Source organism: Melozone crissalis, unplaced genomic scaffold (genome assembly GCF_028551555.1).
Source record: "Melozone crissalis strain CALT ecotype California unplaced genomic scaffold, PUWL_Pcris_2 ptg000068l_1, whole genome shotgun sequence".
In the NCBI taxonomy this organism is placed as follows: domain Eukaryota; kingdom Metazoa; phylum Chordata; class Aves; order Passeriformes; family Passerellidae; genus Melozone; species Melozone crissalis.
Genome location: NW_026535846.1, coordinates 18,054,272 through 18,124,944, shown reverse-complemented (window position 1 = coordinate 18,124,944; position 70,673 = coordinate 18,054,272). Strand labels below are relative to the sequence as shown.

General features: G+C 44.9%; 2 protein-coding genes and 1 long non-coding RNA gene across 3 annotated transcripts; 2 read left to right on the top strand and 1 right to left on the bottom strand.

Moving 5' to 3' along the window:
• Positions 1–993: 993 nt before the first annotated feature.
• On the bottom strand, positions 994–6,359 carry LOC128945937 (uncharacterized). Its single transcript, XR_008483907.1, has 3 exons — positions 6,246–6,359; positions 2,311–2,479; positions 994–1,084 (listed from the first exon to the last, which is right to left on the bottom strand). It is a non-coding gene; the product is annotated as an uncharacterized LOC128945937 (long non-coding RNA).
• A 5,586-nt stretch (positions 6,360–11,945) lies between these two features.
• Positions 11,946–57,979, top strand: BRWD3 (bromodomain and WD repeat domain containing 3). Its single transcript, XM_054289561.1, has 40 exons — positions 11,946–12,043; positions 12,129–12,187; positions 12,339–12,368; positions 12,619–12,678; positions 20,319–20,469; positions 22,508–22,606; positions 28,516–28,676; positions 29,650–29,871; positions 31,233–31,333; positions 31,973–32,043; positions 32,857–32,957; positions 34,083–34,123; positions 35,527–35,631; positions 36,562–36,715; positions 37,144–37,278; positions 37,673–37,801; positions 38,202–38,427; positions 39,079–39,249; positions 40,773–40,956; positions 41,389–41,482; positions 42,077–42,226; positions 43,686–43,762; positions 44,387–44,564; positions 45,306–45,422; positions 46,559–46,666; positions 47,716–47,840; positions 48,045–48,127; positions 48,558–48,669; positions 49,098–49,159; positions 49,245–49,400; positions 50,104–50,224; positions 50,729–50,854; positions 50,938–51,019; positions 51,567–51,623; positions 51,964–52,104; positions 52,323–52,475; positions 53,348–53,511; positions 53,993–54,090; positions 54,533–54,691; positions 55,921–57,979. Exons 1-40 carry the CDS (start codon positions 12,007–12,009, stop codon positions 56,712–56,714), a joined length of 5,394 nt encoding a protein of 1,797 aa, XP_054145536.1. The 5' UTR covers positions 11,946–12,006; the 3' UTR covers positions 56,715–57,979.
• Positions 57,980–64,343: 6,364 nt separating this feature from the next.
• LOC128945647 (syntaxin-1B-like) lies at positions 64,344–65,225 on the top strand. The gene has a single exon (XM_054289415.1). The coding sequence runs from the start codon at positions 64,344–64,346 to the stop codon at positions 65,223–65,225; it is 882 nt and encodes a 293-aa protein (XP_054145390.1).
• The last annotated feature ends 5,448 nt before the right edge of the window (positions 65,226–70,673 follow it).

Genomic DNA, 70,673 nt, shown 5'->3' with positions numbered 1-70,673 from the left:
GTTTTGGTTATTCCCTGGTTGGAGCCCTTGACTCTCCATCTCACTTCTCTCAAGAGCTGCATGACAAAACCAGCAGTTCCAGCCTATTTTGGCGACCACTTGCTCCAGGAACCTCAGGAGTTTCATCAAAAGCCTGGATGGATTTCGGGTCTCGGGTTTTATTCATTCCAGCATTGGCTGACAAAGCCCATTACATCATCCCTTTGGAAGAGAAATTCTCTGCAGCTGCCTGTGTGGCGCGGGGGGTGGGGGGTGTTTAAAAAATAACAGAGATTTTTGTTTCTTTCTTTCTTTCAGGGCAATTTTCCTCCCAATTGCTGGAAAACTGAATGCTAAAAAGCTTCACAAGTGGGAAGGAAAAGGGCAGTGTGCAGCAGTTCCAGCCATTCCTGGGTTTATTAGTATTATTATTTCCTTTCCAAAGACCAAGGGGGGAAAAATAGCCCCATTACCCCGCGCATCCAGCGCGCCCAGCCAGCCGTGAAAAGCAAAGCAAAGCAAAGCCAGTGTCATGGCAATGGCAGATGGCACAGAGCGGGAGCAGGAGCGGGAACGGGAGCGGGAGAGGAAGGGAGGGCTCCGGCCCCGACCTCGGCGCGGACCGCGCTCCTAATTAGCCCCGGAGCAGGGACTAATTAAACCCGGAGGTAAGACAAGTGATTACTTTTCCTTGCAGAGATGGGGTACAGGAGTGACGTGGATGGAGCCGGAGCCGGTGTTGGAGTCGTCCTGACATCAATGGTAGGAAACGATTTCAATCTCGGCTCATCCCTCCCGCGCTGCCGGGAGCAGGGAGCCGCAGCAGCGATTCCCTGCTCTCCCAATGAGCAGAGGCTGCAGGGAATGTGGGACTGCAAGGAAATACCGATGGGAAGGAGAGAGGCAGTGTCTGGATGCTGTGCTGATGACGTCAAAATGTCACAGCCGCACTTATTAGCATTATTTGGCACCCAGGTATCCAAAGTACCCCCTTGAACTCACCCAGGGTCAGAACAGAAACTCCTCTTCCCTCCTCCATAGCTGTTTTGGAATATTTTTTCATGCTCCATAACCTCATTCCTTTCAATCCACTTTTCCTGGTTTCCTATAGAAGAAGCAGTTGGAAGTAAATTATTTTCACTGCCATTAAACTGGGTGCAAAGCTCTCAGAAAATGGGATATAGGGAGGCAAATTATGATATTATATAATATAATTATAATAGAGAATTATACATTATATAAGTATTATATTATACAAAATACAGTTATTCTATAAATGTATTTATTTTTGCACTGCAAGAACTGGAAGTCCAGAGCTGCTCATGCAATTCCTTCTGGGATATGCTGGGCTTTCCACAGTTTTTACAAATGGGCTGAACTTTGCAAAAACCATGGGAAAACCTGTGGCTGTGGAGCCTTTGGCACTTCTCTGCCCATTCCCAGGCAGGTGCTCTGTGCCCAGCACACACACGCTGGGCAAGCACAGTGCCAATGCAGGCTGCCTCTGCTCGGCTTCAAACAGCTCCAGCTCCAGCCCTGCCCTTCCTGCTGGAGCACTGGGAGCATCTCTCCACCTGGAGCACGATCCCAGTCCCTGGGGATCAGTGGGATTTCCCTGGGGATCAGTCCCTGGGGATCAGTGGGATTTCCAGAGCAACATCCCCCTCTTGCAGAGCATCATCTGGATGATTCAAACGCGAGCGTTGCCGGATTTCTGCTGCCAGTGAAACACCAGACAATTTGTCTTTCTATTTTTACCCTGGATTAGTCAAGGGTCGCTGCAGGACCAGATCAGGGGTGCTGGGCTTTCCATGGCCTTGTGCTTCATCCCATAAATGCTCCTGGCCTTTGGCAAGCAGGAGAAAAGCCTGACAAGATGAGGATGACTCCTCTTTGCTGCCAGGGCTGCTGCAGCTCAGCACAGCTCATGGCCTCACCTCACCACTCTGCCCATCCCAACCTCCCTCACAGAGGTGGTCAAAGTCACCCACTCCAGCCTAAAAAACATCCAGGATTATGAAAAAACTTGGGAACATCTCCCCAGCAGCACTGTGGCTGAATCACCACAGCTCCAAGCTGGCTGGGATGCTCATGGGATAAAAAGAGCCAGGGAGAGTTTAGAATTTCCAGAGAAATCTCCAGATTTCCACCTGTTGCTGTTATTTAACACAGAAACAAGGGAAAAACAAACCTGTCTGGAAAGAACAAATATGGAAATGGAGTCTGGGATTGTTGGAAAGGGATGGGCTCTGTCCATGAAAAATACTAGCAATAATTAGTCCCAAATCCCTGCTGTGAGTTGCAGATATTGATAGTCTGGATCTCACATACATCAGAATGAGTTGTAGTTATCAGCAGCTCCAGGGTTTTCCTGCCCTCCAGCAAACACGTTTTTCCTTCTTCTGGAGCTCTGGTCATGTTCTGTTTCATTTAATTGCTGAGAGAAATTAAAATATTTCTTACATCTGCATCAGCATCTGCTAACAGGGAATTCAGGAAGCTGAAAAAATATTATAAAATACATAAACATAAAAATATATACATATAAAAAATAGGACCTTCCTCCCTGTATTCCCTGAGCACATGAGGTTGCTTCCAATGCACATTTTATTTTAAGGTGAGTTATTTTGTTGCCATAGTGACATCATTCAGGTTCCAACCGCTGCAAGACTTGTCACAAGCAGTCAGCATCCCCAGCCCCTTCCTGGGCAGCAGCTTCCCAGGGGCTGCAGCATCCCCTGGAATTCCAGCCTGCAGGATGAGCTGCCACCACTCCCTGCCAAGGCACAGGGGGACACAGGACCTGGGGGAGTCAGAGAGGAGAGGCAGGCATGGCAAAACTCTGACCAAAAGGATTTTCCTCTGCTCATTCCTTATCCTTCCTCCTCCACCCATGCAGTGCTGTGAGAAGGTCAAAGAACCCGGTAGCTTTATAAATTAGCACTAATTAATACACTCAGCAGCCTCTGGTGTCACTGTGCTCATCTACCCCAGGCCTTGACACAGGCAAGAATAAACTGTTTGCCCCCAAAAGCTTAAAATCTGTGTAAATCCTATGTCTTGCTGCACAGGTGTCTCATGGATTAATTTTATTACAGAGAGAACTGCACTAAAATAAAGATTTTAAATACAAAGGTCTGTAATTATGTTAATAGAGATGTAAAGAAATGGGATTCTCTGGTAAGGGAATATTTGTGGGGTTATTTGGTCAAATGGACTCTGTAAGTGTATTGGAAATTAATATTTAATTTTATGTATTTTTATATTAAATATTTAAATTCATTGTGTTATTATGATGCTAAAGACTTTTAATGGAAAATGCCTTTTTTTTGCTCTAATTAATTTAATTAAAGCAGGCAGAGTGTGCCTCATTAGCCTAAAACCTATTTCATGGGTGCCAGGCCCTATTTGTAACTGAGAGCCAGGGTGCCTGTTGTACTGCAAGGCCAAAAGAGCTCAAAAAAAAAGCTGTTTCAAAGGTTTTCTATGTTTTTAATTTTAAATAAACCATTCTCAGATTATCAAATCAAGGCTACATTCCCATGGCAGACCTGAGCCCTGTGTAAGCCTTCCCAGGATTGCAGCATCTGGCTAAATCCAGGCCAGATTAAAACAAAGCTTTCATTGCACAAACTCTCCCTGAAAGGAGCAGGATGCACTGATGACAGGAAAGGACAGAGCAGGGAAGTGCAGGCAGAGGATAAGGAATGCCAAAGGCAGCAGCAGGGTCCAGAGGAGAGGAGGCAGAGTCCTGTGCTGTATGAGGAGCTGGGGCATTTCTCCTGTGCACAGGGAATTTGGGAAGCAGAGCCACTCCAGCCATGCCTTTGGTGTTCCTGAGATCACCCCGGCTCCCTGATGGAAACCCTCTGGAGCACAGCCTGGTCCACAGCTCAGCAACAGCCCCCACAGCAAGGCTCTTTGCCTGCAGAGGTTTTAGCCAAAGCCATTGTTTTAACACCCTGTTTTAATATTTATTTCCGAATGTCTTTGACTGGGGGAAGGGTGGAAGGGGCTCCCAATTTAATTCCATAATCCCCCTAAGCCTTGCTTAATGCACTCGCTCTGCCTGGCCTCTGTGAATTCTACAGTGGTGTTTTGGGTGGTTGCAGCACTGCACTGGAAAATGTCCCATCATTTATTTTGCAGCTATTTGAGGGAAACGATTCCCAGGGCTGGAAGCCTGCTTGTTAAATCCCTATTGCCAAAGGAAACAAACTCTGTCACCCAGATGGGGCTGGACCTCGGGGCTGCCACGTGGATTCCTGAGGAGGTAGCTCAGAGTCCAGTTGAAAACTCCCAAAATTAACATTAAAGCAGGAGCAGGAGGCTTTAGCAGTTGGTGAAAAATGTCATTTTTAGCTGAGGGGGTGGGTGGGGCTGCAGGGAACAAAGCAGAGTGCCCCACTCTGGGACACCCACGTCCCCTGGGATGAGTCCCCCAAGCATGGCCGTGGCTCACCCCAGCTGCCCTTGGCTGGGAGGGATGGAAGTGCTGCTGGAGGGAAATTCCAACAACAGATTTTGTCCTGCTGCTTTCTTCTCCTGACAGGGAGGGAGTGCTGCAGCCTGGTTTGTTTTCCACATGTTCAAGAAAGACAAAACAACGCTTTCAAGAGTCTTGATGCGTCTCATGAGCCTCTGGTCTCCCTAAATCCCTCCCTCGGGTCTCAGCTCCCAGGATTTCTCCAATATCTGCTTGAAACCTGCACCAAGAGGACAGCATCACTCTCAATGGGATTTTTCCATGTCTCATTTCAGGATGCACTGTCTCCCATGGGAATGTTCTTCAGCCATTCCAGAGGCATCCTGGAGTCAGCAAGGACAAAACCCCCAAACACACGGGCATGGGGGGCTGGCAGAGTCCACAGGCAGCAGCAAAGTCAAGATGGAAGATGGGTTTGGAAGAAAGTCAAGGTCTGAAAGGTGTTACCTGCAACAACCTCAGTCAGCAAGCAGGAGGAAGGAGCAAAGAGAGGAAAAAAATGAAGAGACTGAGATCTGCTGGCTGCACAGAGCAGGAGGGAGAATGGTGTCCAGAGACATCAGGAAACACATGGAGAGAGGAGGATCCTCCACAGGAAATGGCTGATCCTTTAGACTTCAAGGACAATGTGGAGAACAAACAGGAGAAGCTTTTTTCCGCCTCTACACCATATTCCACACTTACACCATTATAATCCAGGGATAACAAAGAAAATCTCAGGGAAATAAGGATGATGGCACAGTTCTGTCCTGATGGATGCCATGTGCCTTCACAGCTTCACCTTCCACCTCTGGTGGTTTTCCAGCAGAAATTCAACCACACAGAACTTGGGGACTTCATAAACTCTTAATAGACTTTTATTGGTGTAAGAGAAATGAAAGGGAACAGCCAACAGGGCAAGAACTTGCAGGTGTTGAAAACCACCTCACTGGAAATTAAATTAAATTAAATTAGTCCTTTGATTAAAAAAAACCCCACTTTAAAGGACCTTCCAAGAATGTAAGGCCTCTCCAAATCAAGATGACACACAAAACATATTGTAGCAGGTTATGTCTCAAGCCCTAATAATTTAAGGCCAAAAATAAAAAGAGATTCTGAAATCTGAACTCCTGAGGACATCAGGGGAAAGATTTTCCCAGAGATATAAAGCTGGACAGCCACAGGAGAATGTGAATGTCCATTAAATGATGGAAGTGCAAGATTTAAATGAAATATGGAGTCACTTTACTGCAGAGGAATTTATGGAAGCTTCCATGTTAAAGCTTTTCCTTATGAGGGATAAGAGGGAGACATCATCCCAAATTGAAGATCACAAGAAGAGGCTTTATAAGCAATAAATAAAGATAATGGGAAGAGAATTCCTGTATGGGACAGCACTTTGAGAAATGTTCCAAAATCCCATCCTTGGATTCCATGATTAGTACTTAGAAAGTTCATTCCAAACTCACACTTTTGTGAGCAAATTTACACAGTACAGTTTTCTAATCCATCACCTCATGCAGTAATTGAGAATTAATTTTATAAGGCTGTATTAAAAGAGTATTAATGAGCTTATTTACAATGTCTGCCTGTTAGGGATATCAATAAATAAAAAATTAATCCAAATGTTTTATAACCTTTTATTTCAATAAAAGCAGTGCTGTAAAAAACCCTACTGCACTCCTTCCTTATATTTCTGATATTTGAAAATGAGAAATACAATTAAAACACAAACATTCTCAAAACTTTATGGAAAAGGGTATGGGATACAGAGGGATGTAATTTTATTAAAATTGTTTACTTAGCTGAGGGAGTTCCAGTAAAATTTGCATATCCAGGGAGAGAGGTGATGAATTCCCAGCTGCAGTCAGATGCTTTGTGCCCAGGCTTCCAAGAGAAGCCAAAAATGCAGGATTTGGCCCTAAAAAAATCACAAAGAAAACATCAAAGGATTATTTACAAATATTTAGCAGGACTTAAAGTTGCTGAATTAAACCAGCAGTGATATCAGGTGGTATTTTTGGGGTGAGATCCTTGTGCAGGGGACCCCTGGACTGGCAGCCGTCAGGGTACATCAGGAGAAGCTGGAAAAGGTTGGGAACAGGGGGCTTGATCCCAAGCAGGGGCCACAGGTCAGAATGAGCCCTTAGACAGGGATTGTGCAGGGTGCAGAAGTGACACCAGCAATAACAAACCCACCTGGTCACTTACACCCAGCAGTAAATTTGCTGCTATAAAACTTAGGGGTTCCAGGCAGTCTGAGGTACAAAGTTGGAATTCAGAGATGCTGAGGACGGACCTGGCACTGATATCATTGCCCCGGTGCTTCTGCTGGCAGAGCCCAGAGCACGCAGGGACACAGAGCCACCCCTTTTCCTGCGGTTCCATCCACAGCTGGATTTGGCATTTCTGGGTGAAATAGAGATAAGGAGAAATGTTTAGATAACAGCCAGAAATGTCACTGCTCTGCAAAGCAGGCAGATTCAGTTCCCCAGTCGCAGCGGGGCTGCACGCACCGATCCCAGCTCGCAGCAGCTAATGGCTGCCACAAGGAATGTGAGATATGGATCAGCCCACGGAGCAAGGGATGACACTGCTCCAGCAAGGTGGAATTTAGGCTGAATGGATTTTAGGATTCTCAAAAGGACAAAAAAAAATCATATTTACATCACCAGAACAAGTAATTTTTCAACAAGATGAACTACTGCAAGATAGAATTTAGAAACAAAGGCGAGCGGCGTCCTGGCTCGTCCTCCATCGCCCTCCTATGGGATAATGTCGCTCCCAACTCTTGGGTGTCTGGCACCATCTAGAGGAATGATTGGAACGATGCAGCAGAGAAATTAAATAATAAATTATTAAAAATAGCAAAAATCCTAGAGCAGATCTTGTGTAATATCTAACAGCTATTTAGATATTATTTAACAGCTCTTGTCGAGGAAGAGAACCACAGGAAGGAGTGGGAACTTGGAGATTTTTCCTGCAAAAACAGGACGTTGGTTTGCACACACAAGCCCTGCACTCCAGCAACTGTAATTAGTGCTAATTATTTTGCATGTCATTTATTTTTTAAAATAAACTATGATATCAAAATTTGAGGTTTTTCTGTGTGAAGATCTCAAAATAAGCTTGGACTTTTCAATACTCCTTTAATCACAGCTGTGTAGCACAAGGCACCAACTCCTGAATTCCTTCTGAACAACTCTTATTTTTGAATCAGCTAAACAAAAACTTGGATTTAATTTAACAACCATCCTTATTTGCCATTTAGCTCCAGATGAAAGACCCAAGATGAGCAGAATGTCCATAGAAATCCTCGTGGGTTGCTTCCAACTCAGGGGTATTTTATGAAATGTACACAGAAAACATTCTTTAAAAAAAGCCAAAAATGCATAATTTGTACTGGTGTTCAAATCCAGCTGAATTCAGGCATGTGAATCCTTACCTACATTTACTGTAAAGGTACAATGCAGGTAAACCCACCACACCTGCACAATCCCACTCTAAACTTTGGGTTTTTTTGATTTTAACTGTACATTTCTGGTTATACTAAACCACAATTCTGTTTTCACACACGGCTAAAGCAGGATTTGACTCATGAGGGCAAAATAATAATAAATAAAAAATGAGAGAGACACCTTTACCTGGTTTTACAAGCTAATTGTGGGAAAGTTCATTTAATATTGTAGTCAAATTAAACAGGGAGTTGAGTTTTACTTTTAACTACAGCTGAGAGTAAAACTCCCTACAAAACCAAACGGGGAGAAGCAATGGGTATTTGAATGTCATCAGCTCCTATTCCTAAAATCCCTCAAACAATTTCATTTTTTTTCTTTAAAGAGCAGTATGGAAAGAAACAGCTACAGTCCAGCTTCTTCCTTAAAGCATCCCTGCTCCTGAATCCTTCCGTGGCTCATTAGTCTGTTCTCCCTCCTCCTGCCACAAGCTGCTGCTGGCATTTACATAACAGAGCTCTGCTCTGAGGAAAGATGAATCAGCACATCCATAAAATCCTGCTTTCACTCTGAGATTTACTATCACCCCCAGCATGCTGCTGCTTGGATGCAGAGGATCTGGAAAGAGATGAGTCATGGAGCTGCAGAATCCACGTGTGGTGAGGAAATGGAGCTCCTGGGGAAAGAGAGGATGGGCATTACTCACCACACGACTCCTGGAGGGGAAAACCCAGGAAAGGTGGGAAGAGGTATCGGTAACAGCCCTTGGAGCAGGCTTGGGGAGTAATGGAGCAGCTGGGAGAGGGTTAAGGAGGGGAAGCTGAGGTGCCAGGGAGTCAGGAATGTCGGGAAGAGGCTCAGGAGTGACTGCACAGCAGCACAGTCCAGCCACAGCCAGGCTGAGGGAAGTCCCCTGTGAACTGTTTGGGAAGGACAAATGCTGGTTGTACCTGCACAGCTGTGCCCTCAGCACACACAGGACACACCTGGGGCATTCCCAACACTCTCCCTTCCTTATGCAGGAATCCATCTGAGCCACGGTGTGCAGCAACACCCAGCACGGCCGAGCACTGACCCAAGGTCCTGGACTGAGCACCAAGCAAGGAGCAGCCAGGCTCCAGCTGGAATGCTGCAGCAAGGCAAGGCATGCACAAGCTTACTTTGGGAGCATTTTCTATCCCAGGCTTTTGTGGGCTTTACTGCAGAAATCCCCATGGGCTCTAGAGAGGCCCAAACAGAACAATCCTGCCTGGTGGTGCTGCAGCTTCACCTGTGCCACCCCCAAGCTCAAATGAAAGCAAATCATGAGTGCAGAGATTCAGTAAGGCACCAAAAGGTGCCAAGGAAATGTCACATTATTAAACAATACAGAATCATGGAATCCCAGAATGGTTTGTGTTGGAAGGGGCCTTAAAGCCCATCCAGCCCCATCCTCTGCCATGGGCAGGGACACCTTCCAATAGCCCAGGCTGCTCCAAGCCCTGTCCAACCTGGCCTTGGGCACTGCCAGGGATCAGGGGCAGCCACAGCTTCTCTGGGCATCCTGTGCCAGGGCCTCCCCACCCTCACAGGGCAGAATTCCTTCCCAGTATCCCAGCTAACCCTGCCCTCTGGCAATGGGAGGCCATTCCCCCTCGTCCTGGCACTCCAGGCCCATGTAGTCTCTCTCCACCTTCCCTGTAGGCTCCCCTCAGGCACTGGAAGGCCACAGTTAGGTCACCCTGGAGCTTCTCTTCTCCAGGCTGAACAATGCAAATTCTCCCAGCCTTTCCTCACAGCAGAGCTGCTCCATCCCTCTGACCATCTTGGTGCCTCCAATGGATTTGCTCCAACAATTCCATGTCTTTCCTGTGTTGTTGCTGGGGTCTCACCTAAGCATGGATGTGGAGCTGTTGGCACCGAAATGCAGCAGGACATGGTGCTGGCCACTATTTATGGGGCTGCTTTTCCCCTGACATGGAATTCTGCTCAGCTCAGGAAGATGCATTTGTACTTTCAGGGTATATTGTAAAACATCATCTGTGTTTTTTCCTTTGCCTGCCCATCATGCATGAAAAGATGAGCTTGCAGTTCTGTGCTCTGAAGACAGGTGGAACAAACATTACCTGTCTGGAGAGTGGGATCAGTGTGTGCTTCTCCTGGCTGGGAGTTCATTCTGAGAACAGCAGTTTCACCCTGTCTCTCCCAGGAAGCTCTGCAGCTCTGGAGCCACTGGGGTCCTGCTGGGAAGCTGGAGAGCTGTTACTATTGGGAAACCACTGGAATTTGCAGCTTGGTGAGGTGGCACCTCGTGTCTGTCCACTGACAGCTGAGCAATGAACCTGCCCTGAAAACATTCCAAGAGTATTTGTTTGGAGCCTACAAGAAAAATGGAAAGGGACTTGGGACAAGGGGGAATGGCTTCCCACTGCCAGAGGGCAAGGTTAGGTGAGGTATTTGGAAGAAATTTTTATTGTGAAGGGGATGAGGCCCTGGCACAGGGTGCCCAGAGCAGCTGTGGCTGCCCCTGGATCCCTGGCAGTGCCCAAGGCCAGGCTGGACAGGGCTTGGAGCAGCCTGGGATAGGGGAAGGTGTCCCTGCCCATGGCAGGGGTGGGACTGGGTGGGCTTTAAGGTCCCTTCCACCAACCATTCTGGGATCCTCTCAACAGTCACTGAGAACTCCAGAACTTTAGAGGACGATGAAGAGGAAACAGGGTCCACAAATCACTCAGTTAATCCAAGCTCCTGGCACAAAATAACTTCCACAGGTGGATAAGGGGCAGGTGAGAACAGGTGAATTATGTGGAGCAGCTTTATGCCAAATCCCCAAATTCTTCTCCCTGAGTGCCTGGAGGCATCCTACGGAGCTGCCAGCAGGAGGGACTGCACCCTGACTGCACAGCAACAAAACTGAGCCAGTGCCCCACAGCAAACCCAGTCCTGAGCAGCTGCTATAAAGATGTGCTCAATCTGAATTTATTCTTAATATTTCCAGAGCATCGACTTACAGTGATTCAGCTCTCAGTGTTCCAGGCATGAGGAGAGGCTGTCCTTTGTTATGCCATGATGACAGTGGTTTTTACACTGGAGTTCTAACATAAAATGTCAGGTACTTGAGATAAAATATAATTCACTTGATGTGTTTTAGCAACTCATTGCTGAAGTGACACCGATTTCAGGAGCTCTGACAAGATGCATCCCATGGAAAAATATTTATTTCCATTAAAACTATCTATTCTGACCCTGACCCCTTTGTTCCTTGAGAACAGGTGCCGTCTCCATCACATTGGAATTTTCCGGTCATTGGGAGCAAATATTTTAACTCCTAAAGCCACCCCAACCTGACACACCTCCCGGCAGCCAGGCCTTGTTTACCGGGAGCCCAGAAGGGCTGTCACCTCCCCACTGAGCAATCCTGTGTCCCCTCCATGGCACACGCGTGGGCTCCATCCCCCTACCCTTGACAGGATCCCTAAGATTCCTGAACCCCTTCATCCTCTTACAAACTGCTTCATTTGAGGCAAACATGGGGCTCCGTTTCCCAGGCGCTGCCAGGGAGGAGGCCACGACCAGAGGCCGAGAACACTGGGGCCGTGAGGGCTGGGAAGGGCCGGAGCTGTGAGGAACGGGGCAGGGACACCCGGGAACGCTGAGGGCGGGCCCCGCGAGGACAGAAGCCGTTAGAGCTCCCCCGTGACGGCCCCTGGGCCCTCTAAAGCACAGCCCGGCCCAGCGCAGCCCTGTGACGGTGCCCGAACGCCTCGGGCACATCCCGGCTCTCCAGGCCCGGCCCGGCCCTTCCTCTTCCTCCTCCTCCCCCCTCAGCCGCCGCCCGGAAGTGGCGGGCGCCCCCCCGCGGCGCGTCACCGCCCCGCCCTTCCTGCCCCCCCGCTCGCCCGGCGCTGCCGCGCGCGCCCCCCGGCGGCGGGCGGCGGCGGTGCGGGCGGTGCCGGCGGCGCTCGGTCCGCGGAGCCGCGATGAGCCCGGGCGGGACCCGCGCCCGCAGCCGCACCGGGACCCGCGCCCCGCACCGGCACCGCCGCTCCGGCATGAGGCTGCGCCCGCACTAGGAGCCGAGTCCCCCCGGGGCGCCATCCGCCACCTCCCCTCCCCCTCCCGCGGAGGATGGCGGCGGCGGCCGCCCCGACCCAGCTGGAAGCCGGTGGGTATCGCTGGCGGCGGGGGCTGCGCTCCGCACCCCCTCCGTTCTAACCGTGTCTAACCCGCTCTCCCCCGCCTCTCCGCAGAGCTCTACTACCTGATCGCACGGTTCCTGCAGTCCGGACCCTGCAAGAAATCCGCCCAGGTGAGCGCGGAGCCGGCGCTCCGGCCGGGCCGGGCGGGCGGCAGACGGGACGGGACGGGACTGGACGGGACGGGGCGGCGGAGCCGCTGCGCTGCGGTCGCTGGACTCACGTCCTTTGTGTGTGTGTGTCTGTGTGTCCCTCTGTCCCCAGGTACTGGTGGAGGAGCTGGAGGAGCACCAGGTGAGGCGCCTGCCCCGGCGGGACGGGGGAAGCCCTCGGGACGGCGGGGTCGGCGTTTGCCCTGCCCCGTCTAACCCAGCCCATCTCCGCCCGGGACACCCGGCGGGAGCGCGGCTGCCCCGCGGCGGGGCCGGGGGCAGCGGCCGGGGGGCTCCATCCCGGGGGGCGCGGGCGGGCACCGAGGGGGGCTCCCCGGGGAGGGCTCGCTCGGGCTCTGACGGCCGCCCCCGTCCCCGTGTCCCTCCCGCAGCTCATTCCGCGGCGTCTGGACTGGCAGGGCAAGGAGCACCGCCGGAGCTTCGAGGACCTGGTGAGACAAGTTTCACTCTTGACTTTTCCGACAACTTCCCTCCGCCCCCCGCGCCGCCGCCGCCGCACCGGGCGCCGCGTCCCCCCCCCCGCCCCGTGTGTGTGTCCCCCCCACTAGGGCTGCGGGCTGCGCCCCGCCGAGGCCGCGGCGGGCCGCGGGGTGCGGAGCGGAGGGGCGGGTGGGGAGCGGTGGCGCGGCAGGGCCGGGGGCTGCCGGTGAGACCCCCGTGGGCCGCCCGGTGGCACCGGCGGAGCGGCCGCGCCGCGCTATTGTGGGGCCGGGGGTTATCCGAGGGCACGCACCGGGGCCCGGCGCGGCCAATGGCGCTGCGCCTTACAACGCGGGGAGCGGTGCGCGGCGATGTGAGGCGGCCCCTGATTGGCTGCGGCGGCGCCGCGGCGGAGCCGGCGGGGCGGGGGGCGCGGGGCGCGGGTCCCCCCCGGTCCCCCCGCGCCATCGCCGCCGCCTCGCCCGCGCCCCCGGGGCTGCCCCGCTCCGGGCCGGGCTCGGCCGCGCTGCCGTGGCCCGGCTGGGGGGGACATGCCGGACGTGCCGCCGGGCCCGGCGCTGCCGGGCTGGGTCAGGGATTCCCGGCCTGCGGCGGCCTGCGCGAAACCCGCCCCTCTCCGCGGCGTCTGGGCCTGCTGTCAAGCAGGAAAGGAGGGGTTAGGAAGTGTGGTGTTGTGGCTGTTAAATGCCGGTGAAATTCACCGACTGGCTGCTTTTGCTGAGTGCTGAACCCTTGAATGTGTGTCATTGAGGAAGGTCAGTCCCTCCGCAAGGCCGTGGCTGGGGGGTGGCCCTTGGCCCCGCACCCCGAGATGTGTCTGTGTGAAAGTGACAGAACTGAAGCTGTTCCAGTCCTTTTCCAAAGGGTCCAGGTAGCCTTGCTTTCATTTCTGGGAGCTCTGGGCAGTGACGTGTGGCGCTGATGTAGCACTCTGCAGTGGGACGGCTGTAAACTTCCCCATAGCGTTTATAGCCCTGGTACCTGTGCCCAGCGCTGGCACTCACCTGCCAGGAATGGGAAGCACGTCCTGGCCTCTCCCGCTCCCATGGAGCAACAGTGACGGGGGATTTTGCCATGGCTGTTGCTCAAACTCCTCTGCATCTGGCTCGGGAGCTGGTTTCCCACTTTAGCAATATTGTAGGAGCTCAGGTGTGGGCAGAACTCCTTGTGCCCAGAGCAGACCTTTGGACCAGCTGCCTTTCCCTTTCTAAAGCCTATGCAGAATTTCAGGTGGAAGCTGGGCTTCCTCACACCTCTTGTGGATAATTCTGGGACTGTAAATCGAGTGAGCAGACATAAAATAAGTTCTGCATTCAATAGATTTTGGTGCTCTATGGTCTTCCTAGAGAATCTGAAATCTAACTGTGGACTGTCTCAGGTTTAGCGTGGTACTGCACCCAATATCCAGGAGGAATATTAGTGCCAGTGTGCAGTCTGGTGTCAGAGTGGTTTTGCATATCACTTTGATTGACATACAATTTTTTTTTCCTTTCATTCTCTGTAGCACATATATAAAAGCCTTAAAACCTTAAAATATTTTTTTAAATATGTGTGTAAACATGTACTTTTCTTTAACATTTCAGAAACAAGAGAAAAACCATTTTGAAGTGAGTTTTGGAGTTAATGGGAAATTTCTTATTTCTGTATAAACTCATATAATAATTAAATTTAAGATTTTTTTTTCCTGTGTCTTAAACTAATCAGCACTAACCCATGCTTTTAGTTTGCCCATTTATCTAGTATTATTTGACTGTTTCTCATGGTTTACAGTAAGCACCAGGATTATAAATGAATCATTACAGGTTAATGCCAGGTGGGATGAGCTGAGTTTCTGTCTGAATCCTCAGAGTGTTAAGGATATTGAAGAAAGACCTTTTCTCCCTCATTGCTTAGGGTTTGCTGTGTTTGGAATTTGGACTTTTGGCTGCATATGATTGTTTATTAACCTGAGCTCCTCGACTTCAGGGGTGGTTGGATGTCTGAATGCCATGTTCAGAACAGAGCCAGGGTTATGAAGGACACAAAGCACTCCAACCTTCTTTTTAATTATCTCAGGCACATAATGAACCAAAGTTAAATTGGAGATGCCAGCAGTTGGAGGTAAAGGGGCTTTTTCAACCCATTTCTGCTTTTTACAGCCAGAAACCCAAAATCGTTTACAATCTGAGCTGTGTGGTGCAGCTACTCTGGTCAGGCAGGTAATTGAATTTGTGAGAGTTTACAACCCAGAGAAGTCTGATTTGTTTGTGTGCCCAGTATTCAGACAGAGTATTTCTTGTTCTGTTGTTTCAGCTTTGTTTTCCATCCTCAGTGTGGCTGTCCAGGTTCTGAGTGGTGTTTTTCAGAAAATGTGCCAATACTGTGAGCACTGAGTATGCTGTTACTGCTCCTGGGCTTTCGGAGTGATAAAGATGGAGCAGCCCAATGGCCACTGGATGGTTTTTATCTGGGGAATGTTTACTCCCACTTCACTCGAGTTTTTAGGCAAGAATCTGAAAGCTCACTGAGATTCCTTTGTTCCTTTTTTTTTTTTTTTAAATAAACTTAATCTTTTACTTTAAATATCAGGTATCACAGGGCAGACGAGTAATTTAAGACACGCTAATAAGAATTGTACCTATGGAGCAGAACCACACAGAATGCAAGTTTATGTTCCCTTTGTTTTTCCTGTGTATTTTCACGTTGGAACACTTTTTTGCCTGCAGCATGTGGCTGTGCCTGTCTAGGTAATCACAGAGTCACAGAGTGCCCTGAGCTGGAAGGGACACACAGGACCATCAGTGCAGCTCCTGCCCCGCACAGACACCCCAAAATCACACTCTGTGAGTGTTGTCTGAACCCTCCTGGAGCTCTGGGAGCCTTGAGGCTGTGACCATTCCCGGGGGAGCCTTTCAGTGCCAAAACACCCTCTAAGGGAAGAACCTTTCCCTGATCTCCACCTCAATGTCCCTGACACAGCTCCAGCCATTTCCTGGGTCCTGTTCCCTCTCTCAGGGGGAGAGATTGGAGCTGCCCCTCAGGAGGAGCTGCAGCCCCCGATGACTCCCCTCAGTTCCCTCATCTCCAGGCTCAGTTCTCCAGGTGTACTCCACAATGGTTTTACTTTCTCACTGATGGTCTTGAGACACGTGTTTGTAAAGGGAAGGGTCTGTGAATCACAGAATCCCAGAATCCCAGACTGGTTTGGGTTGGGAGGGACCTTCAAGCCCGTCCCGTTCCACCCCCTGCCATGGGCAGGGACACTTTCCACTAAACCAGGTTGCTCCAAACCCCATCCAGCCCGGCCGTTTGAAGGTCTGAAGTGTGTCCAACTTGCAGGCAATTAGTGCTCTGGTTTTAAATGAGCCACAGCAGCTCAGTGTGGAGTCAGCTGCTCTACAGATGAGTCGAGCTGAACGACTCCGATTATCAGCACAGTCTCCAGTGACCTGCTGTTCCACATTATCTTTGTTTATTCCTGATAAAGGTGACTGGCTCTGCTCTGGTTTTAAGAACTTTCTGATGGGCTGAGTCTTCTGGCTCAGCCTGGTTTGGTCTTTGTGCTGAAAAACACGTAATTCCAGGCAAAACAGAAAATCAGCTGTTGTTGGAGAGTGGGGAGTTTGCATCCATGAGCGGCTGTGCTGGTATGGAACAGCTTATGGGATTTGGCTCCGAGTTCCTGCCTTGCCCATCTGCATTGATTTAAAACTAGCCCTGAGTCCGAGGTGCTGGTATTTATAGATCCTGCCAATCCCAGCATTAGCAGAGCAGAGATGTTACGGTTTTGTCACCTCAGGAAAATGTCATCTGTAGCATGGTTGTTCCAACCTGTTCTCTCTGGGGACCCCAGTGGGTAAAGGCTTTTTTAATTCCAGTCTATTTGCATATTGCTGGCATCTTGTGCAGGTCCAGTGTCTGAGCTTCCTTTTGCTGAGATTCCCTGTTTGATGTTGTCAGTAATTTCCTGCTTGCTCAGCTGCCTCGGCCTCTTGGCCTCCTCCACTGCTTTTTGATACAGTTGTCAATGGATTCTTAATTGATGGTTATTTTGGCAAATGAAGGAAGTGTTGGATGACTACCTGGAGGAGAAAAATCCAGTGCTGAGGCCCAGCTGGGCCTGCCCAGCAGGAATGGGGACAGAGCAGCCTCCCAAGGGCTGCGTCACTGCCACGTTCCAGTCTGCAGCTCCTGCCTCCAGTCCGTGCTTTGGGGAGATGTTCCACTGGGCTTCCCAAAAGAGATGGTTCCCAGAGCTCCCTGGTTCCCATCTCTGTCAAAACAGACATCTTACTTTAAGCAGTAATCACAAAGAGTCTTTTTTGGGTTGTTTGTTCCCTGCCTTGGAGGAGGAGTTGTCAGCAGCTGTAGAATCACAGACTCCTGATTTGGAAGGGACCCACAAGAATCATCAAATCCAGCCCCAGTCCCTGCACAGACACCCCAAAAATCCCACCCAGTGCCTGAGAGCATTGTCCAAACAGGGATCAGAGTCACACCAGAGGATTTGGTTTCAGGGATCCAGAAGCTGCTTGTCCCAGCTCATGGTCTCTGAGTGATGCTTCCAGCCACAGGACCTCGAACAGGTTCAGGGGTTGAATTTCTCCCAGCCCTGACGTGACTTCACTAATAGTTCTTTCCTTGTGCTTATCACTGGAGCAGCTTATCTCAGCCTGGCTCAAGCAGTCAGGACTGGGAGAGTTTTTTAAAAAGGATAGATTGGCTTCACTTAATCTTTCACTTTTTAGATCCCTTGTACCTGTGTGGTTACTGTGTCAGAGAACTCATCTGGTACTATTGCATTCTTGTGCTCTCATATTTTAACTTTTATAGGATTTTTCACATCCTAAGGCAACAAACCATATTTTCTTTATGATTTATCCCAAGATGCAGCATTTGTTCTCACTTAGCACATTTTCAGCTCTGCATTATTTTAACATGCATGGTTTGGGCCTGTATTACTCATCTCTATTTTTTTTCCAGTTTTCTGATTATTTTCTAAAATATTTTCTAATTATATTTCAAAATATTTTCTAATATATTTGAGGAGCTGATAATATATTTGCTGCTGTTTCATTTTGCCACGTGGGATTTGGACAAGCACACACTAAGAGGTGTAGCTGTACCTTTGCCTTTTTCCACCCTTCTTTTAAGGAAAATCTGATCTGGGAAATGTTAATTTTTTCAGCTGGATGTTTGCAGCTTTCATGTTCTAGAAAAATACTTAAAACCCATTTACAACTCTCTCAGAGGTGAAAAGAAGGATTTTTGATTCAAGTTCTTCTGGGAACCTGAAAATAGAATTGCTTGTTTAGCTCTGGGCTGTGATTTAAGCATTTTTTTCTGGAAGTTATTATGGAAAAAAGTCACCAGGAGAATTTGCTGCTCTTGCTGCCTGCCTATGGAGCTGTTTGTTAGTAACAGCAGTGCTAATATTCAGATTAAGGGCTGCTTATTTGGGGCTGTTGTGGGTTGTAGGAACAAGGAAATGTGCAGGGAAAGAAGTGAGATCAGGGAATTCTGTCAGGCCCCACCTGTGTCAGTGTTTGCTCTTTACTGTTCCAGATAAAACTGTGCCTTCATCTTTGAGCCACCAAGTCCTTTTCCATTTTGGAGGTAGTCAGGAATGCTTGTGGATCACCTTGGGCTCTGTCTGTGCAGTGGGATATTTGCTGCCAGGCTTAATTCAGCACCTTCCTAGGCATGGAATGAGGTGAAACTCCCAAACCAGCTCCAGGGTGAACAGGGGAGTGTTTGCTGTGCCACACTGGGAAAATGGTTTGGATTTTTTACATTTCCAGTGAGAATGGTATGGTTTGGGGGTTTTTGGTGCTCTGGAAGTAAAACTTCAGAGCTTCTAGGTTGGTCTTTTTGATATTTTAACCTTAAGGCTGATACATCACTGTTGGCCGTTGGTGACTGAGGGGCTTGTTGCTGGTTATCAGAGATGGAAATAAGAATTTCATATTCAGATTTTGCTTAAATGCAGATTCTCCCTCCAGAACTTCCCTTTCAGAAATCTTACACGCTGAAGGGAGGCTGCTGCAGCATTGTAAATTTGTAGCATAAACACATTTACAGTGTTTCAGGAATGACTCAGAATGAGAGGCAAACACCAAAGTTTGGATAATCCTTTTCTCTCATTTCAACTTCTTTTGTATCCCATCATTTACAGTGAGAGACAATTCATGTTCATACACTGTACTTCACTGGTTGTACCACTGGGAACGTGCTGATACAGTTTCAGAACTCTGATTTTAGGGAAAAAAGCTAAAATGTCTGGAGAACCCTGTCAGTGCAGGAGAGCATTCACAGGGTCATTGCTTGATGCTCACTCACAGGATGGAAAGTCTTGGAATGAGAACATGGTAATGCACTCAGGAGGCTTCTCATTCCTGCACTGAAAAAATGATGAATCTGGATCCTTAGAATCATCATGATTGATGAGATGATCCTTTAACCAGCAGTGACTGAGAGATGAGTAGAGGGAGGAACCTGTCTCTCCTCCAAGAGTTCCATTCACATTGGAAGAGTTTTTAGTCATATTCAATTAACTGGTTTTAGTCATATTTAATTAACTGTTTTTAGTCATATTTAATTAACTGGTAATTTGTATATTTAATTAGATATATTTCCCTTTTTGGTTAAAATCTGAATTATGGAACAGTCTTGATCCATCTCATGGTGCAGGTGGTGACAGTATCCAGCCCTGCCTGGCTGTGCTGGGTCCTGTAGCTCCACTGCTGTTGCCCAATTAGAATAAAAAAATTCCCAACGACGTGTGCTAATAATCTGTTTGATGACACAGTTGAGTGAACAATGTCTTGGCAGCAGGGCTGAGGGAATTACAGACCTTTTCCTCCTTCCTGATGCCTGACACTCCCTCCCTCTGGTGTGCTGGGGCAGGAGCTGGGCACATCCCTGGCACCTGGGAAGGCAGGAGCTGATCCATGGGCAGAGGTGGATGGAGCTGTGTGTGCTGTGTCAGAGGAGCTCTGATGGGCAGAGCTTTTCCTGCCAGTTTGTAAATATGGGAGTCAGGCAGTGCAGGACATTCTGGATAATGAGGCACAATTTGTTTGTTGTTTGAACAGACTGTCAGAAAAACTGTTGTCGCTCAGTCTCTGTCCAAAGGGAAAAATAAAGGATGTTCTCCCAACATGACAAAATCTTTAAGACATGTGGGTCTTAAAGATACCTACTCCCAGGAGCAGGAGTAGGAGTGGAGACTGAATATTGATTTTAGGGATTTTAGGTGATTTTTAAGGTTTTTATTCTTTTACACATGTGCTTCATACAGTGATGTCAATGCAAGGGTGTTTCAGTTAAGCAAAAGATGGGAAGAGAATGAACTGAAAGGTAAAAAAGGCTTAAAAAAAAGTTGTTTGAGCAGAGCACTGCACTGGGGATTTTTGTTTCTTTTTAAGGGACACCCTAAATTTACAATTAAGCTGTTACAGCCTGAAATTTCTGGTGTGGCTTTTGCAACACTCCACATCACTTTAAAAAGCAGTATAATTAATGTTGAGGGGATTTTCAGGGGGTTTAGGCTTGGTTGCAGTAACTTTGCACTTAAATACGAAGCAAAGTGCTACCAGTAGAAGGAAAAATAAAGCATTTTTTCAAATGCCTGTGTTGTTTGTGTGTTTAGGTGGCTGTCAATGCACACATCCCCCCAGATTATCTTCTTAGGATCTGTGAGAGGCTTGGACCCCTCTTGGACAAGGAGATCCCCCAGAGTGTGCTGGGGGTGCAGACTTTGCTGGGTGTCGGGCGCCAGTCTCTCCTGAGGGCAGCAAAAGGTGAGAATCTCAATTTATCTGGGCTTGAATTCTGTTTTAATGATTAACCCCCTTTTGTTGCCATTCCTGTTGGGATATCTGTGTATTTGCATTTGCCCTCCTTTGTCTCCTGTGCTTGCCAGCTTTTTCTTCCTAAAATGCAGTTGTTGCTGGCTCTGTTGGATGTATTTTCTTGGGTTGAAAATGCCATTTTAAGCAATTCTTGCCTACAGTTGCCTGATATTATTACTTCCTCTGCCTCCTTCCCCAGTGTGTTGGTGTTTGTGTAAATGATGTGAATGGGATTAGGGGTTTGATGCATCTGAAAAATGCCATTTTTTCCATATACATTTACACATATCTGTGTCTAAAATCACTGAGCTGGGTTATTTTTCAGCCTGGCTTTTTCCATTCTTTGACTCTCTGCCTGTGCAGACACAGGACAGGGTGGTGGCGTTTGGGGCAGCATTTAGGGAGTAGCAGAAGGCCAGGCTGATTCTTCAGTGACAATTCCTGCTTCAAGTTAATTTAAAAGCCCCCATTCCTTTCATAAAGAGAGCACCAATCTTTTTCCCTTTGAAAAACTCTCTCTGCTTGAGAGAATGATCCTGAGAGCAGTTTTGTGTTAGAACTAAAGAGATCTGAGAGCCATTTGCTATTGAAGTGATTCCTCCTTTCCCTCCTCACTCCATGCCCCTGCCACTTCCTCCCTGCAGGAGCCAGAACTTCCTTGATCCTCTGATGTGCTGATTCAGAGAGCTGGGATGTTGGAAAATTTTGTTGTAGTGAATTAATTGAGCTGGTGGAAAAGGATCACAGGGCTGGAGGTGACACAGGAGGAGGAGCATCATCCTGGGAGGGGAGGAGGGATGGCAGAGCAGGACCTTCCTGTTTTGGTGGCAATTGAGCACTTAATTCCCTGCATCCTGTGAAGTCACACCGTGATGCTGACGAGCATCTGCTGATCCATTGGGTATCTCCTGGAGGGATGAGCTGTTCCCAAACACATTGCCCTGCAGAGTTTTGGGACTGAGTGTTGTTTTGCCTCTGCTTTGCTGTTATTAATTGCAGAAATTCAGGTTTGCAGAGAAACATTCCTTCCCTTCACACTCAGTTTGCAGCTTAGAAGCAAACAGCAGCAAAATGTAAAGAGAAAATAAACATTTTTCTGCAGGGGAACAGAAGGGTTTAGGTGGATGGATCTATTTTAGGAAGTCTGAGTGCTGTTTTTAATGAGTATCATTTAATACTCTGTGCAGCAGTTTGGGGTTTAATCAGAAGGTGCTCTCAGGAGCCTCTGAGTCACCTCAGCTTGTGCACTTTGTGTTCAGAGACCTACACGGTGCAACACAGATCCACCAACCTGCAGCACTGTCCTTCTGTTTCAGCACTTACTCACCGTGGAAGCTCATTTCTCTCCCTCCAGATGGCCAGAAATGGAAGAAATCCAGGTCTAATTTCTGAGGCACTTTGAACAGTCTCAGAAAAATCACTATTGTTCTAGAGAGGAGCCTCTCTGAGGCCAGTTGGCAGCAGCAGGCTGGAGAGTCTTTAAAGAGAACAGTCTTCACTTAAAAACAATGATTTTTTTGGGGGGGTGGGGTGCAGAGGAAAATCTGAAAGGAGGGCACATTGCCACATATTGCAGGAAAACAGATTTATTGGAAAAAACCCTCACTTCTCGCACTTTTAGGCAGCAAAATGTGAAATCTCAAATGTGCAGTTCCTAAGCAGAGGTGCTTTGAGTGTCAGCATTGCAGAAGGAAAACATGGCAGAGTTCAGCTGGGCCTCAGTATAAAGTGCACCCACTTTTAAATTCACTTTTTCTCTCCATGGATTTAGAGCCAATAATCATCCAAATTAAGCAAAAATAAGTTGAAACCATTTACAGTGACACTGCTGGGGAACTGGAAATGAGAGTGGCAGTCTTTAAATGAGGAATCGGACAAAGTGTTCAATCAGACAGATTTTATTCTGGGCTGGTGGGAGTGGTGCTTGATCTCTTGACTGTTTAATGTATTGATTATTTCTTGTCCCTTGTCACTGTTGCTGGTGCAGACTTCAGACACACGCTATGGAAAGGATCTGCATTTGCAGCTCTGCACAGGGGCCGACCCCCCGAACTCCCGGTGAACTACGGGAAACCACCAAACGTGGGTGAGTCTGCGAGTCCATAAAAGTTCCTTTTCTCCTCTCTGTATTTATTCCTGCCCCACAGAAAGTGCCTCTCACTGTCTAAAATGCTACTCTGGGTTTGCAATAACGTTTTCTCTGACATTTCATAATGAATTAATCTAAAATAGGTCTCTCCCTGACAATAGGACCATTTTTGTGTTATTCCGGCTTGGATTTTCCACAGTGTGTGTAGCCATGTTTTGCATGGTTTTTTGGAGGGCAATGGGCTGGAGTATTTTTTTGTGATATGCCTCCATAATATGTACATGTGGTTGTAAGATTGGATGGGCATGGTCACAGGAGCATGGGATCCTGGAGTCATCATGGAATCCTGGCCAGAGCAAAGCGTCTGGCTCCCAGGGAACTTCTTTGACTCAAGAATTCCTTTCAGTTGGATTATGACAGAAAACAGACTGCTTGCAACATCCCTCTCCAAAAAGGAAATAATCACCAAAGCAACATTTGTGTTCCTTCAGCCTCAGTTGTCCACACAATTAGATAAAGAACTTGTATAAAACTCAGATATATGTGGGCTCTCAGCTTACATCTCATCACAGAGCTGCTCTGTTTTATATAAACTCAAGTGTTTGCCTTGTATGGTTTGAACTTTCATTAACTGCTTTTATAGCAAAAAAAAAATAGATTCTTGCAGGCATAAAAGTAAATCCTGGTTTGTTTCTTTTTAGGGCATTTTATCTCTGTGCAAATGGATACATTTTCCTGCTTTGTCAGGGAGCCCTTTCACTTATGAATCCTTCCTCCCTTTGGAGAAGCAGGGATGGTGCTGGCAGTTTTCTATCTGTGTATTTATTATTTTAGGCTGGTTCTGCAGTTACTTTACTGTGAGCAGTTGTGCTGATGGATTACTAATAGTCTGAATTGCAGATTTATTGAACACAACTCCTCTGGTTGTATTTCTGCACGGATTCTTGGATCAATTCTTTCATCAGACTGGGTGTTTTTGGAATATGTGGTATTATTAATGAGGCATCCTGGCAGATTGGACTTCAGCATTTGTCATGCTTTCATGGCAAAGGACTGTGCTGCTTGCTTGGTAACTATTTAGTGAATTAAAGAACAGAACAATTATTTTGTTTGGATGTTTTAATAATTGCTTCTTTTTTTTAAGAAATGCAAAGGTATTATATGGAAAAGGGTCTTTCATAGGCAGGAAATAATTTATATAGGTATTGATTCCTGGAAGAATACAGTCCTTGGTGTAGCTACATAAACTACTACTAGGAGAGGAAAGTGTACATAAATACTAAAATAAGGAATTTACTTCAGGCAGCAGTTTGATTTTGGGATTCCTTGTTCATCCTGAAGAGGAGGTCAGAAAATTCTCTGTCTATTTTTGCAAAATTGGTGTTTTTTCCCGGGTGAGTGGTGCCAGCCAGAGATGCTACAGTGTGTTTGTCTTAAGTACAAGCTGAAGTGTGCCCGACCTCTTTGGTATTTTGGCATAACTGAATTCCCACACTGTGCTGGCTCAGGCTCATGGACTTTTCTGGAATTACTTGCGGAAGGAGTTGGGCTGAAGTAAAAGACTCCCATTAATGTGTATTCAGGAGTGAGGTGATTGTTTAAGTACCTGTGCAAAGTGATAAATAAGGTATAGAATGAGCAGCCAGGAGTATTCTCACATCGTTTCCCTTCCAGTGATAAGGATTTAATCTTTCCACCATCAATTCTGAGAGAATGGGGTCGCTGATGGGATTAACTGGGAGAGCCCAGCTGCAGGACTTGGGAGTTGCAGTGATTTCCTTTCCACGTGGTTGGGATGGGACCTTGTGGTCCATAATCCAAAATCAAAGGTCCTGCACAGTGGAACTGGAGCAGGAAATCCTTGTTGCCTTTTCCCAGCGCGTTTGTGCAGAGCTGGGGGAGTCTCTGGGAAAGTGCTGAGCTGTGGAACTCATTCCCAGGGCTGTGGTGATCTGCTGGAGGGGGACAGGGAGGGAAAACCCTGGCAGAGCTTCCTGCTGCCAACAGGATGCCATGGAGGAGGAGAGAGTCTGCTTGAGCCTTTCTGGGCAGATTTTGCTGTAGTGGAACTTGCAGGGCTCCCTTTGTGCTCTCCCAGACAGAAAGTGGAAAGACTAGTCATGCAGTTCCTCAGGACTGGGAGTGATTCCCCTTTGATAAACCTGCTTTTGATGCTACTTCGATTTTGTTAGGGCTTTTTTTTTTTTTTTTTTTTTGTACAAGCAGCTCAGAGCAGATTAGAAAGAAGGTTGTTTTCACTCTTTAAGAGCTGCTCTAACCTGAGGATGGAAATCTTTCTATGGGCAGCTTGTTGTTAGTGAAAACAACACAAAATTTGGAAGCAGGAGGTTTTCAGCACAGTCTCAGTGAATAAGCCTTTCAGCTGGGTGGAAATTCACAGCCAAGGTGGTGCAGGTACCTTGGGCCTGCCAAGGAGCAGCGCTGGGATGAGGGATGAGGTCAGGAATCGATGGTGGTTGTGCTGGAAATGAGTTCCATGAGGTCAGCAGCGCCCAGAGCTGGAACAAGCTGTGCTTTCAGTGCTTTTCCTGGGTCCAGGCTCTTTGTGGCCCCACAGCCACTCTCTGAGAAGGTGTTTTCCATGTGGGAGCCAGCTCTGTTTGTGTGCTGGCATTCCTGTGAAGCCTTGTGCCTCTCCCGGGAGTGGCACCCGATCCCTGCTCGGGTTTGTGATGAAGGCAGAATCCAGATCCTCATTACAGAATCACACTGCTTCTTGCAAAGTCAAACAGTCTGATGGGAGCTCATCACCCCTGAGAAACGGATTTTAAAACAGACATTTGCACCAGTTTTCCCATTTTCTAATTTTCCTTGCAAAAAGTGGATCCAGACAAAGTTTTTAGGGAGAGCAGGAATTCCAGCTGGTGCTGCTCAGTGACTTTGCCTTACTGAAATGCTTGAATTCCTTCTAAGGTTGTGATTTAACTTTGAAGTCTGGGCTTTGTCTGACGATTGTTTTTTAAACCCAGTTTTCACTGGTGGGTTGCTGTTGCTGGGTTTGGAATTTATCCTTCCTAGGTGTGCTTTCTTGCAAGAATTCTTACATTGTGCTGTTATCTATAGTAGAATGTGAGCTAAATTGTGATTTGGGAATTGCCATTGACAGCTTTTAAGCACTGCAGTTTTCCTCAAGGTGTGGCCTTCCAGGACCACAAAAAGAGAATAATGCCTGTATTTTACAAGTTGGTAGTTGGAGGAGCTGAGGTGGCCCTTCAGTGTTGGGACAAAATTAACTTTTCTTATCAAGAAAGCTGGATCTCCTCCCTTTTTATGGGAAATAACTGTCTTGAAAGTTTTTCCTGGCAGGGAATAGTGAGGGGGTGGACTTGGCAGCTCTTACATCCAGTGTGGCATGAAATACATCAGTTAATGAGATAGGTTAGTAAAATTTTTTTGGGTTACTAAGTTGCTATTTCTCCATGTGGGAATTGTTGGGTTTTAGTGCTTTGGGGCCTTAGGAGGACAATAACTTCATTGTGCTGTAGAAAGGAAACTTGACAGGGATTTTTGTCATGTGGGGGTAATTCCCTATTTAGATATTGTGTATTAATCTTCCTAAAAATACAGGAATGGAGAGTGTTTGCTTTGTTCCTTTGAAGCAGTGATAGGTTTTTTTTTTGTCCAAAGATGCTGTTGCCTTGATAAAGTTGTTGCTCCTCATGGCTCAACAATAGTTCTGGGTGTCTCTGATTGAAGCATTTCATAAACAGGGCTTTTTATTTGGTAATTATCCATGGGAGATGGAAAAGTTTTATTCCTATTGTGCAAATAGGGAAATAAACACAGAAAAAAAAAAAAAAAAGAAATTACTTTCATATCCACTGAAGCTGAACTGATTGCAAGGCTGGGAATCGACCGGAAAAGTGAGGTGCCAAAATTGTGGGATTTTGGTGCCTTTTGGTGCTTCCTTCATGGGATTTACAACAAACAGCAGTGGTAAATGCTCAGAAACATTGCAGGGGGACACAGAAAACATTGTGATTATAAGGAATATTTTGACATGAGATTATATCTTTTTGATTCACACAGTTCTTTGTGTGGTTAAAAAAACATTAAAAGCCATTTGAAATTGCTTACAGGCAGATACACTGTTATTATGTGTTTAAATATATAAATATATATGTATTGAAATGGTTGAAACCTTGAAAGGCACAGCAGAATCACCATGTTGCTGAATGACTCCACGTCTCTGTTGGCACACAGGGTAGGGAAAGGGAGGTGTAATCTTTTTAAGAATTCAGCTTTTAAGCTGTCATACTCAAAGAGTAAATAAAATAACGTGTAGGAAAAGCTGAGGTACCTTGAGCATTTATCACTGTGTGATCTCTGTGTTAAAGGTAGGAAAAAGAGTATAAAATTTCAGTTTTATTTTGCTCAGGGTGACAGTTTGGTTTAACAGCCCTGTGTAATGTTAGGTATCAATTGAATAGTAGGTAGGTAGTAAATTAATTTGCTTTAGTGTGTTTTGCTTTTTAGTATTGCTGAATGTGTGTTTTTACATGCAAAGCAAATATTGACTGAAGGTGAGGTTATGCTGGAGCCTGATGGCTTTTGCAAGCATCTTTTATGCAGCTTTTTTTCCCTTGTGTCATGTTTCAATTGCTTTGAATGATTAAAAATAATCCACATTTCAGAGCCTAAAACTGAGTCACAAAAATGCTTTCTTTAAAGCTGGAAACAATTTCTTTTCCTTGCTTGTGTGTAAATACTTCAATGGTATCAATTTACACCAGGAGTTACGGGTTAGGAACTCTTTGAAATGGCTCTTCTTGACTTTGTAGATTAATTTTTTAACGTATTCCATTATCTTTTTTTGGGTAGATTGGCAGTGATGTCATGAGACAATTAAGACATGGCTCGAGTTTTTCACTAGACTTTTAAGCTGAAGGAGTGAAAGGCACTAAAGAGCTTTGTGGGGCTCCTGTGAAGCCCAGCCCACATCAAGGTGCAGGGGAAGATAAGGAATTGCTCCAGGGGATCTGCTATCACAGGGACTCCACAGACCCACCAGCACAGCAATGATAGATCCTCAAGTGCCTCTGAAAAACCCTCTCAACTTCCAAATCCAAAGTTCAAGTGCTGTGAGTGAGGATAGGTTCGGGAAAATAGAAATAGGAGAGGATTGGTGGAATTAAATACCCCAAAATGGTCTCAGATTTTGCATCCAGAGGCCTTTTTGCAGAGTGGGTTGGTGCATTCAGGTTTTAGGCTGTTCTTGGAAGGGCTGCTGGCTATGGAAACAGGAAGGAATTTTTTTGTGGTTGCAGTTCTGTCTCCTACCTGCCATTCCTCCACGGGGAGTTTTCCATCAGTGCCACCTGTTTCTTGTTCTTCAATTCCACTGCCCTGGGAATTCAGGGATGTGGAAGTCCTTTGGCCCTCAGATGTGATCTGAAAGCCATTCCAAAGAAAGATTTTTATCACTTTTTATCACTTCTTTTATCACAAAAAACCACTTAAAAAAACTATTATACTCTTTTCCTAATTGATACTAGTAACATAATTTCCTGAATTTACTTTCTTCCTTCAAAGATTTTCCTTAAAGATTTTCCACATCCATGTAGGATAAATGTATCTGTTACCTGTTCATGAACTGAACATTGGAATAACTCCCAGTTGTGGTGGGAACTTTTCATTCTGCTTGTATTTTTGGTAAGGAAGCAGGTGCAACCTGTGGTGGGTACTGAAAGGCTCCATCAGGAGTGGGATTTCTTTTTATAACACTGGACAGAATGTTCTGATAAGGTGGAAGAGGTTCAGATTTATTGCTGATTCTAATAATAAAGTCATTAATAAATACTATATTTGATTTAATATTTATTTACTCTGAGTTCTGGACAAAATTCATGTCTCACTCTTCTTTTTGCTTCTTTTTTCTCTCCCAGTTCATATCCTTTCTGCCAGGCAATTAACTGGATGTGGCCGTTTCAGCCACTTGTTCCCAACATCCACCTACCAACACATGAAGATGCACAAGAGGATTTTGGGGCACCTCTCCTCTGTTTATTGCATAGCCTTTGATCGCAGTGGCAGGAGAATTTTTACAGTAAGTTTAAAATCTGGACCTTTTTTTTTGTGAAGATTGCTTTGTTTGGTTTGATTTCTTTCTTGAATTCCTCAACAGTCACTGATTGAGATGGAGATGTGATTTTGTTCAGCTGCAAGTTGCTTTTCTACTAAATTTACCTTCCTGGATTTGTAGTGTGTCAGTGAATACTTGACAATTATTTTAAGTTTTTCTCCAGAATGCAGTGACATCCATTTCTGTGGTGATGCCCCTGCTTTTTGTTGGGCATATATAAAAATCAGCAGATTTTTCAAACGAGTGTTGCATTTTTAGCTGTTGATGTTAATCCCTGTGCATGGAGTGACAGGACAAAGAGGAATTCCCACTGCCAGAGGAGAGGGTTATGAGGGATATTGGGAAGAAATCCTTCTCTATGAGGGTGCTGAGGGCCTGGTACAAGGTGCCCACAGAGCTGTGTCTGCCCCATCCCTGGAGCCAGATTGGATGGGGCTTGGAGCAACCTGGGACTGTGGAAAGTGTCCCTGTCTTCCAAATAGATCCATTTCCAGCATAAACCATCCTGTGATTCCATGATTCTCTTTTATCAAATTGAAATCCTTGACTCCATATGATGATCCCCAGGCTCCACAGTTCACAGAATCATAGAATCCCAGAATGGTTTGGATGGGATGGAATATTTCAAAGTGCCACCCCTGCCATGAGCAGGGACACCTTCCACTAGCCCAGGGTGCTCTGAGCTCTGTCCAACCTGGCCGTGGACACTTCCAGGGATCCAGGGGCAGCCACAGCTTCTTTGGGCACCCTATGCCAGGGCCCCCCACCCTCACAGGGCAGAATTTCTTCCTAAAATTGGACCTCATTGGGATCCCACAGTGTTGTCCTGTCGGTTCACGGGGGTTGTGATCTTGTCCATCCCTGTGATCCATGTGTGACATGCATGGAACCTGTCCCATATTTCCTGTAACCTTTGGGAATTCCTGTGCCGTTCCAGGGGTCAGATGACTGTTTGGTGAAGATCTGGGCCACGGATGACGGGCGCCTGCTGTCCACCCTGCGCGGCCACTCGGCCGAGATCTCGGACATGGCCGTCAACTACGAGAACACGCTGTTGGCCGCGGGCAGCTGTGACAAGGTGGTCAGGGTGTGGTGCCTCAGGACCTGTGCCCCCCTGGCAGTCCTGCAGGGCCACTCAGCTTCCATCACTTCCATACAGGTGGGGATGATGAGCTTTTCCCCTAAAACCTTCACTTAGAATGGTAGTAAGAGTTGTGGCGGTCAAGGATAAAATTGGTGGTTTTGGCTGTGATTTGTCCCAGCTCAAGGGTGTTTTTCCTGGTTATCTCAATCCTGTGGTGCCCAGGAGAGTATCCTCCTGCTTACATGTGCTTTTAGCTGTGTGATCCCACTGCTGCTTCCTTAGGTGTACAAAATGGGAGATCTGGTGCTTTTCTAGAGCAACTCAGAGAGCAGCAGCATCTCCTTGCCAAACTCGTGTTTGGCATCTTTGGTGGTGCTCCTGGCACAGCACCTGACCCAACACTCTTGTGTGTTCACAGAGAATATTTGTTTTGCAGAAGGATCAGTTAAAATTCCTTACTCCCCATTTCTTGTTTCCTTGTTATCTTAGTTTTAAAGAGCTGTTCTGGTTGTTGTAGCAAATGCAGATTTTCTTGAAAACAACTTCACAACTGCCAGGCAGAAGCCTCCAAAAAAATAAAATTCCAGGATGAAAAAGACAATCCCTGCAATTTGGCAGGTGATGCACATAGAGGGGAGAGTGAGTGGGGCTGTTTGGCTCAGAATCCCTCTCTCCTGGAGTGGTGCTGCCTTGGATTCAGCACAGGCTTCTCCATCGTGCCAGCATTCCCCAGGAGTCTCATTTCTCCCCATTTTCCCTACACTTCCTGTTTTGTCTTATTTCAACCATGTAAAGGTGATTGTGTTAGAAATGGCTTTATAACTGGTGTATTATTTGTTTACATCTTTATGTATGTATGCATATATATATATATGTATGTGTGTGTGTGTTTCTCTCAAGCTCTTTGTAAAACTGAGTGTTTGATCCAGTCACTGCTTTTTGAGGAAGCAGTGCTCTATTCCTTTATCAAATTACCAGGTAGCCTGAGGATTAAAGGTATTGCTGCAGTTATGAAATCAAGAATAAAAAGCTTTCCCACTCCTTAGAAAGGTTCAGGAATTAGGAAGATAGAGGAGAGGGGATCCTGCTGTGCAGCTGTTCTTCATTGGGCTTGGATGCAGCAATAGTTGTGTTTGCCATGTTTGATCCAGTTCTATCCTAGGAAGAACTGGTTTTGCCCCATTTACAGGGTTGGGCTTGTTTCATTTCTCCAATTTCCCTTGTGTGGTACAAACAAAGAATTCCTTACCAAAATGTAGGTGTTGTCCATTTCCTCAGCTTTGTTTTTTGGAAGTTCAGGTTCTGTGCTTACCCCTGCTCTCTGTACTCCTGGGGAGAAACTAATGTGTTAGTGAAAAACATTCTTGTCAACAAGTTTCCAGCGTGAAAGAAGAGAAAATAGGAGCTGGTTTAATTGTTACAACTTTTATTTTCAGTTCTCTCCAGCAAGGAAAGGAACAACTCGATACCTCACTTCCACTGGTGCCGACGGAACAATCTGCTTCTGGCAGTGGCATGCAAACACCATGAAATTCAAGTGAGACTCTTGAGATAATTGCAATTGTTTGGACTCAAGGAGGAATTCATTTTTAATTTTGGCATGGAGGAGAATGCTGAGATAATGCAATAAGGGTGTTTTCTTGCTCAATAAACTGGTGTGTGGGGCAGGAGCACTTTGGGGTTCTGTGGTGTTGGAACCCAAAGGGGTCCAGAGATTGGGGTTGTTATTTCTGAGGTTTGTGCTTTGCAAGCCACACTTGTGGAAGAAATTCCAGCTTTTATATTCAGGATTAAATCCCTGTCCAAAATGTACAGGCAGAAGAATTTATTTGCCTGTAATCAGAAGAATGTACATATGTAGATGTCATCAAATCCATATTTAATCAGGGGGAAATGCTGTTGGAATAATGGTTTGGCAAGGTCTGCTTCAAATAGATTTGAAGTGGTGAGGATAATGATAAATCAGTTCAATAATCTTCTCAGTCTAGAGAATTACTGCTTTCTTATTAAACTAAGGAAGGAAATTCCTAAAATGAAAAATAAATTCCAGCAAACTTAGGTGAGAACTATAAAATTAAGAGATTTGAAATGAGCTTGGCCTCAACCTGCTGAGCTGCAGGGAACTGTTTGTGTTGAATAAAGAAGGAAAAATAAAAATACTGTGTTTTGCATGTAGGGATCGTCCTGTGAAGTTTGCAGAGAGGTCCAGGCCTGGTGTTCAGATCTCCTGTTCATCCTTCAGTTCTGGTACATGTCCAGCATCAGCTGTTTCATGAATCTGGGGCTTTGGTGACAGTTCTGTTACTTCTCTTTAAATATAAATAGTGTTAAACCCTTTTCCAGTAATTTTATTCCTGTCAAATTGTGATTATTGGAAATCTTCCCTGCAAAGTGTCTGCCTCAAGCTGCTCTTTCTCTTTCTTCCTGTAATTTAAGCTAAAATATCTTGACCAGTTCCAAGGCTTTCAGTCTCTTGTTTTGCACATCAGAAATATTTCTCTGTAACATCCTTTTAAGACTTTACCTTGTAAAGTTTTTGAGTGAAAAGTTGTGGAAATCCTCTGTCAAAGATTACACTTTTGCTAATCTTCCAAATTAGGCTGAATTCTCAGAGGATCGATTCAATGTATTGGAAAATCTCAGCTTAACAAACCTCCTTTGCAGCTTTGGATGAGCAAAAATACTGATTTTTACAAAGAAAATGATATAATTACTCATTAAATTTGCTTTTTGAAATTGAGAACTTTTGCAGAGTCGCACTCCTTTTTTAAAGCCAGAAATCCTGAAGTAACTAAACCCATTTCAATGCAGTAAATCACACAATAGTGCCCTTTTTGAGCAATATTGTTAAGAAATTACAATAAAATACCTTAATCACTACTTCCCAACTCAGCAATAATTTCTCTGATGTGTGTCAAGCAGATATTGAAACTGCATTTAAATATTATATTCAACATGTTTACATTGAAATTTTCTGTTTAAAACTAGTTTGCTGCTTTGACAAGAAAGCAGCAAATTAAAGTAAATTAAGTTAAAAAAGTTGTTCCTTTTCTGTTTTAGGTGGCATGTTCATTGCAACAGGGAGCACTGACCATGTGATAAGAATTTATTATTTGGGCTCAGAATCTCCAGAGAAAATGGCTGAGCTGGAATCTCACACGGTAAGAGGCAAATCCAAAAGAAAATCTCTTTTTCCCTCCTTCTTTTCCTCATTTCAGGAACTTGATTTCTCTACATCCTATTTTTTTTTAATTTACTGTCTAGAATTTGTTTGGCTTTCAACATTGTGGTATTTAAATGCCTGGAAATTTGTGGGATGTTTATTTTTAAATCCCTCTGAGTCCAGAGGTTTATGCAAAGTAGGCTTCATGTATTTCATTCCCCAGAAAACTGAGGGTCCAGGTGATTTTCCCTTATTCTTGAAAGAATTCTGTGTTGGAATGAAGAATTAAAACAGTTTTAATGCACAATGTCATTGTTTCCTATTAAACTTGCTGTTGACTGTTTAGTTAAATCCACATAAGACAAAGTAATTCAGAATTTGGACTGTGCTGTCAAAATTTGGGTCACAATGGTGACTTCATTTAGAAAATAAAGCTTAAAAGCATATTTTTTTCAGATAATGCAGACATGTTCCCATAAAAATTCAAACTACAAATTTACCACCTCAGGAACATTTTATGGATTAAGCCCAAGGTCTGAATTGATTCCCTGGGCTTCAGTGGGAGTCGTGGCTCTCCCTTTGAAGTCTCCAAGCCAACTCATCTAACAAGTATTTAGCTCACAAAAGAAAAGGATGTTTTCTGTATTGAGCAGGTTTGGAAGAAGCTGTAATTCCTTTAATTTCTTTAAATCCACTCTTAATCCTGCAAACAGCTGCCAGCCCCCCCTAAAACAAATCCCAGTTACCAGGAGATGGAGACATCAGTGGGAGTAAGGAGAGCAAATCATGGAGCCAGCACAAGTATTGGGCAAATTAAAAAAGGGGCAAAACTATGTCTAAACCATAATATTTGTTACTCAATAATTTGTGAGTGTTAATAAAGCAAGGGTAAATTTTTTGATGCACTTTCATGTTAGGTGTAAAAATTGCAGGAAACCATCACCTCTCTGAAGTTTCCTATTTCAGTGTTTAACACAAGTTGTCTGGTGAAGTTTTAACTTCAAATACAACTTTTCTGTACTTGAATTTTTTCACTTTTTTTAATTTTCTAAGTAAAAATCTCATAATTGAGATCTTTTAGGCTGAGTTTTTCACTTCTGTTGTTCTCCTCCCTCCTGTTTAGGACAAAGTGGTTGCAGTGCAGTTCTGTAACAACGGTGACAGGTGAGTGCTGGGTTTTGGACCTGACAATGATGACATTTAATTTTCCAAACAGCATTTCATGGAAAATTTGGCATAACAGGAAGATTTGCCCGTGGGCTTGGCTTAATCTTGGACAATTTATAGCAGTGTGTTGCAAGATGTGTGTCATGTCCACAAGCTCGAACTCGTTGTCCTCTGCTGTAACAACAAAAATGTTCTGTAACTGTGCTTTTAATTTGGTTTTTCTGTCAAACAGCAAATTGGAACCCAAATTTTATAATATTTCTGTGTAAGAACCTTCCCAGGTAGCCCCCATAGGGGTTGCCTGAGGAGGAAGAGCATTGTAATCAATGTTGTCTAAAGCAAAAGTTAGTAAATATAGATATTTTTATCTCAGCTTTTGCTCCTATTCCTTATTTTGCTGGGCAGGAGGTTTAAGGGATGTGCCTTTAAGGGATGAGCCTTCCAAGCCCAACTGTAGCTGTGCACCTGTACTTGGAGAGCTTTGTCATGTGGAATTATGTGGGAATGTGCTGGGATAATTGTACCACCAGTTCCTTCCAAGCCATGTGAGAGGGAAGGGGGTCACACACTCACTGAAAATTATATTCTGTAACAATACTTTGAATGGAAAAGGGGTACCTTCCTTTTAATTTTAATATAAAGAAGTAAAATTAAGAAGAAAATTAATTTGTCACAAGCATTTTCAAACTCTTTTTCATCCCATTGAAAAAAATCAGGGAAACTGAAAAGGTGAAACAATTACTTAATAAAATTGAATAGATTTGCCTTTTAAATGTAGTTTTGTATATAAATGTAATATACTTCCAAAATGTATTACTTGAGGAGCTTTTTCCCCAGTTTCTCAACAAAATTTATTTCAGTTACATTGATGGCCAAAGCATTATGATGTGGTTAAATACATTTCCTGCATACTTGAAATTTTTAAATGAGGAGGGGTTTAAAAATGAAAATATTCCTGTTCAGCTCCACAGGCAGGACAACCTCCTTGTGCTCCATTTGGCTCTTTCCCTTGCCTGTCTTCACCCTGTCCCTCAGTTAATGCATTATAATTTATGCCAGACTCCTGGCACTCAGTTTCCCTTTCTTTGCTGCCACTCTGAGCTGCTCCAGGGATTTGCTGATGTCATTAAAAAGGGAATGTGCAGCTCGTATGAATTACGACATTGAAGTCATTCCAAGGCCATCTGCTGCTGGAGCCAAATGTAATTAATGTTGTGGGCTAGAAACTCTCTTGTACCCTCCAGGATCTGAGAGGAAAATTGTAACCTCAGGAGTGAGAGAAGTAGAGATGCACAAGTACACACTTCTAAGTATATATATATAAATTTATTGCTGTCCATGTGGGGATGAAACCATCTTTATTCAGAATTTCATGCCTTTTTTTTCCCTTTGCCCCACAGCTTAAGATTTGTCAGTGGAAGCAGGGATGGAACAGCAAGAATCTGGCACTACCATCAGCATGACTGGAAGAGTCTGGTCCTGGATATGGCCACAAAAATGACAGGGTAAAGCAGAGCAAGCAGAACACACCTCGTGGGCACATTTACCTGCAAGCTAAATCCTCCATTATATTGAAAACTGGTTATTTGCTTCCATTTCTAATTGATTTCCATGCATTTATTGAAAATGTTGTGGTTAATTCACCCCCAAAGAAATAATAATCTGTTGGTACTTCCTTATCCTAATGGTTAAGGAATATTTAGTATTTTACAAATGAAATAAGAATGTCAAATGATTTATCTCACAGAAGGAGGTAGAGCCCCAGTAATCATTTGGTAATAAATAAATATATATATATATCCAACATGGTTTTAAACATTGTATTTCTACCTTAGGTTTCCAGATAAGAGGTGAAATTAGTGTTTGTTTCTCAGGTTCCATTAGGGTTTTGAGTTTTTCTTTTTGAGATCCTCAAGTGACTTCTTTAAATGCCCTGTAATTGAATTGTAATTGAATATTCACAACAACCAAGAGCAGAAATTGAGAAATCCATTAGGCACTTGCTTTGCAGAATTCTCCATATTTCAGTGGTTGCATTTGCAGTGTTTGCAGTCGGAAGTGTGAGTTGGATTTATTTAGCAGGTTCCTGCTCATTGTGGAGTTTACTGATATTGATGACTGGTAAGAAAAATGCCTTGTAGGAAAAAGCCTAATAGAGCTGAAAGGAAAAATTGGGGTAGGGAGGGATGATGGCTTAGGAACAGAGGAGAAAATGTCCTTTTTAAGGAAATAGAGCTCTATCAATCTCAGTGGCACTGAATATTTCCTGTATTCGGTTTTTACCACTGCAGAGCCATCCTTCATTCTCTGCCTTAGCCAGAGTCACAAAGGTGCCTGTGATCCATCCTCCCCCAGATTTCATACTGAATTAGCCTTCTAAATGTTTCCATATGTAGTTACTGATTTATTCCTTTTTAAATTGCTGATTTCCTTAGAAACAATGTGGCATCTGGAGAGGACAAGGTCACCAAGCTGAAGGTGACCATGGTGGCTTGGGATCGATACGATGCCACCGTCATCACTGCAGTCAACAATTTCCTCCTCAAAGTGTGGAACTCGTCCACAGGGCAGCTTCTCCATAGCTTATCTGTGAGTACAATTCCAGGGGGCAATCCCAAGTGGATGTAGATCACTCTGAGATTGATTTGAGGCTGAACTCATCACCATTCCCATGACAGGGGTTTGATGTTGAAGTATCCAGCTGTCCCTGCCTGCTGGGAGGAGGGTGCACCATGGGGACAGGAGCTGATGTGCAGGATCCTGGTGACTGCTGGGAACCCTTTGGAGGCTCCATTTGTGCCCTGGTGTCTCCTTCCTCCCCACCCTCCCCATCTCAGTGGTGCTGAGCAGTGACACTGCCAAGCCTGTGGCAGGAAGGGTGACCAAGCACAGTTCCAGTAAATTGAGGTGTCATGTGTGTCTCCCTGATCTGGGATGTCCTCTCAGTGACTCCCAGCACATCTGGAGGTATCACATGGGGAAATAAAACTGCTTTTTTTCCCCTGCTGTCATTGCAGGGTCATGATGATGAAGTTTTTGTTCTGGAGGCTCATCCCTTTGACCAAAGGATTGTGCTTTCGGCGGGACACGATGGGAATATTTTTGTTTGGGATATAGACAAAGGAACAAAAATTCGCAATTACTTTAACATGGTAAGAAGCATCACAGAAGGTTTGGTTTCTTCTTTTTTCACAAAACTGGTCTTTAAACAAAAGCAGATTTCATTAAATTCCTCCAGAGCCAGTACAGTTCTGAGATCTTTGGTGATCTTGCCCTATGACTGCCATTAACATAAAATGTAGATTTCCAGGTGGTTGTTCCAGAACATACATTAAAAGTTGTGTTGAAATTTCAGGACAGAGAGAAAATGTGAAGTTTTGCTTTGTTATTCAGTTTAACTCTAATAAATAAAAGTGTAAATCACTCTTGAGCAAGATAAGAAATCACAGAATGAGGATTCAGTACGTGTTGGAGCACAGGGGAAATGTTTGTGAAAATGCTCTTATAGTGTCTGGTTGTGAAAGGAATTCTCTGTGCTTGGTACAGATTGAGGGCCAAGGCCATGGAGCTGTTTTTGATTGCAAGTTCTCACCAGATGGGCAGCATTTTGCCTGCACAGACTCTCATGGACATCTGCTACTATTTGGTTTTGGATGCAATAAATATTATGAAAAGGTGGGTTGAATGAATTTTAAACTCTTCCCTGTCTTGACCTGATTTTGTCTTAGAAGTATTTGTGTTACAATTTATTCCCTCAACCTGCCCCAGACAAAATAATAATTAGGTCATGGAGTAGTTGCTGTTTATCTAAATCAAAAAGATTTAGACAAGAGACTCTATAGATAGAGGAGAAAAGCATTTACTCCTCTGTCCACCTCTCTTGGCCTATTTTACTGTTGAATTTCTGCATCAGGCCTTGGTAATAAACCACAGTTGTGGTAGGAATCTGCTCTCTGTCACAACATTCCTTGTGCTGATCCCACATGTAGGAGCTGTGCTTTATGGGAGCCATTCCAGAGCAGCAAGGCAGCTGCAAATGGCCATTGATTTATTTCCTGAATTGCTTCTCTTTCAGATTCCTGATCAGATGTTCTTCCACACGGATTACCGGCCCCTGATCCGGGATGCCAATAATTATGTGCTGGATGAGCAGACTCAACAGGCTCCACACCTTATGCCTCCTCCATTCCTGGTGGATGTTGATGGAAATCCTCATCCCACGAGATTCCAGAGGCTGGTGCCAGGGAGGGAAAATTGCAAGGATGAACAACTTATTCCTCAGCTGGGATATGTGGCTAATGGTATTCTGTCTGAAGCTCATGAATAATACAAGTGTGGCACAGTATGGAGCACCAGCTCCTGGGATGGTGCTGTGAGGATGTAGAAATTAATGGTTTAAATTCAATATACAGGTAGAAGAGAGGGTAGGGTGGGGTGGGGTTATGTGTGGAATCAAATTCACTGGAGGCAAGAGTATTCCAAAATCTGTGGATTTTCCCCAGGTATATGGCAGATGTTCAAAGCATTGTCTATTAACCTCTGTAACTGTGGATGTGAGAAAGCAAGCAGGAAGGTGGGGAGGACATGGAAAGCCAGCTTTTGTTTTGTAAAAGAGTTATTTTTTCTTCCATACACAAACTTTAGGCAAAATGTTGATCTCCAGAAATACCTTCCATTCTTACCTACTGAAGCATTATTTCTTTCTGCTGTTTCTAATGGCTTGTGTTTATGTTCTACATGTGGTCTGGAGTTTTAGGATTTTATTGTAACTTCTCTTCTAAACTTTGCCTCCATTTATTACATGAGAGCAGAAAGCCAGCTGGTGATCAGATGTTTTGCAGAGCAGACAAATTATGGTGCAGAGTTTTAAATGGGATTATTTTATTTCTGTGCTGTTTGCTAATACAGAAATCCATCATTTAATCAGCATTTGTGGTTTTGTTCCTGTCAAGGTGATGGTGAGGTGGTTGAACAAGTCATCGGGCAGCAAACCAATGACCAGGATGAGAGTATCCTTGATGGAATGATCAGAGAGCTCCAGAGGGAACAAGATTTGAGACTAATTAATGAAGGAGAAACTCTTCCAAATCCTCCCCTCAACAGATCCCACTCTGTTAATGGAGGTCAGTGACCAGCCTTATCTTCATCAGTTCCTTCCTTATCACAGGAAGGACTTATCAAACTGTTAATGTCAGTTCTGACACATTGTCTTTGAAGTTCTTTTCTCTCCTCCTCTTGTACACCTTGTTAACCCCTGTGGAGCACTGGGATGTTCTGTGGATTCCAACAGGGGAATTATAAATTTAAGGGGCAGCTGAGGGCACCCAATGGTCTAACTGGGCTGTATCTGATTGTTTGGAGTTATTAGACTGGAATTATTCCTGCTATAAACCAGTTTCCTGAAAAATAAGCATGAAGTTCACTGTATTGTGTTGATATCAGTGCAGAGATGAAGCTTCATAACTGCAAAATGCCAAAATGAAAGCATATAATTAGGGGCTGTCAGTGGAATACAGTGTTGTGACAGACTAATGGTTTCCTGCTGCAGCACAAGGCTGAGCATCAGTGCTAATAAAATAAACATGTTGCTCTGTCTTAGTGTTTCCTTAGAAAGCTTGAGATTATTCTCCTGGTAAGTGTTCTGCTACTGTGATTTTATTTTTAATACACAGAGTGATTAAAAATTGAAACCACACTCAATCAGATGTGAGCAGCTGAGTGAGTGCAGCTGATGGGAGGGAGCAGACGCCCAGCACTGTGCTGCAAGTCAGACTGAGCCTTGGGAGAATTCACAGCTGCTAATAAATCACTTCTAGGTTAAGTGACTGATTACATGTGTTTGAAGTAGATTTCCTGGCAAAGCTCATTAGGATTTGGATGTGGAATTGTTTGTGTTTCAATCCAAGAAGGAGTAAGAAAAATATCAGGGAAAAATATGAAAATGCATTTTTTCTTTGATCTAAGTTGATATTTCAAAAAGGTTGCCTAAAAGGCAGTTTCAGCTCACACAAAGTCTTTTCTGCTGCTTAGGATATGTTGATGTGTTGTACAGCCCTAGTTTTATTTGTGTGTCCCTGTAGTTGTGTGAAGGAGTTTTCAGATATGAGCAGTGTGGAAATCAAAGCAGTTCCCTTCTGGAGCTTGCATTGGTCAGTGACTTTGCCCACATGAACTGCCCATTTGAGTAAGTTAATTGGATTTTGCTTAAAGTATTTAGACAGCCAGATATTTTTATATATCTTTGCACAACCATAAATGCAATATTATAATTTGATATACAGCATTTAAGCCTGTGGGAGTCGTGAAGGAAAAGTAAGGACAATTATAGCAGTGATTCCATTATTATCAATCTTTGTTTATCAATCTTTGTGCCTTTAAATTGTGGATGTGATACAGGGAAGGAATTGTTCCCTGTGAGGGTGGGGAGGCTGCCCAGAGAAGCTGTGGCTGCCCCTGCGTCCCTGGAAGTGCCCAAGGCCAGGTTGGACGTGGCTTGGAGCACCCTGGGCTAGTGGAAGGTGTCCCATGGCAGAGGCTGGCACTGTTTCATCTCTAACATCCCTCCTCGCCCAGCCACCCTGTGGGTCCATGATTTTATGGTGGTCCATAGAAGTGAAGAAGCTCTTTCCTTCTTTCTCTCTCCCAGCCCTTCGCAGCCCGGGCTTGGAGGTGGCCTCTCCTCCCAACGTGGGGCTGCGGCGCAGCGGGCAGATCGAGGGCGTGCGGCAGATGCACCTCAACGCACCCCGCAGCCAGATGGCCACCGAGAGGGACCTCATGGCCTGGAGCAGGAGGGTGGTGGTCAACGAGCTCCCTCCAGGCATCAGCAAGTAAGAGGCTCAATGGGAGTGGGATGTGGAATGTGGAATGATCCTTTCATACTCCTGGAATAAGTTTTGGGCTTTGGCACTTGGTTGGTTGGGTTGTTTGGAATGTTGGGATCAGAATGGAGTTGAGAATGGTAATTTCTTCTTTTCACGATCCAGTCTTTCCTCAGTACTCCAAGTACCACATTTTCCTCAAGCTTTATTTTAAAAAGACTTGAAAATAATTTTAATACATTGGAAAATAATTATGGCTGCTCAGCTAATGACTTTGTTTCTTTAACTTGTGATTCCAGAAGCAAATGGATGGATTCTGCTAGGGGGTTTTATGCACAGATTTCTTAGAGCAGCACAAGTATTTTAATGTATATGTTGAGGAGGCTGTTGAGTTCCATGATGATTTAATGAATATAATGTCTGTTTCTTGTGTATAATTAGGGTCCAGGAAGAATGTCGAGCTGCCAAAGGTGAAATAGAAATCAGTTTATACACTGCTGACAAGAAGAGAAAGCCATCCCACACATTACAACGGGTGAGTTAGTGCTCTGGAAGAGACAGCGTGGGTGGGAAGCAGTTCTGAGCAACAAAAATAAGACCAGTAAAAAACCCCAAACCAATTTTATTGAATTATTTAGAAGATCAATAGTCCTAATTGTTTCTCTGGCTCACTGTCTTCTTCCTTCTGTAACTGTGATTTGGCTGTCTGTAATATCCAAATAGTGGTAAATCTCTATCCTTGGGGTTTCGGTGGTGGGAAGATGCTGGGAAAGGAAAATCGCAGAGCCACGGTGGGTTTTCAGTTCGACTTGTGGAAAGCAGAGGTGCCAGACTTTTACAAGGGCTAGATTTATCTTATGCAGAGACTGCAGGAATTTTATAGAAAAGAATGGTATTTTTAATAATTTCCTTTCCAAAGACTGCTACTTTATAAAGTAGAATTTCTGTTAAACCAAGAATCCGCACCTGAAACATCCGCAGTGTGTCAGAGATATTGTCTAATTGCACAAGGATTTCTTACTGCTCGGTTGCGACTGGGGTGCAACGCTCAGCCACTGTAACCAGGCACTTCTTTAGTGTGTAAAACTGCTGAGTGGCTCCCTGATGTGTCCCTGTTTTGCCCTGGCAGAGCGAGCTGCAGGCGGGCGGCGGGCGCTCGCTGCGCAGGAACCAGCGGAAGCGGCAGCACGCGTACCAGACGCGCTCCACCATCGAGCACAGCCAGCAGGGAGCCAGCCACAACCCCTGTGCCCGCCACGACTCCGACAGCTCCTCTGAGGTCTGAGCCTCCCAGCAGCCTCCAGCAGCTTCCCCCTTCCCAAATCCATGTTCAGGTTCCATGTGTCTGCTGGAGGGAGGAAGTTTGTGCAGCTGATGCTCAGTTTGAGCAGGAGCTGCCAGGACTGGGGTGGGGGGGCAGTAAAAATAGGTTTTTCAAATGTGTTTGTGGCAAAAGGCAGTGTAAAAATAATATTGGCCCGTTCTAGGATGGGAATGGTCGCCTCACAAACCTTTGGCACATCCTTTGTCTCCATCTTCAGCATGGATGATGGAGCAAGGGGGTCCCAGTGCTCTAAGCTGGAGGGCCATGAGTGAGAGTGATCAACTCCAGTCAGCCCTGAGCTTGTGTGGGATCTGCTCCAGCTGGATTCCTGCAAATCAATGGGGCCTGAGAGAATTCATCCAAGAATCCTCAAATTGCTGCTGATGCTATCACAGAGCCTCTCTTGATGGTTTTTTGAGCAGTCTTGGGAACCCAGAGAGGAGGTGGCAGGGACAGGACCCAGGGAATGGCTGGAGCTGTGCCAGGGCAGGCTCAGGCTGGAGAGCAGGAAAGGTTCTTCCCCCAGAGGGTGCTGGGCACTGCCCAGGCTCCCAGGGCACAGCGCCAAGGCTCCCAGAGCTCCAGGAAGGTTTGGACAGCCCTGCCAGGGATGCACAGGGTGGGATTGTTGGGCAGGGCAAGGAGCTGAGCTCTGATCCTTGTGGGTCCCTTCCAGCCCTTCAGGATATTCTGAGATTCTCCACATGGGAAGAAACACTCAGGTCATTGAGTCCCTGGGATTTGTGGTGTTCCTGTGGCATGTTGGTTTTGGAGAGTGAAGGATCATTTACCTAAATGCCAGGACAGGGTTCAAAAGTAGCTTAAAACAGCTCCTGTATTTTTGGAAACCTGGAGCATTTTCAAGTAAATTTAACTGGGTTGTGTTAAACCACTTGCTATTTTGGGACTTCATGCAGCACATGGATTCTGGGTCAGGACTTTGATTTCATTTTGCAGTGCTTTGATTTCATCTACATCTGTAGACTGCTGTTGAAAGAGATTGAGTATTGGTATTTATCATTGATTTTGGCAAGGGAAGAACTTAAAATATACCAGATAAATATAACTTGTTCTTCTTAAGGAAGAGAGTGAACATTGCTGCTTTGTAAATGCATTGAAAATAGAGAGCAGCTCAAAAAGCTGGGCCCTGAGCATAAAATTTATTAATCAAGCACTTAAAGAAGAAGTCATTCTGTAGTTCTGATATAATTAAAATTCACATTTGTTCTAAAGGAGCTATATAAGGATATATTATAATATTAATTAAGGTATAGGAAGAACTTGTGGATTTATTTCTTTAAAGCTAAACCAGCCTTGAATGGAAAGCATTTCTTGTGTGACACAACTTGCTTGCAAACAAAAATGATACATTTTACCCTTGGCCCCAGAGTGAATCCTCTTGTTTTTACTACAGGAAGATGAGACTGTTGGCACAAGTGATGCATCCATGGATGATCCTGTGGCAGCCTGGCAGAGTGAAAGCAGTTCCAGGTACCTCCACTGGGCTCTGAACTGGGAACACTGGTTTATTATGGGATTTAAATAGGACAGTTGGTACTGAGATATTCAGACTTCATCTTGAAGACTGATTTTTAACCAGTTAGTCATGAAACATTTCATATTGTGATTTTTTTTCTCTTCCTTTTTTTTCAAAGTCAAAAACTATTCTAAAAAACATTTTATAAGAAGACATTGCCTTTAATTAAGAGCTACTTGAAAAAAATCAATGCCAGTTTGCCATTTAAATCCTGTATATGTATTATTTGGTATTAAAGAAGTCAGAGCTGGATTTTTAGGGAAGTGCTCTAGTTCTTTAAATGTTCCATGCATTTTTTGCTGCCAGTTCTTATGAAGTCAGTCTGTGAATCAGTGAGATAATAAGAATTGGTATCAACCATAGATGTAGTTTTACTGTGAGTTTCAAATTGATAAAAGAATTTACTGAAATCACAAATCAGAGAGCACTTGTTTTTCTTTAAATTCACATGATAACAAAATTCTGTGCTAATCCTGAGCAGAACCAGGAGAACAGGTTGAATGTTTGGACTTTTCAGTCCCCTGTGGGGAAACTGAAGTTTTCTGTTCTCTTTCTTACAACTTTTCTATTATCTACAGTGATTCATCAAGTGAATATTCAGACTGGACAGCAGATGCTGGGATTAATCTGCAGCCTCCAAAGAGACAAACCAGGCAGGCAGCTCGGAAAATCTGTAGTAGTTCTGAAGATGAAAATATGAAGGGAACAAAAGGGCTGGAGCCAAAGCGAAGGAAACTGAAACAGCCAAGGAAGAAGGTCAGCACGTGTAATTCTTAGTGTCTTTTGTACTTCAAGAATATAAATTTATGTTTTAATGGTTGTTTTCAAAGTAAAATATTTTATAAATGGGCACAGAGTAAAAAAATATTGCAGCATAATTGCAGTAATTGTGCTACCAGTGGTACAAAGAAATTTTTCTGTTTGTTTTATTGGGCTTCCATGTTTCCCACAGGTGGTTCCTCATTTCGAATGCTATTTTCTTCCTCTCAGATTTATGCTCTTCACCACATTCAGGTTTACAACAGGGTGGTTTTGTTGTAAAATTATAATGGATCTGTATTGTATTGACATGGTTAGATGTCTTTTTCCTGGTATTTTTTTAAAGACATTTAGAATATTTATAAAAATACAATTTATTTCTTTATTATAGAACCACAGACTGGCTTGAGTTGGAGAGGTCTTAAAGATCATCTTATCCCACCCCCCTGCCATGGGCATTTTAATGATTTATGGATGTTTTAACGCATTTTAATGATTTGTGAAGGTTTTAATTTTCAGTTATATTTATAACAAACCTGTCTATTTAGTGGAGATTTTGGGAAGGACGACACTCCACAATTTGCTCTTCCTTGTATCTTACCTGCAGTAACTGCTGCGCGATGAGTTTTCCATAGTAATTAACTGTACTCTGAATATTGTGTTGATTGCATTCTGAATTAATGCAGATATTTAACTTCTGTATGTAACTTACTGTGTAATGTCCTGACGTGTGTTTAGAAAGCCAGTGGGCTGCTGTCCCTGGAAGGGGAGCCCAGTGAGGAGTGGCTGGCCCCGCAGTGGATCCTGGACACCATTCCCCGCCGCTCGCCCTTCGTGCCCCAGATGGGGGATGAGGTACTGCCCTGTCCTGGTTTGGAAAGCCAGGTGTCTGCTCTGAAATGGAAAATGTAAACCCCCTCCCTCTGAGTTGTTGTAGTTTTTAAAATTAAGGCGCTCTCAGGCAAAGATATGGGAGCAGGGATAACAGTTCTTTATTAGGGAAGACAAAAAAACCCCAAAAACAATGCAGTAATACAAAACAACACTGCCAGAGTCAGAACACGCCCTGACACGCTGTTGGGATGGGTGTTGGTGGCAGTCCCATTAAATGGTGGCTGGAGCCCTCCTGGAGTGACAGATGTGGTTCTGTAAAGCAGTGATCCTGTAGAAGGGTGGAGTTTTCCACTGAAGATCCAGTGGTGGTGTAGATAGGCCTGGTTTTCCTCTGGGAATCCACTGGGAAAGGGCTGCTCCTGTGGGAATGCAGTGGGCAAAGGCTGCTGTGGTGTCCCAAACCTCAGATTCTATCCGGGTAGGAATGCTTGGCTCCTCCCCTGGGTGGAGCATCTCCCTGTGGGGTGCTGGAATTGGATCAGCCATGCAGGGACACTCACTGGCCATGGACAGAAGATAATTAATAATTAATGGCCCATGAACAGCAGAGATCTCCTGCAGGGAGGATTGGCTGTGGGAGAGATAAAGAAAACTGCCCAATTGCAGAAGATGACTGCCCCACCTCTGACAGATGGAATAGAATACACAGCCCCATTTCCACATTGCAATCAGCAGCTCTGCTTGCTTTGGACTCTTCTGCCCAGCAATATTTGCAGGAAATTGTGCTCAGGACCGGCTGAGTTTTGATAACTTCGTTAATTCCCAGCTAGTTTGTTGCTTACAGATTAATGTCTTGTGCCCCTTTTTCTGCACAGGTAAATTGGGATTAACATGAAAAATCAGTTGTGCATCTTCACTTGCACATTTCTTAATGATCTCAGTTTTAAAGCACAGAGCAGGTGCCAATTTGGCTGATATAAATATTTTTAATTAGAAGAGTGTTTTATGATGAAATAAATAAGTGTGCAATGTGTTCTCAAAGGGATAAGACCTGGTATTATGAACAGGAAGAGCACAGTCATTAAACTAATTTTCTCTCCTTTTCTCATTTGCTCTTTTTTTCTCTTTTAATTTTCTCTTTTTTTTTCTTTTTTAAGATCATCTACTTTAGGCAAGGCCATGAAGCTTATGTGAGGGCAGTGAGGAAAGCCAAAATTTACAGTATTAACATGCAAAAACAACCATGGAACAAAATGGAACTCAGGGTAAGTTCAAGAAATACTTCAAAGAGCTGAATGTCTCTGTAATGTTAAACTGACATGAAAAACCAACATGAAAAATGTGAAGAAAGGATTGCTTTAAAATGCTAATATTAAAGTTTTAATTGTAAATATTAAAGTTGTTTTTTATTAACACAAAGTCTTTACATCTGTTTACTTCCTGGTTTTGGATTTGATTCTCAGGGGTCTCTTTTCACACAAATTATTTTTTCCTGAACACTGAATTAATTCAGAACCCAGCACTGCAGAGCTGCTTGTGGTTCTCTCACCACTCTACAGTGACCTGAGCATTTGGGTTCTGTTTCTTGTTTTTAGTGCTGTGGTAAGAAATCATGGTGTAAACACCTAAATGTGTGCAGGAGTTCTCTGAAACACTGGATCTTGCTTTGGATGAGCTCCCCAGCCTTAATCCGCAGTATTCCTTATTTTTTCCTGCTTTCCTCAGATTTCTTATCAAGAGAAGAGCCCATATACATGCTCATAATCATTTAACCATGCCAGTGGTTCTGTTAATGAAAGTAATTGCTTTACTGGGAGAATACCCAGTTACCAGTCCCAGATATTCAGTGATTTTCCAGCTGTGATTTTCCAAGGCATCATCAATTTGTGAGGAAAAGGAAATAGCTGTTCACTTAGGATGGGCTTTGACAGGACATGAACATAAAGGCTATTGTGGAATTCCCATTTTCAGAGGAAGAATTTCCTTTCTTCCCACTGTGCAAGAGTGAGGGGCCCTGGAATAGTTCAGGGAGAGTCTTTGGTGTGCTTAAAACTGAGTTTGTTCCTTAGAACCTTCCTAAATAATTTGTAGGAATCCTGTTCATAAACCTGCCAAGGGAATGAGCTTCTTCATTTTTCTTTTTGAGGTGACAGTGATTGATTTTAGTATTGGGGAAAGAAAAATTAATGGGTGAAATTACCTGTGCTGTAGAGTGGAAACATACTTGGGTTTTATTAATATGTTTCAGTTAAAAATGGATATTTTTGTTTTTGGCAAGATAAAATAATGCTGTTCCATGCTTCTTGCTAACTAGGAACAAGAATTTGTGAAGACTGTAGGAATTAAATATGAAGTTGGGCCTCCCACACTCTGCTGCTTGAAGCTTGCATTCCTGGATCCAATCACAGGCAAAATGACAGGAGAATCCTTTTCCATAAAGTAAGTCACTGGAATGCTGATTACATTCTTCAAGAGCTTTCCTTGCAGTGTAGATGCTCCCCCCTCCTCCTTTCTTATTTCCTGTGCAAGGCATGATGATGGCAGTAATGGTTATCCCAAATGCATGGAATTTGAGGACTGTGCAGTTCATCTAGAACTGCATTTCTGGGTAATAATAACTTTGTTTGGTCTTATTTCCTGAAGGTACCATGATATGCCAGATGTTATTGATTTCCTTGTGCTGCATCAGTTTTATAATGAAGCCAAAGAAAGGAACTGGCAAATAGGTGAGGTTTTTTTTTCCCAATTCCATGTGTTTTGCACCATTTCTGCAGCTGTTTAATGGGACACAGTGTCTTTATTACATGATGTAAAGGACTATACACACGTGATATTGTAAAGATTATTGGAAACTTTTATTTGATGTTTGCTGCAATTCCTCTAGCAAAGAAAAAAGAGAGAAATGAGAGAAACTGTTCCAGGGGCAATGATAGCAGGAGAATCTCCTGATCTGTTGGGATCTGAGGTGTGAGGCAGCTGTGGGTAATTCCCAGAGATGGGCAAGTCCTGCCCTGAGGGTAAGAGCTCAATTCCTGTGCTGGAAAATGCAGGGATGGAAGTAGAGCATTGACAAAAGAGGGAGCTGATTCTCTAAAAGGAAATACTTAGCAATTCTTGCTGTTGTTGTTTTTCTGAGTGCAATGTTTGCCCTTGCAGGGGATCGGTTTCGCAGTATCATTGATGATGCCTGGTGGTTTGGGACTGTGGAAAGTCAGCAGCCTTTCCAGGCAGAGTATCCTGATAGTTCCTTCCAGTGCTACAGTGTCCAGTGAGTATTCCCATGTCCTGGGGCTCCTACACAACTCAGAGAACTTCAGAAATAGGATCAAGAACCTCAAGAATTAGAATCTCTTTTTCCATTTAAATACATACCCAGACACTTTATTTATTTATTTAATTTCAGATATTGTACTTCTTATTTATTACTTACTATTTATTTTAGAATATTTACTTATTTAATTTTTTGCTAATTGAATTTAATTTAATTTAATTTTTAAAATTTTTTAAATTTATTCCTAAAGCAACAATTGTGGTATAAACAGCAGTGCAGTGACTGTATAGGAGGTACAAGAGGAAAATAAGGAGTTGGAATGTCTTATTCCTAACTGGAGTGACCTTTTGGGTCAAATCTGGTAAAGAAAAGGTGTGTCTTTATATTCAGCTCTAACTTGTGCATTTGAATGAATTTTTTAATAGCTGGGACAACAATGAAAGAGAGAGGATGAGTCCATGGGACATGGAGCCAATCCCAGAAGGAAGTAAGTGTGTGCTGGATTCCTGTCCCTGCACAAAGCAAACAGCCCTGGGGCCCTGCATTTACCCCCTGGAATTGTTCCTCTGCAGCTGCTTATCCGGAGGAGGTCGGTGCTGGAGTTCCTGTGACCCCAGAGGAGCTGACAGCTCTTCTCTACAAGCCCCAGGAGGGAGAGTGGGGGGCCCATTCCAGAGATGAAGAATGTGAACGAGTAATCCGAGGGATTGAGCAGCTTCTTTCCCTTGGTATGTTTGGAGAGAAAAGGGGGAAGGATTAACAATAGCAGGGAGGGAGCACAGGACTGGAGAGTAGATGGGCTGGAGTGCTGGGACTTGAAATGTACTCAACTAAATTACTGAAAAGAGCCTTTTAAATTTCATATTTCAGTTTCCAATCTAAAGTCCCTTTTTTTTCCTGGGGCTTCACCTGATTTCTTTCAGTGGAGCTTCCCCGGTGGGTCATATATAAAGGTGAAAGAGCAAAACATATAATTAAACCCCTCAAAACAGCCAACAAATCCTCACTAAATACCTTCACCTCTGAATTCCTTGTAACTGGTTTGTTACTTGTAACTGCTGTTACAACCATTTAATAGCACACTGTACTTTAAATTCTGCCTCTGTTTACACCCAGGACGTGTCTGTGTCTTACTCAATGCTGCACGTTGTAGTATTCCTGTTGTAAGTGCAAATGCCTGATTCCTTTCAGTCAGATTGGCTGCTGGCACACAAATCTCAGATGTGATACTTAAACAAAAAGTGCTTTTTCAAGAGCAGGAATAGATGGTACAAGAGGAGGAACCCTGCCCTGTGGGTAATGACATTCTCAGCTGTAGATCTGCGTTGCTTTTGCTGAATTCTTCGAAGGAAACCCCAGAAACCATTAAAAGGAATCTTGGTGGAACATCCCTTGGAGGCATCTCAATCATTGTGGTCTTTTGTCTTGCAGACATTTCTAATCCCTTTGCTGTTCCAGTGGACCTTAGTGCCTATCCCATGTATTGCACTGTTGTTGCTTATCCAACTGACCTCACCACCATCAGGAGGAGGCTTGAAAACAGGTTTTATAGGTGAGTTTGGGTTTGTAGCTGACATTTATTGCATTTATTACTATGTGGAGCTGAATGCTGTTTAAAGTCCCTTCAGCAACTGCAGAAGATCAGATTGGCCTTGGGCAAACTGAGTCTTCCTGAATAATAAATTCTGCTGGCCATGTTGATAAAGCAAAAGCTGCTGTAGCTGGATCTGGAGTGTTGGTTGAACACCCTGAGCCTGCTTTGTGTTGGAGGCAGAGCATGTTTGCTTTGTTTCCATCCCTGCTGCCTTTGAGCAGGGGCTTTGCTTGTGTTGCAGTTGCCAGAAGGGGACTGAATGATACTGGAAATCTCAGCTTTCCCAGTTAGTTTGGGAATACATAATGTCCTGCTTCTTTTTTCCCTTCTGAGGACAACCTGTTTCTGCTTGATCTGAATTCCCAATTCCATTTTTTTACCAAAGAATCCTACTGAACGTGAAATAAAAATAACATACACCTTCCTGTCCATCCCATTCCTTAAATTTTGTGTATTTTTCAGGAGAATCTCTGCCCTGATGTGGGAGGTAAGATACATTGAACACAATGCCAGGACTTTCAACGAGCCAGACAGCCCCATAGTCAAAGCAGCCAAAATTGTGACAGATGTCCTGCTCCGCTTCATTGGGTGAGTTTGGACCTCACAGACCCCACAGCTCCAATTCCTGGGATCCTTCATTGTGTTCCTTGGTTTTTGTCATTGTCCTGCAGAGATCAGAGCTGCACTGATATATTAGAAATCTACAACAAGGTGAAAGCAGAAGACCTGAGCAGTACTGATGAGGAAGAGGAGGTAAGATCATTTCCTTCCTTTTTAAAATTCAACACATGAAAGAAAATTTATTTTTGTTGAGTCTTTATTGTATGGGTAATTGCACTGAGATTTGGAGATGAGGCTGTTTAGGCTCACCTGAGACAATAAGCTCCCTGAAGTAAAAATGCTTCTTGGAACTGCCTGTCTTTAATCTTCTCTCAGTACATGATGTTTTGTGGGAAGGATGAGTAATGAGGGGAGCTGGGAAGTGGAGCTGTTACTCAGTCAGAAGGACAACAGCTCTCCATTGTCAGCGAGGCAGCAGAGCTGATTTCCTTATGTAATTCTGTGTCATTTCCCATCAGTTGATCCCTGGAGTGAAATGTCAGGTAGAATCCAGGGTGGATATCACTGCCTTGAGCTGCTTCCCTCTCCTGACACCTTCTCCCCTTCAGTGCAGTTTGAAATGTGCTGTAGCTCCTGTTGCCAAGTGCCCTGTGGTTGTTGTTGGCTGGTTTTTAACCCTTTTTCCATGGCTGAGGGTTCTCCAGACCTGCCTGTGTGTGATCATTCCCTTTGCCTTTAGGTGGCAGAAGTGGATGTGGATTCAGATGCTCCAGGCACTTCCTCTGGGAAGAGACGAGTGAGTAAAATTTCTGCTGTGGTCATTTTTTAAAAAAATTTGATTTTAAAGAAAATATCTCCAGCACTCAAATTTCAGTGCAACTGATAAATATAGCAAGGCTGGAGCTGAAATATTGCAGCTTCTCATGGGTCTGAGAGTTATATATGACCAGAGAAGGCAAATTTGTTTGATTTGTCTCATTTGCATATTGCTGTGCCATCAGCTCTGCTTTAATCTTTCTGGATTTCTGTTTTTAATTGGGTAATGCTTTAATTGCAGAATGCTGGGAGATTAGTAGGAACTTCAAGGGAATAATGTGAATATTGTGATACCATCTGCAGTACCTGTTTCCCTGCAGGTGAGGCGAAGGGTGAAGAGGCAGCCCATGAAAGCCAGTGCTGATGCTTGGAAGGAGCAGTGCCAGCAGCTCTTAAACCTGATTTATGAACGAGAGGACTCAGAGCCTTTCAGGCAGCCTGTTGATCTCTTCTCTTACCCTGTAAGTGCAGCCTCCACACCCAGAATTGTTCCTCCTTTGGCAGAACATCCATGCTGGGCATGGCTCTGTCCTCTCCCTTTATGAGCTGATGTTTTCAGGGAATTATCTGCAACAGCTCTGAAAGTAAACTAATGATTTGGGCCACTGGATGAGCGCTGAGGTGATGTTGCTGCTGTAGGATTTGAGAGCTTTGATTTTTCTCTTGTGTGTTCTCACAGGATTATCGAGATATTGTAGACACTCCCATGGACTTCAGCACTGTGAAAGAAACCTTGGAAGCAGGAAACTACACCAGTCCCTTGGAATTCTACAAAGATATTCGTTTAATATTCTGCAACTCTAAAGCTTACACTCCTAATAAAAAGTCTCGTGTAAGTAATAAATTTTAATGCCTGTTTTTTTTTTAACAAAGACCTTGGCCCTACATGAATAAAACACATGAAATAAGGTCTGAAGAGCAAAGCACTGCTTGGTGTAATAAAAATAACCAGGACACACCAATTCTGTGGTTATCAACTTGTTTTGTTCTGCTCTTCCAGATGATATCTAACATCCATTTTCATCTGGGACGATGGTCACTGTTGCAGTTGTTCCTTGAAATATTTGTAACAGAACACTGGTCACCAGTTGCTTTTATTTTTTCAATAATTTATCCCTGTAAACAAGGCTATCAGCTTGATAACTGCACATATTGTGGATGAGGCTACACAAAAGCAAGGCCTGGAAAGAGGACAGGAAAGTGATTTAAAGATTTTGACATCTGGTTTACAGAAATTAGAAATGAGGACATTTTGGGTTGCTTCTCTGTAGCTCTGTAAGGGTGGTATAAGGACAGTTCACCAGGGATGTAGTGCAAAAACAAATGTGAGGAGATGTGAAATCCAATTGTTTTTCCCTTGGTATTCAAGTTATCTTAAGGCCTGCTTCTGTGCTTCATGGGGATTGACAAAGGGGGCATTCCATGTTTCATGGGGATTGACAAAGGGGACAGTAATCCAGAAATCCATTTTCCTTCAGCTCTGGAAATACTTTGTGCTGTTACTAAATCCTTTTAAGAAAACACTTTCTTTTGCAAGAACACACATGGCCCATGGAAGGAAATAATCTGTAAAGAGCCTTATAGTGGAACTTCAGTGTGAATTTTTTCTTTGTGCTACAAAGTCTGGACATCTCTGTGATAGTTTTTTGGTTGATCTTCAACTTATTCAACTCTAATAAGCCTGACCATTTTTCCTCACTGCAGATTTATAGCATGACCCTTCGACTCTCTGCCTTATTTGAGAACCACATGAAAAACATCATTTCTGAGTACAAGTCAGCAATGCAATGCCAGAAGAGGAAAAGGCCTCGGTACCGAAAACGGCTGAGGAGCAGCAGCAGCTCCCCCTCAACCAGCAGAGCATCCAGGTAAAGCAGGCATGGGGAGCCTGGCTGGCACTGCCATTCCAGAGCACAGGGGTAATGTGCTTTTGGGAATAACCAGCAGCAGTGTTGCTCATTTCCTGATGAACTTGCTCTTTTGGGAGATAAAATCAATTTGTAGTTTCTAATTCTGGTAAGTGAAATACGATGTGGTTACAAGTGTTCCCTCTGGAGGAAATGAAAGATCAGCTGTCTCTTTACCTTTTAGCTGTTGAAAAAATGTTGTGTAACAGTTCCCTGCCTTCATCTGATACATTATCTGAGTAAACTGACTGTTGGTTTTAAAAGGGGGGATAAAACCTTGTCCCTGCAAACTCCCTATACCTTTAGCAAACAGCACCATGGTGTAGCTATTTTAGTGTTATCACACCTGGGAAGAAGAGATCACTTTGCAGGAGAAATCAGTTTTGTGTTTGAGTCTGTGGTGATAACAGATTTCTCTCTTTGGGATATTCTATGTTTGCAGCCCAAAAGGGAAACAGAAGCAAGTGAAGATTCAGCCTAAACCCAACCAAAATACCTCACTGCCCCTGACCAGGACTAACTCTTCAGTCTCATCTCATGGTGAGGAAATCCAGCCTTCTCTTAGAGCAGCTTGTCTGTGCAGGTTGAGTCTTGTCCTCATGAGACACATGCAAAATCTGCCTGTTGAAGGAGCAAGGTCCTGAAATGTGTTGTCTGTAGGTTGTTTTAGCTGAGTTTGGCTGTTGGGCAGTCCTGGGGAAGGATCAGGGAATTGGGAACCTGAGTCTGGCTGTGATAAGAATTATTTCAGTGACAAAAGCCCAGCCTTCCTGTGTATGGGCCTCTCTCGTACAGCAGTGAAGGATAATTAATTAAATTAATCCTACTTGGGGTTACACTCAGGAGGAATCTGTCTTTCCGTGGCTGCAGAGCAGCTTGGTGAGATTGCCCTGACTTGGGCTGTTGACAGAACCTCCCCAGACACAACCCTGTAAACAGAACATAAAAATCACCCTGTCCCCTTGTGCTGTCCTGTCTGAAGTTTCAGATACAGCAGAAGAACCTCTGGGTTCAGCCACTGGTGAAGAGCTGGAGGGTCAACCATCTTCATCAGGCTCAAATGCACAGAGCCGGAGTGGAAATGCCATAGACCCAGGGAAAAGCAGGCCAGTCAGGAGCAAATCTACACCAGTGAAACAAGGTGAGAAAGAATAATTCTGTGCTGTGACTGGCTGGTTTCACTAGAGAGGAAAGATCTTGCTTCTGTCTGATGTTTATTGCCTCGGTGTAGCATTGTTTATATTCCTAAACCATACCAAAACATTGAATTTACTTTGCTCCTTTACTCAGTGGTGTCTTGTCTGAGGTGTGGAATGCAGATGATTCCATGTACACCTTAAAAAGTCCTTTAAAACTTTAAAGTCCTTTAAAATCCTTCCAGATGGAAAACTTGATTGCACTTAAACTCCTACAGTTCCTTCAGGAATTACAGACAGCAAACAAACCAAGAGAATCCCCACCACAGAACCTTTGCCTTTATTAATCAAAGATGAAAACCAAAGATGAAAAAGAAGTTACAAAAATATTTAAATATTTTTCTCACTTGCAAAACAAAGTAGTTGTGATTAGAAGGGAAACAGTTCAGGTGTGGTAATCTGGGGGTGAGTTACTCAGAGTTTCCACCAAGGTGGGCACTACATGGGCATTTCCTGAACCCTGGAGCCTTTCCCAAGTCCACACTCCTGTGTTGTAGCATTGCTGGATGCTGCAGGTGAGCTTTTCCTGTCTTAAAGAAGATATTTATTCTTCATTGTCACATTCATAACCCTGAAAACATGGAGGATTTTGGGTCCCAAGCCAGCCAGATACTTTATTGAATTTTCATTTAATGTGTTCAGCAATCCCTGTGAGCTTTCTTGTGTCATTGACTTTCTTGAGTTATGCTTTCCATTAATATTCCCTGGACTAAGCCTTTTGAGAACATGCATTTGATAGGGAATAAATGCTGCTTGCACAATATTATTTTTGTGTATGTATAGTTTTGAAATGGATTTTAGAGTTTTCCTGCCTTGGCACCCCAGCAGGATTCACCTGGCTGAGTTTTAGATGTTTATGTCAACCTGGTCACTCCAGGCTCCTGTTTTGCCTGGATCTTCACTGAACTCTTGCTCAGGAGAGTTTACAGTCATTGTTTCCAGATAAAAAAACACTTGTGTTTTTTTAAACACTTGTGTTTACTTTGGTAGATTTTTCTCTTAGAGCACCTGTGCTCTACAGCACATAAAGGGTGAGTGCATCCCAGTGGATCATCCCTGAGCACACCTCAGAGACAGCCAGAGAATCCCAAAGGCAACTGCAGCAAATCCCACTTTTTGTGTCCTGTTTGGCTGTGGTGTGATGCTGATGGGGTTATTTTGTTATTTTGTTTAGATCACTCTCCTGATGGGCCCCTCACCAACGGGGATGGCAGAGAACCCCGGGCAGGAGTCAAGAGGAAGCTGCTGAGCGCCTCAGAGGAGGATGAGCCCCTGGAGGAGGCAGAGGAGGAGGAGGAGGAGGAAAAGAAGAGAGAATTAAAGGAAAAGTCTGGTTTGTCTTCATCAGAAAGTGGGGAATCAGGATCCAGCTCCAGCTCTGACAGCAGAAGTGGCTCTGATTCTGACTCGGAATCAACCTCCAGGACAGACCAGGATTACATCGACGGCGACCATGACTACAGCAAAGTTGTGCAATCCAAAAAACCCAAACGCAAAATCAAACGGAAACTCACCGGGGGCAAACGGAATTGGCAGGGCCGAGGCACGGGGAGGAGGGGCAGGTGGGGCAGGTGGGGCAGGTGGAGCAGAGGGGGCCGAGGGGGCAGAGGTGGAAGAGGCTGCGGCAGAGGAAGAGGCAGCGGCCGGGGAGGAAGGAGAGGCCGAGGAGGCCGAGGGGCCTCGCGAGGAGCCACCAGAGCCAAGCGCGCCCGGCTCGCCGACGACGAGTTTGAAAACCTCTTTGGGGGACAGTTTGGGGAGAACGTGTTTGGAGGGAGGTTCAGCCGACCCCCTCGGATCAAAACCAGGAACGAGGGCAGGAGAACTGTCCTGTACAACGACGACTCCGACAATGACAATTTTGTGCACACCGAGGATCCTTTGAACCTTGGTACTTCCAGGTCAGGCAGGGTGCGGAAAATGACAGAAAAAGCCAGGGTCAGCCATCTCATGGGATGGAATTATTGACAGATGGAAAACTTTGGAACAATTTTAAAAGAACTTCAATGGCCTTCTACTGCAGGGATTTTACCAGAAATTCTACCAAGCAAGTTGTGCGGGGACTCCACTCACGTTTTCACAGTGGTGCTTTTCCATCCTGTCAGTTTGTGTTTGTTTTAAAGCTTCAGATCTCCACACTTCATTGGTCAAAACAAGCCTTAGTCATTAGGCCTTAAATTACAGAAATTCTTCCCCACACACTACGTTCATCACATTACAGAGGCTTCCAGCTTCTCAGTAAGAACATGACATTTTCGAGTCACGCTTATGACTTCTCTCCCTCGTTTTGTTTTTGTATTATAGAAATAGCACCTTCTTACAGAGTTTTTATGTGGTTTCTGCCATAAATCCTTAGACACAGTAATAATTATAACTTTTGCACAATACACCAATCCTAAAGGCAGCTATAAAATGTTTACAGTTTCTATATTGTAAGAAGGATCTGGATTATTTTAATCTTCCCAGGCCAAACGTTGATGGAAATGTGCTGAACTGAAGTATGTCCATACTACAGTTTTGGGGGTCCTGATGTGCTTTCTATTGGTTCTTTATCCGTGTAAAAACAGTGACAAAGGGTTGGTGCCTTGTAAATATGTAGCAAACCTTTGATGTGGTGTGTCCTATGTGTGCATTAACTTTATTAAAAAGAGAATACTTGAGAAGTATGAATATCTAGACAAAAGGTGCCAAATGCAAAAGTTACTTGCATCTATTTTCTTTTTGTCCTCTCATATTTTTATAGTATTAATCGAGATTGTGCAGCTAAAGGGGTGACTTCAACATTTGAAAGGTTCCTCCTCTTCAAAGCATGATTTTTAATAGTAGCTCAGCTACCTCTTATTTACAACTACTGGAAAGTGAAAAGAAAATAGATGCTGTTATTCAGAGCATGGTGAAGAAGAGGCGAGAAGGAGCGTAGAGGGGTGGAAGTTGTGAGTAGCTGTATCTTCCTTGTGTTGCCACCATGAAAGCAGATGCAGTGGTTCTCAGAGGTGTTTGGGGCAGGTGGGGATTTGCTGTGCAGAGGGGCTGCTTGGCCCCACTGCCCGTGCTCCATGGAAATGTAGTTTGGGCCCCTCGGAGGTGCTGAGGGAGCTGTCGCCCCCCAGACTGACTCTTGTGTCTCAAGCTTCCAGAAGAGAATTCCTGTTGCACTGTGCTCTTGTTGTCCTGGGAAATGCTGACTTGAACCCCTGTGGCAGTGGTAGTGCAGGTGGTGAGGAAATCCCTGCTCTGGCTCCTCGGGGACCTCGGCGGTGGCGTGGGCTGAGCTGCAGGTGAGCAGCCTCTTCCTTCCTTCCCGGGCTCTCCTGGAATGGATGTGGGATTCCAGTTTGCTCCCCTTGTCTGACAGTTCAGAGCCAGGTTACAGAGAGAACAAGTCAGAACAGACTACAAAGTTCCAGTGGAGTTTTTCAAGGTTTTTTAGGTTTTTTTTTTAAGCTTTCATCCAATATCCTGAAGTTCCTCTGTGCACAGCTTGGTCAATAATTCTGGAAAACCTCAGGCAGCAAAGAGTGACCCATGTATATTCTCAGATGCAGAAGGAATTTAATTTTTGACTTTCTATATTAAGCACTAGCTATTTTATCTCACTTTCCAAAAAAAAAAATCCTAGTTAGATGCAAAAATGACTTGAAAATAAAAAAAGCAGAGGTTTAGTTTTGTGATGGAGGAGAGTATATCCTAAATTGCTCATTAATATGAGTTTATGGTACAGTACAAAACCCACACTTTTAATTTTGTAAGGAATGTTTGGAATCTGCTGTAATCCATTGCTAGACTTGATTTGGTTTTTGATGGGGGGGGGGTGGGGAAAAAACCAAGTGCAGAGGCTCTCCTAGTTCTGTGTTGGGCTTTAAAGTATAAACACCTGTCCTATCATCTCTCTCATATATCTGTATATATACACGCATTTATATTTATAAGAAATGTATTATTTGTTTGACTGATTGGTCCTTTTACATATGGTAACCAGGAATAGCATGTATGCATCAGTCCATAGTTGGAATCATATCCCTTAGATCAGTCCTGTGAGCTAATGTAAACACTATGGGTTCTATCCTAAAGCCTGAAAAGCTTGAAATGCAAAAGAAATGCTTTTATCCTCTATTTCTGACTGGCTGAAAATCCAGTTATTCCTTATTTATTTTGTGTAGGGGTTGGGAAGAGAGAAACCACAGGGATTCCAGAGAAATCATTTTATAAGTTGGTGTATTTTAGCAGCAATTAGAGTAAGATTTAATATGTTTTTAACTGTATCTTTTCTCTGTACTGTGAAGATACCAGTGAAGCATCACTTTGCTGTGGCGTAAGTATTACTGTGTCCCATGACTATAAGCTAGAGCAGGGGGTGCTGGGACAGCAGAATTTAATGTAAAAATTGAAAAAAAAAAAGCTTCTTTTTTTTGTGCATGAGAACCTTTTATAAGCATGACAAATAACTTGGGTTTAGAGCTATTCTTTTTGCTTGGATTTGTGTCTGGATTCTTTCTCTGATTTGGGCAGTTGATTTCTCATAGTTCTGTGGAAATAATTACACTTTTGTAGGAACTTGGATGCTCTCAAATCCCAAATCCTATCGGGAGCCACTTGTGGTTGTGGTAAATTTAGGATGAGCCCACCAGGTGCAGGATTTAAAGTGATTTAAACCAACCAAAAGCTAAGCTCTGGGCAGGCTGCAGAGTCAGGAATGTCTTTCCTTGAACTCTCCACAAAAACCTCCAGGCTCTGCCTAAGGAATGGGATTTAAGGTCTGATTGTCAATGGGTTTCCTGGGGGTGAGCAGGCAGGCCAGGAGCTCCTCAGTTCCTGCAGATGTTTGGGCATTGGTGGCTCTGTTCCCTTGACTTGTCCCACTGGCAGATCCAATCCTGAGCTGCTGGGACACCTTGGGAAAGGCCCCAGGCCCCCACACTCCATCCTGCACAGGCAGGGCTGAAATCCTGGGTGTCTTTGCTCTCAGCTTCTCCCAGCCCCAATCCCCTGTCCCTGCAGCTCCCCTTTCTCTGCAGACCAGGGCATGGATGGCAGAGCTTGTTTGGCTGTAGTGAGGTGCTGTTGTCTTGGATATTTGGGAAAATATTTTCATGGAAAGAGTGGTCAGGCAGTGGAAGAGGCTGCGCAGGGAGGGGGCAGAGTCACCATCCAAGAAACTGAGCACATGTGGCCCTTGGTGGTACAGTGGCCGTGATGGGATGTGGTTGAAGGTTGGACTTGATGATCTTGGAGCCTTTTCCAACCTTAATAATTCCATTATTCAGCCCAAACTTCACCTGCTTTTTATTTCCTCCATAACCATTTATTTTCCTCTTTGCCATGCCCCACCTCTGTCCTGTAGTTTCCTTTTATAGGCTATTTATTTATTCTCTTGGGAACTTTGGGTATCATGATGAATTTTATTTTGGCTGCCAGGCTGTTAGGTTTAATCCAAACCTTTCTGTGTTGGTGCTTGAACTCGGATGAATTTGGGCAGTTTTTATCCCTCCTCCCTCTTTCCATCACTCCTTTCTCCATCAGCCAAGCAGAGGCCACCCCCTAATCCCAACCACCCCCACCCTGCAGACACAAAAACTAAAAAGAACTGGGGAGAAATAACTCTTGGAGGATTTTTGGCTGCTTCAGATTCTGCATCCTTGTTTGCATAGTTTCCTTTTCCTGGAATGTTTTCCTCAATGTCCATCTCAGCTGCTCCTCCTGTGGGGAAGCAGGAGGACTGAGTAGTTCAGAGAGCAAGGAAAGGAGCTGGCACTGGGTGTGGCAGAGAGTTTTAAATTAATTTTAAAAATTAAAATATTTGGAGGTTCTCTTGACTCCCAAAAACAAGATGACCCTTGCAAAGCATTTGGATCTATCGGGAATGTCCCTGTGCTCCAAATAACAGAATATTAATGTAAAAAAATCATTTTAAATCACTAATTTTTGATAAAAACTTGATTCATTCCATCTTTGAGTGGTGAACACCAGGGAAGAGTGAACAGCTATAGGTTTGAGGATGTTGTGTCCTGATATCTGGAGCATCCTGTCATGAATTCCATGGGTTAAAAACGTCTTTGTGTGTTTACATGTCTTAATTTTATCTTTTTATTTAAAAAACATCCTGCAGAGTTTTATAAAATACTGATGATTTCCTGAAGGAGCAGTTAACCCTCCAAGGCTGACTCTATATTTAATAGGTAGGGAGCTGTTGTTGTGTTCTTACAATGTGTATTATAGCAAATCCCTGCGCATGAGCGACAGAGACTTTTCAACTCTTCAATATATCCGAGGTTTACACATGGTAAAAAAAACTCCTTTATGTACAGTAAGTAACAGCCTGCAAAATTTAGTCTAAAAACTCGTCCTTTTTTAGTCTTAGAAATGCAAAGACCTGTTGGAAGCTTGTATATTTTTACTACGTCGCGTTCGGCCCACAGCGAACTCACACAACTGTGCTATGAATCCCTGAAAAATTTAAATTTCCAGTGGGAATTGCTGTCACAGCCTTAACTCTAGTGTTTTAAAAATGGTGCTGAAATACATTTTTGTGTGTGGATGTGGGTACCTGATCCGAGCCTGTGAAACTTCCAAGGCAAACCAAGCACTTGGAGTTACTACTCCTGGTAGTAACTGCAGCCACGCTGGGGAGCTGGCAAATGTGTAAATAGTTGGGAAATAATTCCACCAGTGGGAAATCAGGAGCAGTTCCTGGGTTTGGGGGTTTTCACTGGCAAGCACTGCGGATCTTCCTGGGTTTGGGTCTGTGAGGAGCTGTTTTGGGGGAGGGAGGTGAAATCCTGCCGGAATATTCGCAGCTAAAATCCAAATCTGCAGTTTCTCTTCCTAAAATTCTTCCTCAGAGAGTGGTGGCTGCTCGGGTGTGTTCAGAACTCAGTGTCTGAGGATTATTTTTCTGTAGAAATATTAATTCAGGCTCTTCATTCCTCCATGAGTCATTAGAGCAGATTTCATGTAGAAATACCACTTGATGTCAGAGCAAAATTCACATGATTTAGACTCTCCAGGTCGTGTTCTGGATTTAAAATACTCCAAAAATGCACAAAACTATTAGAATTATGTCTACTTTCTATATTATTTTTTTTTCAGGTGATATTTATGCCCATATCTTCACATCCGCTATCTCAGGTCCCTTTAATGAATACTTCAGGGATTTTGATGCCACATGTTGGCAGACCAAATGTAATATTTATATGCAATGAGCTGTTAGTTTTTTGTATTGTACAAATGTAAATTTGTAAAGATTTTTTTCTAGAGTTTTTTTGAAGTCACTGATGTAATCTAGGATGTTTCATTTTCCAGCTGTGGGATTGTCTTAATAAAAAAAAAATAAAAAGAAAAACTCTTACTTTGGTTTTGCATTGCTTCCTGAGTAGTTGACAAATTAAAAGGTTAAAAAAAATGGTAGGTAGAATGGAGGTTTTAAGGTAAAAAAAAATTTGCTTTTTGATGCAACTGGCTAATTTTATAGTTTTAATTGGAAGTTTTATAAACTGGATTTAGAACCTTTATTTATAAATGGATTGAGAAGCTTATATACACTGTGAAGGTCTTGAGCAGGATGGGATGGAGACCCTCACCCCCATCACCATCCAGTCTGGCTCCAAAATCCCATTTTTCTGGGAAAAAAGCGTAGAAGCAGCTAATGATTTCTTGGAAAAAGAAGGGGAATATGCCTAAAAGTGCTGTGAAATTGCTAAAAATGCCATGAAAGGAGCAGGGGAGGAGGAGGAGGCTCTGGGCAAGGTCCCTCAGCCACTGTGGGACACGGATGGGTTCAGGGGGTGACAGCTCCAGGGGAAGGTTGTTCCTGTTGTTACCTAAAGGATATTTCATGGGAAACAAGGAATTGCTCCTCTGCTCTTGCCCTTGATAAATAGCAGTGATAAGATTGTTTAAACAGGGATTTTGGGGGTGGATGGGGTTGGGTTTGTGCAGAGCTGCTGGAGAGGCTCCGTGCTCAGCCAGGGGCAGGTGCTGCCAATAAATACATGGAATAAATATTCTCAGCAGGAATTTCTTCCTGGAAAGGGTGGCCAGGCATTGGAAGGAACTGCCCAGCGAGGTGGTGGAGTCCTCACCCCTGGAGGTGTCCAAGGAAGGATGGAGGTGGCACTCAGTGCTCTGGGCTGTGACAAGTTGGGCATTGGGCACAGGTTGGACTCGGTGGTCTGGGAGGCCTTTTCCAGCATTAATGATTCTGGGATTCTGTCATTCTAATTTGACTTTTACCCTCATTAATCTGCTGACTTATTTGACATTTCACTTTATTGTGCTGATTCCAGTGGCATTTCCTCTCTGATGGGAATGAATATCTCCATTTTAACACAACACTCATCCTCCAAACCCCAGGGACAAAAGGGCCTTTTTTTCTATTTTCTTTTTTTTAATTTTTTTTTATTGATGATTACAGAGAACAAAATTAAACTTGTTTTGCAGAGATGCTGGATCCCCCTTTATGTACATCCATCAGATGGCAATGGAGGGAAGGAATTCTACTCCCTTCAGAGCTGCTTGACCTTTGCTAAACCTCCCTTGGCTGTCCCTCTGTCAATATTATTGATTTGATATTATATTGATATTATATCATAGTTGTTGTATACTTTATATCATCATGTTAAGGTCATATGGGATAATGCACATTATAAAATACATTATATAAAATACCAGAGTGACAGAGAACAGCAATTTTCCCCATGCACTTTGGAAATGCATTTTGTAGAAGCACCTTTTAAAAGGTATTTTTTATAGATGTCTTAGAATTCAGCTGTGGTTTTTATTCATTTCAGCAGCGAGTGGACTCAGCACTGCCTTGCAGTGATGTTGGGACAGCTGGGTCATCCCAAAGCTCATTTCCAGCTTGGAAACCCCAGGAGCATCTTTTTGAATTCACCCTCACCACTGGAGCCTTCCCGAGCTGCAGAGCAGGGAAAGGCCAAGCTCTGCCTCCATCCCTGTCCAGTTCCCAACAGGAACGGCGTGACCCGAGCTCCAGGAGTGTTGGACAGCGCCTCGGGCCGGGGTGGGATTTTGGAGGATGCTGCTGTGCAGGGCCAGGCGCTGGATGGGATTTTGGGGGATGCTGCTGTGCAGGGCCAGGAGCTGGGCTCCGTGATCCCTGCAGGTTACTCCCAGCCCGGCAGAGTCACTGACTCCGCGTCATTTGCCCTTCATTTGGTACATCCAGGAGCTGGGTTTGGTACGTAGTGAGGCCACGGGCAGGCTGGAGCCGGCTGGAGCCGTTTGGAAGGCCGGGGGTACCGGGTGGGTCACCCCCTCCGTGCCCCGTCTGTCGGGACTCCTGGGTGTCCTTGTTCCTGGGTGAATGAAAGCGTCTTTGTGCCGAGCCTCGGTGGATCAGGTGAGGAGCCGCAGCCCGGCCCGTGACGCAGGTGCGGGCGGTGCTGGCAGCGCTCCCGGCCCGGGCCTTTTCCCCGCTCTGCCCGGGACGAGCCCTTCCCTCCACCGGCCGTGCCCGGTCGGGGCTGACGCAGGACCGGCCCTCCTCCATCAATATTTGCTCTGGGGCCAGCAGGGAAGGCTCGCAGCGCTCCCGCAGCCTCACACGTCCCCGCAGACGGTGCCGGAGCCCCGTGCAGCATGAGGGACCGGCTGGCGGAGCTGCAGCAGCGAGTGGCGGCCGAGGGGGACCCGCACGACGACTCCCTGAGCTTCGACAACCCCGCGTTCGTCGGGGACGACGCCAGCCCCGTGGGCCGGGCGCTGCGGGAGGCGGCCGAGCTGTGGCGGGCGCTGGAGCGGCTGGAGCAGCTCTCGGAGAGCATCGACAGGACGCAGCAGTCGGTGCTGTGCTGCACCTCGGAGGAGAGCATCGCCCGCGAGAAGAGCGGCCTCGGGGCGGCCCGCGCCGCCTTCGCCCGCCAGGCCGCGGCCCTGCAGCCCCGGCTGGGAGCGCCGCCGGCAGCCCCGGTGGGGGGCTCGGGGCGAGCGGGGCCCCGCGTCCGCCAGACCCAGCTGTGGCTGCTGCTGCGCCGCTACGGCGCCGTTCTCGCCCGCCACTACGCCCGGGAGAGCCGCTACCGGCACCGGCTGAAGGAGCAGATCCAGAGGCAGGCGGAGCTGGCGGGCATCAACCTGGGCGCCCAGGACGTGGATCTGCTGGCCGAGAGCCCGCAGGGGCCTCGCATCGTCGGCCGCGACCTGGAGGAGCTGAAGGCCAAGCATCACCTGGGCCTGGCCCAGGCGCGGCAGCGGCAGCTCGTGGAGCTGGAGGCGCAGCTGCTGGAGCTGCGCGGGCTGTTCGTGCAGCTGGAGGGGCTGCTGGCCCAGCAGCACGGCGCTGCCGACAGCGTGGAGCAGCACGTCCTGCGCACCCTGGATTACGCGGCCCAGACGGGCGGCGGGGTGAAGAGAGCCGCCAAATACCAGCGGCCGTCGCGGCGCTCGGCCCTGCTGAGGGCGGCCCTCGGGCTCTGCTCCTGCTGCCCCTGCCTGCCCTGCCCCGGCCGGGGCCTGCGCTGAGCCGGGGCTGCGGGGGCATTGCAGCAGCGCTCGGGGATTCACCCGTGCCGGGCGAGAAACGATGTCTGGCGGGAGGGAGAATGGCCTGTGCTCCTGGAACAGCAGAGACACCTTGTATGATGGTGCAAGGACCGTGTGTACCTTGTAAAATGGTGTAAGGGCCATGCATGCCTTCCTTGATGGCACAGAGACCGTGCACGACTTGCTCAGGGATGCAGGGTCCATGCACAGCTCACATGGCAGCATGGGGATCACACACACCATTCCTGATGGCACAGGGACTGTGCACACCATGCCCGATGGCACAGGGACCAGGCACACCACTCCTGATGGCACAGGGACCATGCACATCATTCCTGATGGCACAGGGACCATGTATGCCATTCCTTATGGCACAGAGAGTGTGCACGCCATTCCTGATGGCACAGGGACCGTGCACACCGTTCCTGACAGCACAGGGACCTGTTGCACCTTGCACAGAGATGGAATAACCATTCACACCTCACCTGGAAGCACGAGGACCAGTAACCTCTTGCACGGTGGCACAAGGACTGCCAGCACCTTTCCTGATGGCACAGGGACCCTGCACACCTTGTGTGTAGCACGGGGACCAGGCACACCTTGTGCATTTCTGTAAGGACAATGCACACCTTATATAATAATGTAAAGATCATGCACACCTTGCTCGATGGCACAGGGACCTTGCAGATCTTGATGGCATCATTGGGACCATGCACATCCATTGCAGCACCCAGCCAAGAAAAGCACTTTTAACACTCCAAAACCAGACTTCAGAGCTGTCACATTTCTTGGTTTTGTTACTGTTTCAAGGAGAGAGGGCAAAAAACCTGTTGAAGTTTTTGGCAGGTCTGTGGTTCCATGTGACAGGACCCAATGGCTTGGTGCCACCAAGGAGCAGCATGAAGGCTCCTCCACCACATCCCAATCCTGATTCTCCCCACTTCCTCCAATTTCTACTACCTGGGGGTTATTTGGTGCATTTATGTGGCCTTTTGGTTCTTGCTGCTTGGTCAGGCAGTGGGTCAGCTTTGGGCTGGGTGTTCTTCATGGCTCATCCCATGCTCTGACACCAGGAGAGGATTTGCACAATTGTTCTGGGAATCTGCAGGCTTTCACTTCAACCTGCACCTTTCCAAATCAGCCAACATCCCACACATGCTGGAAATGCTGGAAACTTCGAGTGGCCCTTTTTTCTGGTCCCTGTATCACCACCTGAATTTCCCAAAACCGCTCAAATTAAAGCCTTGGGCCTGATTAAGTTTTTTGGGAGCTTTTGTGGAAGGTCCCTCTGTGTCCTGACAGCTCATCCTACTGCTCTCAGCCACCCTTACATTTATTTTCATCTTCTGGCTGAGCTTTAATAAAACAATTTCTCAATAACCTCTTGAGTGTGGAGAGTTATTTCTTTGCAGTAGGGAGCCCAAAGCTAAGGAAGAGCAGAAATTGAATAACTTCTCAGTGTGTTGATTGAGTTAAATTCTTAGGAATGTATAAAACTTAATTTTCAGGCTGATAAATTTGTATTTTCTGTTGACCTGGAAGACCCCCACATCAGGAATGTCCATCCCTATGAGAGCTCTGGGAGCCAAGCTAAGTGGTTCTGCTCCTGCCCTCTTCCTCCTTTTTTATTTTCATTTGTGAGGTCTAGATCAATATTCCTTTTTCATTCAAATTTTGATGAATGGAAGTTCACATTTATTTAATTTTCATTAAAAACAACAAACAAACCCACAACTTCTAGACCATTGGAAACAGCCCTTGCATCCCACATCCAGCCCCACATTTTCTGTGTGGCTGCAAGAGCCACCTCCTGGGAAGCACTGAAGTTATTTACAGCCTCCCAGGATACAAAGAGAAGGGAAATAAACCTGCTGAGCTTGGGAGGTGGCAAATCCAAGCTCAATAAAACATATTTAACCTCCTTTCATGCCCCACTGTCAGAGCTCCGTGCAAACAACCTCCCTGGAGCCCTCTGGGTGGCTGGGCAGCGTCTGGCCCGACTGGTTTTGCTGCTCAGGAGATCATTATCATTTATCATTATCAAACTCAGGGGAAGGCTGGGTCAGCAGCAGTGCCTTCAGCCAGGACGTGTTCCCTGAGGATTCCATGGAGCACAGCTCCCCTGGAGCCCAGCACAAGGGGATGGTGCTGTGCTCGTGGGGCTTCAGCAGCCAGAGATCTCCCGAGGGTGGGATCAGCAGGAAAATAACCCTGATTGTGTTCATCCTTTGGAGTGGATCTTCCCACCAGTGGCTTCAGTGGTTAATGAGACTTTTATGTATTTTTGAATTATTTTTTTTTCTGCTGCCTGTGGGCCTTTCTTTAAATACTGGCCTCAGACAGGATCTAATTATTGCAGAGCAAAATAATTAATGATATTGTAATGTGGGCATTAACACCCAACAGGATGGGAAAGATTCCTTTCTCTTCTGCCTCTGGGACTTACCTGGAACACATTTAGGAATATTCCTGGAGACGGTGACACCAAGGTGCAGAACCTGCTGGAACAATTCCAAGAATATACACGAGAGAGCTGTTTTAATTATGTCACAAATGAGCATCAAAAATGTAAGAAGTTCACATTTAAAGGGAAAAATAAGAGAAAGCCAAAGTTAAAAATTCAAGCCCCTCAGCCCACTAACCCAGGTTACTCCAAGCCCAATCCAACCCAGCCTTGGACACTGTCCAGGGATGGGGCAACCACAGCTTCTCTGGAAAAGGGCTTTGTTTTAATGATTTTGTCAATCCATGTGCACTACAACCTCTCCATGGAGTCTTTGATAACCTTTCACTCAGAATAATGAGTTTTCCAGGCTGGATTAACACTGAGAAACAAAAGAATTGACTGTTCAAGCCCAGTAAATGGGTCAGGCTGAACTTTGCTGTATCAAATACACCTTAAGGAGAGTTTTCCCTCCTGTTTGTAGTGGCACAGAGCCATTTGTGATGAGGAGCTGTTTTACAGCTCGAATGTTCTGTCTGGCTTGCAGGAGTCTGTCTCCAAGACAGATCCTGTGGCACCTGGTTTTATGGGAAAAGGAGGTGGCCTCTCTGTCCTCCAGGAAAGGCCCAGTATTTTTTATTCTTCACAAAATTACAGTGGCTGAGTGACATCATTTCCCTCATGTTCCTCAACAGTGAATCCTATTTCCCAAATATTAGCACAGCAATATTTGTGCTATAAACCTGAGACCTGTAGAAATCTTTGGAGCCACCAGCCAACAACAAGCAGACTGATGGTGACTCCCAGATGGAATCATGGGCAGAAAGCACCAAACAGGAGCATCAATGTCATAAATCACAATTGCTAACTGGCATCATTATCTGGGTCACAAAGATCAGTTTTTACTTGTCTTTATTTTTAACAGAGATATGAATCAAACATTAAGTGGGAAAAGTGGAAGAGTTGTTTCCAGGTGTGGTTTTCCAGAGCGGTTTTCAAGAGCAATCCTCTCCCTGCTCTCTGGGTGACCTGGTAAAAACCTTTGCTCCTTTTTGTCCCCAGGTCATATCCTTCTGAGGGTGGATATTTCTGTACTTAATTCTGATGTTATGCAAATGGGAAGAGAAATAATCGTGTCAATGCCTCTCTGAGGTGATGGTACAAAGGCTTTCCATGCCTTTCCATGCTATGATGGCATAACTGCAATAAAACTCTGTTTTACTCACTGCCTTACACTCAGCTCAATTCTAAACCAGCTCCTTTTTAAATCATTTACTCATTTTCTTTTTATATGGAGCCTGACAGCTTCAGAATAACTGAAGTGGAGAATATTAGGAAGAGAGGAGCAGGGAAGATAAACAATCTTGAGAGCGGCTACAAATGCAGCTCGTTCAGTGCTGGAACGGGAACATTCAGGCACTTTTTCCAAAAGAAGCAATTAGGCACTTTTTAAATAGCTGCAAAACCTCCTTGTGTTCACTGCCAGGAGGAATGGATGAGGTTTATTCACCACAACAAAAGGGATTTTTATTGAAAACAGGGAACAGATAGAAGACCTGAAATCCAAACTTTTGTTGGAAGTTAGTGGCCGTATAATCCGAGTGGAGCAGGGAGCTGGGTTGGTTAAGGTGGGCAGCAGATATCCATTGGCTTCATACAGGAATTTTTTGAAGTTTCCATTGTTCCTGCCCCAGCATCCTCAGAGCTGAAATGTTTCCTGGTTTACTATTTCAATACAGAATTCCAGGATGGTTTGGATTGGAAGGGACCTTAAATTTGGTGGATATTTGGGAAACTGAAGTGCAGGTTGGATCTTACTTGAGACCTGAAGCACTTCCTCTAATTTTGCTCCATATTCTTGCATTTTAACCATGCCTTGTCAACGTTCAGAAATGTAAATAGGGACTGGAGCAGATGTGCCTCAGTCTAGGATAGAAAACCAGTATTTTGTCCTTTTGTCTCTGAGCTGTTGAGGAAGTTCTGGGAGAGGATTGTGGACGTGACCCAGCAGATCTGCTCTGCCATGGAACACGGGCCCTCTCTCTTGTGCTGCCTCAGAATAGAGTTTAAAAGAAATCATTCTTATTTCCATACTGAGTCATTGCTGGCACTTTGTTGAGCGAGTGAATTTCGTTTCAGCTGGTGGTGAATTGGGGACAGGTGCAGAGGATCAGCTTTTTGTTCTCCTGGCAGATGCAAGGAGGGGGGAGAGCAGCGTGGTTCTCCTCCATAAAGCAGCCACAGAATAATGGTAAATTAAGAGTAAAGCATTTCTGATGAATAAAGGCAGAAGCACAAAGTTTCAGAAGAAAATATGATTCACAAAAAACCTGAAGTTTCCAAACTTGCAAAATACGAATTTGTTATAAAGCCAGATATTTATCATTTGTTTTAATGGCTTTGAAACATCTCATGGACTCATTTAGGCTGGAAATAACCCAGCTGGAGGAGCAGAAGGTGGGTGAAGTCACCAGCCCAGCACACACTTGTCCCAGGTAGGTGGGAGGTGTTACAACAGGTACAGACCTCAGAGCTTGAGCTTGGATCTGGCCACCACAGACATTTCTCGCCAAATTCATTGCAATCTGTTTTTCACACTTATGTAATTCATAAAAGTGGTTTTGGGTGATTTGGGCCTGTTGTTTTACTATTTAAATGGTTATTTCTCAGTTAGGAAAGGCTACAATAAAGGTCTTCAGCAAATCTCTATCTTGAGAAAAGTGATGTAAGTGAAATAATTGGTTAACTGATTAAATGTGAGTTTTAGACACTGGGAAAGCTACAGCCAGATAGTTTTCACTGTCGGACAGTGAACCCTCCTGGCTTTGGGGGCAGCCAGTTCTGGGGCAGGCTGATGTACAAACACAGGATTTGAAGTGAAAGAAAACCTGAGTGTTGATTTCAGCAGAGCTCCATCCACCCCAGGGTCCACATCCTGCATCCATTTATCCTTCCAGGGATAAACTCTGAGCTGTAATTCCACC

Coding starts and splice junctions, on each gene's coding strand:
- LOC128945647 (XM_054289415.1), top strand. CDS start 64,344: ATGAGGGACCGGCTGGCGGAGCTGCAGCAGCGAGTGGCGGCCGAGGGG.
- BRWD3 (XM_054289561.1), top strand. CDS start 12,007: ATGGCGGCGGCGGCCGCCCCGACCCAGCTGGAAGCCG. Junction 22,607..28,515: donor CGGGAAACCACCAAACGTGG/GTGAGTCTGCGA, acceptor TTTCTCTCCCAG/TTCATATCCTTTCTGCCAGG. Junction 31,334..31,972: donor GCAAACACCATGAAATTCAA/GTGAGACTCTTG, acceptor TTTTGCATGTAG/GGATCGTCCTGTGAAGTTTG.